The sequence below is a fragment of the Megalobrama amblycephala genome, linkage group LG4 (genome assembly GCF_018812025.1).
Source record: "Megalobrama amblycephala isolate DHTTF-2021 linkage group LG4, ASM1881202v1, whole genome shotgun sequence".
NCBI classification, from domain to species: Eukaryota; Metazoa; Chordata; class Actinopteri; order Cypriniformes; family Xenocyprididae; genus Megalobrama; species Megalobrama amblycephala.
In genome coordinates this window covers 54068394-54140482 of record NC_063047.1, presented here as the reverse complement: position 1 = coordinate 54140482, position 72089 = coordinate 54068394, and the positions used below count along the sequence as shown (strand labels likewise).

General features: G+C 40.7%; 1 protein-coding gene and 1 long non-coding RNA gene across 6 annotated transcripts; both read left to right on the top strand.

Annotated features, from left to right (window-relative positions):
* Positions 1-13408: 13408 nt before the first annotated feature.
* On the top strand, positions 13409-16875 carry LOC125267953. The gene is made up of 2 exons (XR_007184747.1): positions 13409-16328; positions 16787-16875. It is a non-coding gene; the product is annotated as an uncharacterized LOC125267953 (long non-coding RNA).
* Positions 16876-52183: 35308 nt separating this feature from the next.
* LOC125267952 lies at positions 52184-70397 on the top strand. Of its 5 annotated transcripts, none has more exons than XM_048190044.1 (2): positions 52184-53034; positions 66549-68699. In XM_048190044.1, exons 1-2 carry the CDS (start codon positions 53019-53021, stop codon positions 67079-67081), a joined length of 549 nt encoding a protein of 182 aa, XP_048046001.1. In that variant the 5' UTR covers positions 52184-53018; the 3' UTR covers positions 67082-68699. The 5 variants fall into 5 exon arrangements, 3 of the variants coding, with proteins under 3 accessions (XP_048046001.1, XP_048045998.1, XP_048046000.1); XM_048190041.1 differs by having other exon boundaries at positions 52470-53034; positions 66549-68752; XR_007184746.1 differs by lacking the exon at positions 52184-53034 and having other exon boundaries at positions 66068-67163; positions 67266-68700.
* The last annotated feature ends 1692 nt before the right edge of the window (positions 70398-72089 follow it).

The window sequence follows — 72089 nt, the reverse complement described above, 5'->3', positions numbered from 1 at the left end:
ACTAAATACTTTCACTTAAGTCATATTTTATGATATGTATCTGTACTTTTAACCAAGTTCTTGATTTGTGTACTTCGTCCACCACTGCCTTGCCGACACTGCCATAGTAACTCTTTTAATTCTTGCCTATATTTTTGTTCATTCCTCTGTGTTCTTGCTTATTAATAAATGGTCACCTTTTGATTGTTGCCTGTGTTGTTATTCTAGTTGGCTAATTCTGTGTGTGATTTTAATTTTCAACGTATTTTGGAATTTTAAGCCAGCAATATAGTCATTCTTATCAATAATTGAGTTTAATAAAAGAATAATTTAAATAAAACAATTTTAATAAAAGTGTAGCGTCATCATATGAAATTGGAAAAATAATGATTGTTTATAACTCTCACTGTCTGTCATTGGTCAGCAAATAGTCACACCCAAAGTCACACACTGGTTTAGTCAATGTTGCTGTATTGAGTTGGTTGGGATGCACAAACCAAGGAAAAAAGGTTGCAATGTAAGCAGCTCCATGGTGATTAGTCAGAAAGTCATGCACCAGCAGAGCAACTGAATGGGAATGCTAACAGATTTCTCCAAGTTGTTACATATGTTTTAATAGTGAAAAGAGAGAGACTTCAGCTTTAAGAGTAAATATTTGAAAATTCAGTTGTTAAAGAGAATGTAGGAAGCTGCACACCATCCAGAATGAGTCATACAGTATTTGACCTACAGCTCACTTTTACAGACACACACATTTTCCTAATGCTAGCAAGATATCAGTTTTATAATAGAGCTAAGCAGGAAATTATGTACAGTGCTGCTACAGCTCATAAACGCATTCAAAATGTCCCTGTGCTAATGAACAGCTGTATGTGACTTGATTGTTATTCAAATGATGCCTTTGTAGACAACAACAATACGGACTGATTTATGATATTTACACACAATTTGATCTTACTTTGATTGTGTTTACAACTGCACTTCCATCTTTCAAAAGATGACATTTCACTAATTAACTTCATAAAACAGGAAATTACAAGTGGGAATATTCTGCTGGAGGGGGGTCGGGGTCGTATCACTTTCAGCAAGGTGGGAATGTGGGAACAATTATAAAATATATCTATATTTTCAGCAATGAACAAAGACACTGAAAATATAGATATACATTTTTTTACATTTGATAGCAAATTTTGGTGTCTTGGAAAATCTGCGCAGTTTGTAAGATTATTTTAAATCGTAGAGGAGAAACGTGAGATTTCTGTAGGCTAAACAAATGAGATATTACTCACCAAAAATCATACCTTTCACCTCAGCTCTCAAATCCCATTTAAAAAGATTGACAGACGCAATCACAGACAAGAGTCAATTATACTGCTTAACCTGTCATAAAGCTTTCTGAGGCAGAGGGGAGGACATTTCATGGAAAAACAACTTAAATTTCCACCTGTTCATCACACACAAGGCTATCAAATATCTTTTGAAGAATTAGAATACTGCATATAGACTAATATAAGCACACACTAAAGTGTGTTTGTAATTTTTTGGAACATGACAAAATTTTTTGCTCATTTTCAATATATGAAGAATAAAAGAAAGAAATGGTGGTGAGTAAATGACCACAGATGACTTGAGTGATGTTTACTTATTGCTATTTCACAAGTTTGTGTGCCCATATAAACTAAACGTAAAGGTGAACAGATTTGGCTTGTTGTCTGCTATAGAGTGGCTCAGAGAGGATATTCTACTGGAGCTCCGATTGCCGCCCTATGACACAGGAAAAATTGAACTAACAATGGGAAGAAGTAAGATGCTGGTTTTATACCTTGGTATTAACTGGAAGATTAGATGGGCGTAGTCCCTCACAGCAAAAGGACTCCACGGCGGATCGGCCACGGAGGTATCGTGGCTTCCAGAACGTATCTGTGAACGGACCCGTATCGGCGTCCACTTGTGCGCAGTGACGGATCCGCAACGAAGGTGGATCGCAGACCTGTTTGGGACCCGCAAATTGATACAACCGTTACAGTAAAGGCGCACGCGTCCGCGGATCCAACATGGGTCCTCTCAGGATCCACTGATTGACAGTAGAATTTACAGCGCTGCCCGGAGGCGGAGCTGATCCTCTCGCCGGCGCCAAAAGGAATGTGACAGTCTCGTGGGTTTGGCGACTTGAATGTGGATCCGCCTAGGAGTCTCCTGCTGTGTGGGGTCCTTCTGAAATTTACGTTTAATAGCTTCTCCTAGAGATTTAGGTAGTGCATGATTCTTATCCTTAGCTGCCTGTTTATGCAACTGTCACTTACATCAATTGTCAATTGTCACTGTTTTCGTAAAATCTTGCAAAACATTACACAGGAAGATCTTTGCTGTTAAGGCATTGCTGCCTGACGCACCTCCTCCGGTGCCTACATATTGGCAGCCGGGTACCAACGCTCATTGACGTGTCACCCCTTTAAACCTGGAATGCCTCCTGGTGGTGGGGCAGTGGCAAGGACGTCTCCCTGTCACCCCCTGCAGCAAGCCTCTGTGCTAGGTGGTGCCCAAACACGTGTCCTTCCTCTTTAGCCAGAGCCATCAGCCAGGTCTTTAAGGGCCTTCCGAAGGCTTGCACCAGACACTCCCAGATCCCTCATGAGGTGGATGGCTGACGTCCCTACAAAGCAGCGGCATCCCACCTCTACCGAGTAAATGCTGGTTCTCCATCCTGCCTCCCAGCACTAAGCCACAAGATCTGCATATTTCAGCCTGTTCCTCTCCCATGTGGCCTCCAACCCTGCCTCCCACAGAATGGTTAACTCAACAAGGATAACCGCTTTGGAGCTGCTGGACCAGATCACAATGTCTGGACGCAGGCTTGTGCTGGTGATCTCGGTGGGAAACTGGAGCTTCCTGCCAAAGTCAACTCTCATACTGCCGTCCTGGCTCAAGCGGGCTGATCTCTGTGGTACTCTCGGACTGGCACTTGTGCCCCCTCCCCTTCTTGAACAAACTGGATGTAAAGGTCTGTTGGTGCGGAGTGCCCTCTGTTCGCTTCCTGCCTCTGTCTGTCCAGGATCTCAGCCAGCCTTCTCAAGACCTGGTCATGCCGCCATCTGTAGCGGCCCTGGGAGAGTGCTGTCTTGTAGCCTGACAAGATGTGATGGAGTCTTACACCCAGGATGTTGCAAAGAGAGCAGCATTCCTCCTTGCCAAACCATAGGAGCAAGTTCCATGGACAAGGAAGAGTGTCATACATTGCCCTAATCAGAAAACTAAGCCTTGCCTGCGGGATCTTCCAGAGGTCTGACAAACTGATGTTTCTGGGAACCACACTCTCCCATGTTTCCCATGGCGTCCCTGAGCTACGGCCTTGACTTTCTGACAATCATTCTCCATTCTCATCACCTCTGCAATGACCAGCTCCTTCCTCTCATTCCTGCTCGCCTTAGACCAGAACTTTGGAACTTCTCCATGCCCAAGGCCTGCCCTTCCTGCTTGCACTCTGCCAAAGATCTCTTTTTGCTGCAGGCTGCTTATTGCCTGGTCAGCCTCCACCTGGGCTTTCCATTTGTGGCCAGTACGGATCTGGACATTGCCATTCCTCACTGACTGGTAAGTGTACTCCTTCATCTCCATCACAAGCCTGGATTTCTCCTGCTTGTAGCCCATGGTGATAGGCAACAAGCACAAAAAGATACAATTTATATAATTATGATAAATCACACCTGACCTCACAAGTAAACTAATTAATGATTACCTAATAAAAAATAAAAAATAAAAAAAAATCAAATCAAATCTCAACAGAAAAGTAGAAAGAAGAAAGAAAATTGTATCTTTCTGTGCTTGATGATTTTATTATTTTTTAAATTGATATAATTTTTAGTTTTAAATAGATATAATATTTAGGCTGTTCATTGTTTGGCTCCTTAATATGTTAAATAAATTATAGTGTTCCCTTTCAAAAGCTACACTCAATGCTGCCTTGATTTTTAAGCACTATGGGGAAAACATCCTTGTTTGACTGGTTGTGAACATGTGTGGCAAACACGCCAAAGAATTTGGCTTAAATAATGATGATGATGACGTCATTGGAATGCACACATCAGAGGCTATAAATAGACGTGAGACAGGTGCGCTCCTCAGGTTTTTTGTCTTCAGAACTGCATTGTGTCCGTGTGTGCGAACTCAAACTATCCCTTTCATTAGTAGTTAATTTTACTAGGCAGGAATAAAGCATTTTCATACATTCTTTCTCTTTACACAAAAAAAAGAGTTGAAAAAAAAAATGAAATCATGTTGAGTGAGTCCAATAAGAGATGTGTGCCGCCCTGCATTTGGCCCATCGCACAGGATGATCCACATGATTTTTGTGTATGGTGTCAAGAACACGCTTTGTCAGCCCTCAAGGAAGCAAAGTGTGAGCACTACGATTATTTCTCCATCAGAGTGCTCCGCTCCAGGCTTGCATTCTTTCGTGAAGCCTGCGCGTCCTCAATGTTTAAATCATGGGACTCGTGTGTCGATCTGGCTGGAGAGTGGGAGACTGGTCCATCCCTTTCTCTCACCCTTTCACAAGATCGGGAAGTCCTCACGTCCGCTTCTGAAGCGTGCTTCTTTAGACTGGGCTGAGGACGTTACTTCTCTTGACTGCTTCTGAGTGCTCCTCTTGTGACAACTGATCTTACGATGAGTTACTCGAGGTAGTCACTCGCGCTGTGGACAGTCTTCAGTTAGACTAGCCACAGGAACAAGAGACCCCCAGACGATCCAAGTTAGACAGATTGCTGTCGGGTGGCCAGGGGGAGGCGCCGGAAAGACGATCCATCAACTTCTTTCCTGATTTTCATCATGAACTCACTAAATCATGGAATAAGCCTTATGCTTCTCATGTCTTTGTGCCCACAACGTTGATCTATTCGACTATCATTGGTGCAAAGGGCTATACGATGATGCCCCAGGTTGAAGAGACCCCCACGTGCTATCTCTCCCCTGGCAGTGCATCATCACTCAAAAAGCCTGTGCTTCCCTCCAGACCATCCAGAATTACATCTACGCTGGTAGGGAAAGCTTTTCAGGTGGCAGGTCAGGCTGGTGCTGCCCTGCACACCATGGTGGCAGACCTGCTCAAAGAACTGGGCACGAGCGAGGGAAACGTCAGTGAGGAGGTGTTTGCTGAGCTGTGCCGTGCCGTGCCACAGACCTGTCTCTGCACGTGACCAAGCAGACGGCCCGTGCTATCGGCCGTTCCATTGCTTTGGAGAGACATCTGTGGCTAAACCTAACTGGCATCAAGGAGAAAGATGCCAAGATTCCTCCTTGATGCCCCTGTGTTGCCTTCCGGTGGGCGACTCAGTCCATACGGTCGTCAGTAGGTTCCGGAAGGCTAAAAAGCAAGAGGAGGCGTTTGATAAGTTCCTTCCCTGCCGTGCCCAAGGGTCAGGGCTGTCAGCCACCCAGCCCCAAACAGGTCCAGCTTCTCAGAAACGAGAAGCTCAGAAAAAGAGCATAGCGAGTCGTGCTCCCTCTCATAAAGATTGGTGACTGGCGCGCCTCGCTCTGCCATCTAAGAAGCTGGACCTGAGATCCCTGAACTCAGAAAAAAAGAACAGGTCCTGAAGCCTTTGCGCCCAGGACTGAGGGGGTGTGTCCCCCCAGACGGGGCATATAAAAAATTTACATCAAGAGCGAACTCCTTCCCGACACCCTCACACCGCTGTTTCATCCCCACCACCTCAGAAATATTAAATTTTCAGTTGACTCCTGCAGTTTTTCAAGACACAAAACATTTTACATTCCCTCATCAAGACATTGCGTCACAAGACACTGTGTTACTCATCGCTGTGTCACAGGACACTGCGTCACTTGACCTTGTGTCAAAATTAGTACTCCTTTCAGAGAAGTTGGCAGAGAAGTTGGCAGCATGGAAGCTACTGCCAAACATACCTCCTTGGGTCTTTAGAACTGTAGAAAAGGGCTACAGAATACAGTTTTAATGGTGTGGTATCCACTACCGTAAATCCGGATCACGCACACTTGCTGATACAAGAGCTGCAGACTCTTCTGGACAAAGAGGCCATAGAAAATGTTCCAATTCCAATTGGAACCTTCACGGCCTGAATCGTTCTATCAAGAGACTCAAATTTAAAATGTTGACAATCAAAATGATTGTGTCTCAAATTCAACACAAAGATTAGTTTGTCACGATCAACCTCAAGGACGCATATTTCCATATAGGAAATTCCATATTCTGCTACAACACAGGAAGTTCCTGAGGTTCGCTTTTGGGGGTGAAGCTTACCAATATTGGATTCTTCCATTCAACCTAGCCTTGCCACCCCGCACATACACGAAATGCATGTGTAACCCTGGTTTTTCCTGCTTTTACTTTCTCTTCTTACGACTCTCCACTGTTCACGCTATGGCGAGATTCATGTAAGTAACGCAAGATTTGACAGAGGCAGCGTCATTTCCCTTTAAATATGGCAGTGCGCTATTGTTTTGTGTGTGTGTGTGGGAGTCGATGTGTTGTGCTACTGCAGGTAGGCTTTAACCCTGTAAATGTATTATATTGACTCATTAGACTGCCGGTTTTGAACTGTTATGCCTGTCAACCTTTTTAGATGCCTCCGTTTCGGTTGAGACTTTGAGTGACTTAATGATGCGAGAACTGGTGAGTGTCATTGTTTGTATCATACGGTGCTAATGTTAGCGCTTTTGTGTATGGCATATGGATCTGTTAGCCGGTGCTGGCGCTGGCTGTGGTTGTTATTGTATTGATTCAGATTATATATATTATGTGCTTAATTATATCGATTTTATATGAACAATGCACTACTATTGACATTTATAGCAATATTGATGTTACTGATTATGAAATGGTTTACTATTTAATATTGAGATGTAGTTTGAAACTATTTATATGTTAATTATAGAGTACTCTTGTAGATTGTTGAATTATATTGCTATATGCAGGATAAATTTGAATCATGTACATGATAATGATGGAATATGATGATAATATGATGACATTATGATATTGTATGATTATGTGATTTATGTAAAGTGTTATTTATTGCTTGGTCCTGTTTACAGGCCAGGTTTTTTGTATCGATGGCGAGCTACTAGGCCCTGAACCAAAGACTGAGAGTGCAAGCATCTGCCGGTGTGGTAGGAGGCACTGCAGCTGCTCCCCTCACACACCCTCGCACACCATTATACACCTATATACCCTCGCACATCTTTATTACATATTTTCATGCACATTCATATTGCTTTATGGACTGATTTTTCCTGAACTTCTATGGATTGTCGGACTTTGTTCACTGTGTGAGTGGTATATGTACAGTTGCAGCACTTGAATCCTTGAATCAATGTATAAACTCTGAGAACACTTGAATTGCTCATTAATAATTTTGAACTCAATACTATCTATGTGTATATGTAAATATTGTAAATGTTGTCAACTTATTTCATTGTAATATACTTCACCATTGGGTACTACAATCTTGTGTCTGTCTCATTGAACACACCATTTTCCTCCCTGAGCTGAATTTAGTTCTTCTGATATTGGTCCATTATTTAAATCTACCATTTCAGTATTTATACACATTACACATGGATGCAACATTGGCTCCTATACAACTCCAGGGCATCCGCATTTTAAATTATATAGACAGCTGGCTCATACTGGCCCAAGTTACTAGCTCATACTAGCTTGCGTTACGACATCGACATATCGTTCTTGCTCATCTTCAAACTCTGGGGTTGAGACTCAATGCCAAGAAAAGCGTTCTCTCCCCAGCCCAGAGAACAATGTATTTAGGGGTTGTGTGGGACTCGGTCACTATACGTGTCAAGTCCATTTTAACTAGGCCAGTGGTTCCCAACCTTTTTTACACCAAGGCCCACCTCCTCTCTGAATCAACACTGCGAGGCCCACCAACCCCTCAGTTACTCCCCCCCCCCTTTTTTTTTATTTACAAAAATATTTGTATTCTAGTGTTATTACTTTTTAACCCCATTATTTTAAAGAAGAAAGTCAAGATAGATTTAAACCCTCAGTGTTCTTTTTTTAAACATACTTTGCAGACATTCTTACCAACTTAAAAGATTAGTCCACTTTTAAATAAACTTTTCCTGATAATTTAGTCACCCCCATGTCATCCAAGATGTTCATGTCTTTCTTTCATCAGTCGAAAAGAAATTAAGGTTTTTGAGGAAAACATTCCAGTTTTTTTCTCCATATAGTGGATTTCAACGGCTACCAACAGGTTGAAGGTCCAAATTGCAGTTTCAGTGCAGCTTGAAAGGGCTTTAAACGATATCAGACGAGGAATAAGGGTCTTATCTAGCGAAACGATCGGTCAACGTCGACTGACGAAAGAAAGACATGAACATCTTGGATGACATGTGGCTGAATAAATGATCAGGAAAAGTTTATTTAAAAGTGAACTAATCCTTTAAAACTACTTTGCTCAGTTATACAGTAACTTAAATAAGCACAAGTCAACCTGCCATACCAAACAAGACCACAGGGAGATGCCAGAGAACTGCCTTTAGATACTATAAGGATTCACTCAAAATTAATAAACAAACCAAAATACAAATGAATAATAAAAACTTTCTAAATGTGTGGGAACTCAGCAATCTAAAGGCGGGTCGATGTCATCAGTGAACAGTTCCTCTGTCAGAACAAGCAATCGTGGAGTGTCTGATGTCCGAGTGTACATAAACACCACTGATCCTCACAAATTTCTCCAACAGCAAGTTTGTGATGCGGCAGGCTGGTCCTCTCCGCACACGTTTATTAGATTCTATAGTTTGGATGTTCATGTTACTCCAGGCTCTTACATCCTTGAGTCGACATCTCAAGCTCATGTCGGTGTTATGTTGAGATTTGCCTGTTCTTCGGAGGTCATTTAAACAAATGAGATTTATATAAGAAGGAGGAAACAATGGAGTTTGAGACTCAATGTATGTCTTTTCCATGTACTGAACTCTTGTTATTTAACTGTGCCAAGGTAAATTCAATTTTTGAATCTAGGGCACCTTTAAAGAATTTAAAAATGTTTTATTTGAAGGTAAGCTAACTATGTTCTGTAGCATCTGCGCTATGTTGCTAAAACTATCTTTTGAATCTAACTGCAATTATTTTCCACATGCAGGTTCTAGGTTATACTAGGGCTGGGCGATATATTGCATGCGATTCTCACGCGCATTTCGTCAGTAAAGCCGGTTCCCTGATTACCGCTAAATCGCCATCACCTGCTTTCAAATGGAGCGCCTTTTAATAGACAAATCCGTAGTTCACGGAGAAGCCACGCAAAATCGCGTTCAGTATCGAAGATGAATCGACTTCGATACTGAACGCGATTTTGCGTGGCTTATCAGTGTATGTAGTGATGTAGTGAGCTTTTCTAAATTCACAATCAAGAACAATGCTGTGGTATAATGCTTCTGAGAAGTCATTAACAATACTCATTAAACCAGGAGATTGTGGGAAAAAAGCAGCAGAGTAAATGAAAAGTGAAAAAAAAAAAAAAAAAAATGAGAGAGTAGCTGCAGAGTGTCATTGCCTGAAGATAAAAACAAGCAAATGGATATTCTTTGGGTATATTAAAGCAGCCCCGCTCCAGACTATTTCAGCCCTTTAGGCAAATCTTAGTCCTCCCGAGTGTTTAGGTCTTCCTCTAAAGAAATATACTGGATTTATGGCTTTCACATGCCAAACACAGTTACATGCCAGACAGAAGTACAAAATCCCCCCCACCCCCCAATTTTTATCCCCACAACCAGAGCAGCATTTGTTTCCACAGGATTCTGCACAGAGGTTGTTGTGTGAGATGGCCAAAAACATAATCTCACATCACAGAATCTTGCCCTCAGTATAAACAAAAGTTTATGAACACCACCACCACAACAACAACACATCTCCCGTCCACTTCAGAAGCAAGGTAAGATACAGTTTGGAAGCACATTACACCTCTGTGAGAGGAATTCAAGTTCAGCGCCGCCCCAGGTATTAGGCCTGTCCTGTCTGATTGCAGTGGAACTAGCAGAGTAAGCACACTCATTCATCATCGACCTGTGACGAATGGAGGAACCAGCTTTCTCTGACAGCCAGCAGAGTAGCGTCCAGACACTTCCTCGTTCCTCAGGTTATCCACAGGCTTCACAAGCACTAAACACGGCTGCAGTGGAAAAATAATGGGCTACTCCATTTGAAAGCCATTTGCAGGTTGGTATGAGCTAAATGCTGTGAGCTGTCCTGAAGGACATTTCTCAGCCTGTGATAAACGCAAATGGTGGAGACAGAGAACTGTCTCTTGAACCCAAGGTTGTTGCGTTAAATTAAAAGTAGCATTTTCAATTCCTTGTAAATTACAATTTAACTTTAAAGGGGGTTAGTTCGCTTAAAAATTTAACCCCCGGTTTCACAGTCAAGGCTTAAGCCTAGTCCCAGACTAAAATGCATGTTTGAGCTGTCTTAAAGGGATTGTTCACCCAAAACTTAAAATTTGATGTTTATCTGCTTACCCCTAGGGCATCCAAGATGTAGGTGACTTTGTTTCTTCAATAGAACACAAATGATGATTTTTAACTCCAACCGTTGCAGTCTGTCAGTCGTATAATGCATGGCAATGGGAACTCCATCTATAAGAGAAAAAAAAAACATGCACAGGCCAATCCAAATTAAACCTTGCGGCTCGTGGCGACACATTGATGTCCTAAAACGATCGGTTTGTGCGAGAAACCGAACAGTATTTATATCATTTTTTACCTCTAATACTAATTGAACTAAGGTCTAATCCTAATTTAATCTAAGCCCTGTCTGTGAAACCAGGCCAACATTTTATCACCCTCATTTTGTTTAAAACCCTTAAGACTTTCATTCATATTCTGAACACAAATGAAGATATTTTTAATATTTTCTCAGCATATTGACCATACATTGAAAGTCCACGTTTTCAGCATTTTCAAGCTTCAAAAAGTCTGTAAAGACATTGTAACGGTAATCATATAAATTGAACGGTTTAATCCAAGTCTCCTTAAGAAACACAAATGCGTTATATGACGAACTGATTTAATTTAGGCTTTTTTCACATAAACATTGATCAACATACGATTTGTTTCAAAGATGAATGAAAGATATTTTTTTTCGACACAAGGGAGAGTAAATGATGACAAAATTCCCATTCATTAACTTTCCCTTTAATGCGCAACACAGACTGTTTGTGCATGAGTGATATCATATGGCATGTTAAGGAAAAGTGTGCTATAACTTCAGACTGGACTTGCTGGTGGGGAATTTAGAAGAGTTTCTGTTATTTGGGAAGTTATTTTGGAGGTTCTTTTTATTGAGAACATGCTGTTTGTTCCCTGCAGTCATTAAGTCTAACTAAGGTAGTGAAATACTGCAGTATTATATGCATTTTAGGGGGCAGTCCTTACAGGTGAAGACAATGCACTCAGGTCAAAAATTTAAACAAAGTATGCAAAGAATGTGAACTTGTATTAGGAGCCTGCCCAGAGTTTTACAAGCCCCAATTCAATCAGCATTATTTGTACCATCCAAATACCTCATAGAGATAAAGAGAAGTCCACAGATCGGGTCATTATGATCATAAACACTTGCCACAACTTCAAAGACTTGGGCACGGGCACCAAAACCATCACAAACAAAATTGCCTTAGGTACTATGCTTGTTTAACTACCAATGTGGAGTTCAGGAACTGGCAGAAACCTCCAGGAATGTTTGCTTAACATAACCATTCATCTGACATTATCATCTTCACCTTAAATGGCAAATACAATGTATATTACTTTTGTTTTGTTTTGTTTTTTCTTGTGATGTTATGGCAATAAATAGAATCAGCGAACCTTACAGATTCTTAAATCTGTAATCCCACAATAGCATGTTTTCCATGTAAAACATACTATTGTTTCCACAATAGTATGTTTTCCATGTAAAACATACTATTGTTTCCACAATAGTATGTTTTTAAAAAAAGATTTCAGCCTATGGTTTAATGAAGAGACGTTCAACATTGTAGACCTAGTTTATTGATTTATTTATTGTTTATTTTTATGAAAGTTAAGGTTCAACCAATAAAACTGACAATGTTGAACGTAAATATATTTTTATGTTCCTGAAAAACATAAAAAGATATTTAGAAAAATGTCTCAAAATGTGTGTGTGTGTGTGCGCGTGTGTTTTTGTGACATATCAGGACACAAATTTGTACAATGACATAGGTATTACAATGAGAGGGTGACTTATGAGGACATTACCCTATGTCCCCATTTTTCAAAAGGCTTATAAATCATACAGAATGAGAATTTTGAGAAAGTAAACAGTGCACAGTTTCCTGTGATGGGTAGGTTTAGGGGTAGGGTTGGTGTAGGGAGATAGAAAATACGATTTGTACAGTATAAAAAACATTACGCCTATGGAATGTCCCCACAATTCACAAAAACAAACCTGTGTGTGTGTGTGTGTGTGTGTGTGTGTGTGTGCATGTATGTGTGTGTGTGTCACGGTTCATGGGTTCACTTACTCGCCCTCGTGTGGTTGTGGTGTGTGTGGCCGACCGTGTGCAGCAGGAGATCTATTCACTGGATTTACCTCCCACTCTTAACGGACTGATTGAGCTCGCGCTGCGAGTGGATGGCCGTTTGCACGAACGCGCTGAACGCAGGAGGCCTGTGGCGCGTCTCGAAGAACTGGATGCTGCGGGGGTCAGCAGTGAGCACACGGTCGGTCCCCCGTTCGATCACGAGCCCATGCAGGTGGGGAGAGCTCGGCTCTCCCGGGAGGAGAGGACACACCGGAAGGAGAAAGGACTCTGTCTGTACTGTGGTGGAGCTGGACACTCTCTTAAGGACTGCCCGGTAAAAGGCAAAGTCCGGCAGTAGGACCGAGGTTACTGTCGGGCGGTCTAGCCTTGGATAAATCCTCGTCTGCGACGCTCCTCCCGGTGAGACTGCAATGGGTATCTGGACATCACACCTGCCAGGCCCTGGTCGACTCGGGCGCGGAGGGAAGCATAATGGACTTTGAGCTGGCCACTCGGTTGCACATTCCCATTCGCCCGTTGGATCACGCCATATCTGTTGTTGCCCTCAACGGACAGAAACTACCCACCATCACATACGCCACGGAACCCGTTACTGCCATAATTTCCGGTAATCGCACTGAACTATTGTCATTTTACCTCTCCAGATCCGTTCACCATCCTATCGTCCTGGGACATCCGTGGCTGGTGAAGCACAAGCCCAGGATTGAGTGGGGCCAGGGATCCGTGGTGGAGTGGAGCCAACACTGTCATGCGTCTTGTTTGTTGTCTGCTTGTTCGTCTGTGTCTCGTTCTGTGTTGCAGGAGAAGTGCGTTTTTCATGCACAGTCTGTTCCATTTTTGGGGTACATCGTGTCGTCCGAGGGGGGTGCGCATGGATCCTGACAAGGTTAAGGCTGTGGTGGATTGGCCAATTCCAGATTCCCGCAAGGCCCTGCAGAGGTTTCTGGGCTTTGCCAATTTTTACCGGTGTTTTATTCGCAATTTCAGCCAACTAGCCGCTCCTCTGACTGCCTTAACCTCCCCCGCAATAGCGTTCAGGTGGTCGGATGCAGCTGAGGCTGCATTCTCCAACCTCAAAAGCCGCTTCGTTTCGGCTCCCATTCTTGTCGCCCCTGATCCTTCACGTCAGTTTGTGGTGGAGGTTGATGTGTCAGAGGTGGGGGGTAGGTGCAGTTCTATCCCAGCGCTCCGCAGCGGACGATAAGATGCATCCTTGCTCGTTTTTTTCACATCGTTTAACTGCTGCCAAACGTAATTACGACATTGGTAACAGGGAGCTGCTGGCGGTCAAATTAGCTTTGGAAGAGTGGCGTCACTGGTTGGAGGGTTCGGGGGTACCTTTCATCGTCTGGACTGATCATAAGAACCTTGAGTATATTAGATCCGCTAAACGACTTAACTCTAGGCAGGCTCGGAAGAAGCCTGAAGGGGTAACGCCTCCGCCCGGGTGCCCACCGAGTCGGTTATTTGTGCCAGAGGGGTTGCGTTCAGACGTTATCCGATGGGGCCACGATTCCAATCTGGCTTGTCATCCAGGGGTTAGTCGCACCAACTTTTTGGTCATCAACGATTTTGGTGGCCCTGCATGGCTCGCGATGTTCACAATTTTGTTTTGGCTTGCTCTGTCTGCGCTCGTGGTAAGGCTTCTAATCGTCCCCCTGAGGGACTCCTTCAGCCGCTGTCTGTCCCTTCGAGACCCTGGTCCCACATAGCGCTAGATTTCGTCACAGGCCTCCCTCCTTCACAGGGCAATACGGTGATTTTGACCGTAGTGGACCGATTCTCGAAGGCGGCGCATTTCATCCCCTTGCCCAAATTACCCACTGCCAAGGAGACAGCGGTTACTGTCATTAATCACGTCTTCCGTATCCATGGCCTCCCAACCAGGATTTGGAGAGAATGTTGCGATGTCGGGTTGCTCAGAATCCTTCCTCCTGGAGTCAGCAGCTTCCTTGGGTGGAGTACGCGCACAACTCGTTACCAGTGTGGGCTACGGGCCTGTCGGCTTTTCAGTGTAGTCTAGGTTACCAGCCAACTGCCTTTCCCAGTCTGGAATCCGAAGTCGCGGTCCCCTCCGCTCACGCCTTCGTCCAGAGGTGTCGTCACACGTGGAGAAGAGCCCGAGAGACTCTCCTTCAGGTGGGGGCGCGCACCAAGGCCCAGGCCGATCGCCACCGGCTGAAGCCTCCCGTATACGTCGTTGGTCAAAAAGTGTGGCTTTCTTCCAAGAACATTCCGCTCCGCTCCGTGAGTAACAAATTAGCACCCAAATTCTGCTTATTCGGTCCGTCGTATTTTGGATGCTAGGCGAAGGGGACGCGGATTCCAGTACTTGGTGGACTGGGAAGGTTACGGTCCAGAGGAGAGGAGTTGGGTTCCTGCCAGGGACATCCTGGATCACTCTCTTATTGATGAATATCGTCAACAGGTAGGCTCTCCTGGGAGCGCCAGGAGGCGCTCGTAGGAGAGGGGGTACTGTCACGGTTCATGGGTTCACTTACTCGCCCTCGTGTGGTTGTGGTGTGTGTTGCACTGAGTGAGTGATTGTGTGGGCGTCACCCACCTGTCAGATTGTGATGTGCTGCCAGCCGTGTCTTGTTCAGTGTTTGCTATTTAATGTGTGTGTCTACATGGTGTCTTTGTCAGTTCGTTGCAGGCTGTCCCGCTGCCGTGTTTCTGTGTTTCACCTCCTGTTATCCTGGGGTTCTGGATCTCCGTCTTGTGCCCACGTCTGGGTTGGATTATCCCTTGGCTTCTGATACCCATTGCAGCCCTGCGCCAACCGATTCCTCTGTTTCGGCGTCAGCTCGTCTTTGTGACTGCAACTACTGTCCTTTTTGGAGTGAAGTTATTGTACAGCGTATTCTGTCAATAAATCCGGTTTTACTTGCACTTGGATCCTCTCTCTGTGTTCATTCCCTGACAGTGTGCTTATTTATATGATTTATAAGGACACAAATTTGTATAATGACATGGGTATTAAACTGGTATTACCTTAAATAATGACAGAATGTTCATTTTGTGGTGAACAATTACTCTTTCAAAAACCTATTGGTTGCGTGCCTTAATGTAAAAATAAAAACAAATGTTTTATGACACCGTCCCTGTGGAACCATTCATCACCCACATAAAATGCAGCTGACAAGAATGCTTTCATAACCGCTCTTGATAATGGCTGACCTTACAGCTAAATCTGATTTTGCTTTGATTGTGTGGGTGGCAGAAATGTTTTGTGTACATTCTTCACAGACAGAGAGGTATACTTTACAGTATAATCAATCTATACCTATGAACATAGAGTCAGAGTACACCGTCATATATGGCTATAACATGTTATATAGCCAATAACACACTCTCACACGTTTATTTTTTAATATTTTGGGAGAAGTAAAATTATGTGGTTTCAACAACCAGATGCATTTACATTTGTCCAGTTTCATCAGGGACCAGGACCACCTCCTCAAGTGGTTTGAATGATCATATTTAAATCCGTCTCGAAAGCATTTCCGAGGACATTTACACCTGGGGTCTCATTTATAAAACTGTGTGTAGAAGAGGAAAGTCAACTGCGCCATCTCCTGGACACTTTTAGGCATTCAGGTTAACAAGCATCCAGGCCACCATAGTTATCATGCACTGATCACGCGAAGGGACAGCCAATCAAACCACCGCATTGTAGGGTGACTGTTCAAATAGAACCATTAGTTTCGTTTTTGCTCAGTCAGTAAGAGATGGTTCGTGTGTTGTTTTTCTGCTGATTCCTGTCGAAGTTGTGTGCGTTAATGACTAAAAGTAAGTGTTTATTCATCTTGTATAGTGTTGTTAATGTTGATTAAGATTATTTGTCGAGTTGTTTATAAAAGTAGACGGATGCGCGGAAGACCCGCGGTCTGCATTAGCGATCGTTTATGTAAACATTAAGCACTCTAAACCAAATATGTGTATGTAGAAAGATAATAATTCAAGTCATTAATGCGATTGTGAGATATTTCCGCCTAATTTAAAAAGTAGTTAATTCAAAAGTGTGTTAATTTGTCAAACTTATACTTAATGTATACATTCATTTATATGCTGTTCAGTTTCGAAAGCTTATATGCTTAAGGATGCACATTATATATGTATATTGCATTACAGTGCTGCTTACAGTTTACATCTAATGATGTTATCTGATAGTTACACGTGATAATCTTATCCTGTTTGTTCCAAATCACTTAATTTATGTAATTTTATTTTTCCTTTCCTTTGTTTAGACCACACTTACAACTATACACAACCATGCTCAAGATTGTATACCAATGTAATCTGTGAACTTGAAGAACATTAAAGTAACCTAACTGGACTTCCTGTCTCCGTGTCCTTACCAACACTCCATGGCGATGACCAAGTTAACCTAAGAACTAGCACACCTTCCCTACACTGTGCGTATATTTCATCCTAAAAGTGTACTTACACACAAAAGCTATATTCTGCGTACGCACAAAAAAAATCAGATTTATAAAACCATGCGTATGCCAGATCCTTTATGAATCCCAGTCAGCGGAAGATTGTGCGTACGTACATCTCCACCCTGTCTCCTGAGCTTACGACGCCTAGTTTTACTATGCATAACCTCATCCTCACATAATTTCCATGCATGTTCCCATCCACATGACACCATTGTTAACATTTGTGCCATACACATTACATTGCTAAAAATCATCCAATATTCTTATGTTTTAGAATAAATATATCAAAATATGCATAAAAACAAAATAGTTTTGTGCGTACAGACGCTTTATAAATGCATTTATAAAGCCTGCGTACACACAAAACGGGGCTGGAAACGTGCGTACGTGATATGAATTCAGATAGTAGATGTGCTACTTTCGATCACTTTTCCAGTGACACGCTGTTTTAATGACAGCGAGAATGAAGATCAGTGATGCACACTTAACTTCGATATTATGGAAGACACTGCTGGATTCGGTGGTTGAATGGCCGTTGTCCAGTTTGAATAGTTCCAATGATAGCTTACTGTATAATCGCAGCTGCAGGAGGTGTTGATATTAAGGATCTTCAAACAATTACCATTTGAAGGATATAATATGAGGAAAACGGTAAGATTTGCATGTTTTCTTTTTTAAATCTTTGTCAGTGTTTTCTTTCTAAAATACTTGTCAGTGACGCGCCGAGACAGAAGATTACACTGCAATAAATAAGTAGGCCTATCTGTTTCCACTAAAAATAGCCTATAAACTTCCTAAAAGATATGTTCACCTTATCAGCAAAACTGCATAAATTTGATTCGAATTGTTTAAAACTATTAAAATACTATTTGGCCAGTGGAAATGAATGAATCAGCTCTATTCTAAAACCTTTGTCTTGAGTATTTTATATAATTTTGTTTTTATGGATATTTTGATATATTTATTCTAAAACATAAAGAGGATATTGGATGATCTTTATCAATATAATGTGTGGCACAAATGGCATTTATAGTCCATATCTAATATTTTCCATTGTCTTGTACCTTTGATGGCATTAACCATGGTGTCACGTGGATGGGAATATGTGGAAATGATATGCAGATGAGGTTATGCATAGTAAAACTAGGCGTCGTAGGCTCCATATATGGTGATTTCGGGGAGGAGACAGGGTGGAGATGCATGTATGCACAAGCTTCCGTTGACTGGGATTTATAAAAGGATTTGTACGCAGATTCTGCGTACGCATGGTTTTATAAATCTTACTTGATAGGCGTGGTATATGCCGGAAAGTAGCGATCGACGTCATTCTCGCGTGAAGAAAAAAATGACAGTAAACAACAATGGAGGACATACAGCAACTTTGTTTGAGCAAAGGCTGAATGCTGCAAGGAAAAACAGCCGAAAAATACACATTGTGTTGCAATGGTATTGTGTTATCATTCCCCTTGTAGCATGCGCAAGTGTACATTCTCTGTCAACCAATCAACGTTCTGCAGTGAGTGTAGCTCCAGCCTTTTGATACCAGTACTATTGGTACAATTGTGCTAGGTAATTCAACAGAAGGGTACCAAAAAGGTGGTAGGTTACGGTTCGGAATTAGGGTACCATTCACAATTTCTGACAATGGATAAGGCAAAAATTGTGTACCTTACTGAACTGTACTGAACCTTACTGCTCGGTGGAAATGAGCCTTTAGAAAAAGCTCAGAATACAGCTGCTAAAAAGCTGATAAGTACTCATTAACACTTAAAAAGCAAAAGTTCACCACTTGCTTATGTTTCCCATGAAAGAAATATTATTTAATATATAAATTGCTCAAGTGCCAGTAGATTAGCCATGTTGAAATGAATAGAAATGGGCTTTCATCTTCTGACTTAATTACATATCACATCCCTCTTAAAACTCCCACATGGTTGATTTACAAAAGGCTCACAGATAGAGTAAATACTTCACATTTGACAAACAATGTTCTGAACTGTGGCTCAGGCCTCAATGGGATAATGTGTAATCATTGAAGATCATTTCAAGATGTTGTGACACAGAAACACTGCAAGATTTCAAAACACAAACCAAACCAAAAAGTGAGGCCTCAGACCTTAGATTACAGACCACCAACAGTCCAGCTGACACAAGTACTTTCTATTACTTTTTAAGATTTTTATCATTCTTTTACAGTTACAAGAACGTTTTTTTTTTTACTTTACTGTACTACTGTACTACATTAGTTGTGTGCGTTAATGACCAAAAGTAAGTGTTTATTCATCTTGTATAGTGTTGTTAATGTTGATTAAGATTATTTGTCGAGTTGTTTATAAAAGTAGACGGATGCGCGGAAGACCCGCGGTCTGCATTAGCGATCGTTTATGTAAACATTAAGCACTCTAAACCAAATATGTGTATGTAGAAAGATAATAATTCAAGTCATTAATGCGATTGTGAGATATTTCCGCCTAATTTAAAAAGTAGTTAATTCAGAAGTGTGGTTAATTTGTCAAACTTATACTTAATGTATACATTCATTTATATGCTGTTCAGTTTCGAAAGCTTATATGCTTAAGGATGCACATTATATATGTATATTGCATTACAGTGCTGCTTACAGTTTACATCTAATGATGTTATCTGATAGTTACACGTGATAATCTTATCCTGTTTGTTCCAAATCACTTAATTTAATTTAATTAATTAAGTAATTTTATTTTATATAGCACACCTTCCCTACACTGTGCGTAGATTTCATCCTAAAAGTGTACTTACACACAAAAGCTATATTCTGCGTACGCACAAAAAAAAGTACAGTAGTACTTTACTGTACTACTGTACTACATTACTTTTGAACAGGCAGAAATCACAGAGGCAGTTTACATTGTTATAAAAATAAATTTCATGTTGGTATAAATGGCATGGAAAAAAACAGTGGTTTGTCACTTATCTTCGTTTCTAAGTGGGCATTTCTTGGCAGAATAAGCTGCAGTGTAGATCACAGTCAAATATTTGTTAACATGTGACTAACAGAGATCCTACCAAGGACAAAGTGTTTGGGGGAGCTTTGCAAATGATATGATGTATCTTCTGAACAAGGTTGCTCATTCACACTCATCCATCTGACTGCCATTCATCTAACTGTCACAAGACTTTATCATGCAGCACAGCTGGTAATTGGCAATATGTCTGAACTGCCCAATTAGGGAAAGCGGGAGAGGTCTGGTATGGAATTTTTTTTGATTACCTGTAGGGCATCGCTCGACAGAACTTACCAATGACTTTATCAATGAACAACATGATTGAACAAAGCTTCATTTGGTCCAAAAGATCCATTTCCTGACAGGAAACACCTAGCCTTAACAGAAGTGATGACGTGACTTCTTTTAACAAAGGACTCTGTCTAAAGGACTTCTTAGCTCATCAGCAATAAACTAATCAGAACCCATCACGTGGATCTGATCACATTAAATCTATTGATTCTCTCACAAAACCCTCTTGTATTATCGGACGGAACAGGAAAAGACCCATCAATGGATTTAAAGACGAATCTGTCCTATCAATACCTCCCTTGTGTGAGCAATCCATCCTGACCCGGTCACTCGTGATTCCGGTCAAAGTTTAAACTATGCTTAAGGACTCAATCTTGAATCTCAAAAGGGACAATTGTCGATTACTTAAAGTATTAACTATATCCAGAATAACATTTGCTATGATGTGATTACTAACATGTTGGAGTCAATGCCGTATATGTTTGTATTCCCGTATGCCTCTTCTCTCTCTGGTAATCATTGTTTTAATTAGGTCAGTCTAATAATATGTGTGTAAGAAGTGTGTCATGTTTGAGTTCTAAATGCAGAATTTATAATTCTCTGTAATTCTGTGTGAATGAAACATTGAAATTCAGTATCAGGAAAATATTAAGAAACATTATAAAGTTTTTAATAAAACAGGAGAATGTTCCACAGATATCACGCGATGTGATCAATAGACAATAGACGAGGCGTGTCTAATCTCCGTAGCAACGTCTCATTGGAGGATCGCTCCTTTAAAACTATGCTGTCCAAACAAGTCAGAAAAAGTCAGAAGTCGGTCAGAAATCGCTCGAAATCGGTCAGAAGCCGGACTGAAGCACAGTCGTTGAAGCCCGGTAGCCGAAGCACCGCTACTTTGACCACGGCGGAAAAGTCGCATGGGTCATTGATAACTGATTGACCGGGGCTGATTTTCCATCTAACACCCGACTTCAACCACGAGCTGCGCCGCTGATCATTCGACAGCCGTCACATCCAGACTCCAAAACACTTTGTGAAATATCTGACCAAAGTCTCCCAAGAAGAGAGCCGCTCAAGCCAGACGCTCAGAACAGTTGCACCAGCCAGCAACATCCTTCAAAGCTTCCGCGCAACCCACAGGGCTTTCCCGAGAAGACGTCACCTGAAAGACAGCCAATCCAGAACGGGATTCCGCTGTACACGAGTCACGGAACAACCCGATTACCTCAGCTGTCAGAGCAAACGCAGGTACAAGCAAACTTCTCTCTCTCTTGCTGGAAACTGGTGAAACTCCTTTAAACCTAAAGAATCAAGCCAAAGCTCTGCTTTTGTGATTTTCCTCAGGTTATGAGTTAAGTTAGCACTGAACTTGGGACTTTTCATAACTCATCAACTCCGCGAATGTGTGTGCATGTATGTATGTGTGTGTGTGTGTGTGTGTGTTTAGCCTTAGGTTCCTGTAATCATTAGAAGTAGTCAATAAATCTTGTTTTGATTTTCACATATACGAGTTTCTTGTGCTGTGTGTCAAATTACTGCCTTAAACGTAAAAGATCAAGTTACCTCTTGCTTATAATATAATAATTACAATAATAACAATAATCATAATAAAATATTGTTACTGTTGGCCGCAGAATAATATTTTATCCAGAATTGGTAAAATACTCTAACCTCAATTTTCGCTGGACGAATAATTGATGAAGTGTTAAATATTAATTCTGAATCATTTACAGTGAATCATTTACAGTTGATTCAATTCTTATTCCCTGTAACAATTAAATTGAGCTAATAAATAGGCTAAGTCCTTACATACCTCATTTCCTTCCCATTCAAGAATTCAAATTTGAATGTACCTTTCAACCACTGCTGCACTGAATGTGTACATGATTGTAACAAAGTTCGTAAACACGGGAAGATGGAGGCGGGAACAGGCGAACGTTGAACACAACTTTAATTCAAAATAAACAAATACAAAACGAAAGTAATGCCGGCAGACCCTCGCGGACGTCTGCAGGCCACACAAACATAATAAAACATAAAATAAAGTCCAGGCCTGGTCCTCTCTCGTCCTTCACTGTCGTCGCTCCTCCTTTTATGCTTCCGGAGCTCCTCCGTGAGAGACTCAAGGCCGGTGCACCTCACCGGTGAAGCTCATCATCTCTCGCGTCACCGGCCTCGTGCCGTTCCCCCACGGCTCTTGCCCGCCCTGCTTGCCACATACCCCCATTGCCCCTCGCAGGCCAGGGTGTACCCCCGAGACAGTGCTTAATCCCCCCCCGGGGCCTGTCTCGGCGGCCGCAGCACCTGGGGGTAAGGACAGATGAGACGAGAGAAAGGAGACAGAAGCACAGGGAGCGACAGAACGAGAGAGGGAAGAGAGGAAAAAGAGAGAAAAAAAAATTCTTGGTCCAGTTCCAGGACACACCGCCGCTCAGTCCTCAGCCAGCCGAGAGGCTCTTCCTCGCGGTGCCATGCGATGGTACTGGACACTCGGTGGATGCCCTGATCCTCCTCCGCCCCCTGGCGGCTGGTGATGGCTCCTCCAACTGAGGGCAGCTGGCAACGAGTCCGCCATCCCCTGCTCCTCCCCTTCATGGCGGACGGTAGCAGGCTCCGGCCCACGGTGGACGGCGGCGACTCCTCCGCTCCCTCCTGGACGGCAGCCACCCCACCTCGTCCTAGGAGCACGACATCGAGCTCTCTGTCCCACCTGTCACTAGGCTCCAGCACCACCGCCTCGGGCAGCCTCTCACAGTCTTCGCTCCCGCGCTGCCCGACCTCCGCAGCACCGCAATCCCCCTCAGCGGCGAGGGCTCTTTGACAGCATGTCCCTCCTTCCTCCCGGGTTTCGGCACCAATGTAACACAGTTCGTAAATATGGGAAGAAGGAAGTAGAAACCGGCGAACGTTGAACACAACTTTAATTCAAAATAAACAAATGCAAAATGAAAGTAATGCCGGCAGACCCTCACGGACGTCTGTCGGCCACACAAACATAATAAAACATAAAATAAAGTCCAGGCCTGGTCCTCTCTCGTCCTTCACTGTCGTCGCTCCTCCTTTTATGCTTCCAGAGCTCCTCCGTGAGAGACTCAAGGCCAGTGCGCCTCGCAGGTGAAGCTCATCATCTCTCGCGTCACTGGCCTCACACCGTTCCCTCACGGCTCTCGCCCGCCCTGCTCACCACAATGATGGATTAGACAGCATTTTAAATGATTGTTTTATGATAGCTGTAATGCTCTCCACTCTACATTTTTTTGCATTACTTTGTATATTGTTCTTCCGCTTCAGTGTCCCCTACCGCAGTGGTTAGGACTCTCACAAATATGATGGTGCTCGCTTAAAATTTTGCCATGGTTACAATCAAGGAATCCTTTTTGGATCTATACTAACAAAAATATTGTAACCCGGTTTCCTGAGAAGGGAATGAGTTGCTGCATCATGATGTTGTTGTCACAGTTCCCTTGTCTCCCGGACTCCATTGCCCATGATCCTCTTGTCTCCACACCTGCACTCACTTCCCTCGTCATCTCCCCATCATCACGGATCACCTGCACCTGGACTTCCTCATCACTCCCTATATAATGGACTCACTTCCTTCACTCCCTGTCCATTCTTGATGTTGTTGCTATGTTGTATGATATTCCTGGTTTATTATTAAAGCCTATCATTTGTGGATCTCCATACTCGCCTCCTCTATCCTGCATACACCACCTGTAACAGAAGAACGGACCTAACCTCTAGAGATCCACTAAACAAGATGGGCCTATTTGTTGTCTCCCAGGCTCCTGCTCCTCCCGTGCCTTCCACACCAATGTCGGCTGCAGATCATCTCATTGGGCTCCTGCAGGACGGACGTTTGCTGGAGAGGTATGTGGAGGAGTTTGTCGAGTTAGCTTTTCTGACGAATTGGTCAGATGCTTGCTTAAACGCCCTTTTTCTGGAGGGGCTGGACGAGAGCACAATGCGTTTTGATGAACTTGACGATTATGTTTCCTTAAACGATACTATTAATCTGATTTTGTATTTAAATGGTTCTGAGTTCGTTGTCGAAGAGGTTCCGGATATTACGTGCTTATCTCGTCCAGTCCTCCCAGAAATACGGGCGGCCTGGCCAGTTCGTCAGTCTCCATCTTCCTCCATATACCCCTCCAGTGAACTTTTCCCCTATGTCCTGCCGGGGTCACTACCTTCTGCTGAGTCTGGGCGGCTAATACCCGTGGGTGGGGAACTCCTGGGCGGGGTTTCGGGATCGCCAGAGCGATGGAGGCCCACGTCTCCAGACCCACCATGGCCGCCCTGGAGACCTCCGTGTCCGTGCTACGTTGTATGATATTCCTGGTTTATTATTAAAGCCTATCATTTGTGGATCGCCGTACTCTCCTCATCTCTCCTGCATACACCACCTGTAACAGTTGTCACTATGGGAACGCTTCTGCTTGAGTCAGTGTCTGAAGCACGTGTGGAAACACACCAATTTCTCTATCATTCCTCATTTTACCCATGTACGTGTGACTTGTGTGTATGTAAGTGTTTGTTAGTTTAGTTATGTGTTCGTGATTTAGTTAATAAAACTTGTGCACAATACATATTTGGTTCTGACTCTCTGTCTGCAATAAATTGTCTCTTAAATTATCAGATCTTATTACCAGCTCTAAGCACTGTAAATGCTAAGAAAAAAAATATTTTTCTGTGGCCATGAAAAATACCATTGTAACGTAGTTCGTAGATGTGGGAAGAAGGAGGTGGGAACCGGCGAACATTCAAACAATAATCTTTAATAAAATAAACAAAGAACAAAACGAAAGTAATGCCGGCAGACCCTCGCGGACATCTGCCAGCCACACAAACATAATAAAACACAAAATAAAGTCCAGGCTTGGTCCTCTCTCGTCCTTCACTGTCATCGCTCCTCCTTTTATGCTCCCGGAGCTCCTCCGTGAGAGACTCAAGGCCAGTGTGCCTCACAGGTGGAGCTCGTTAACTCTCGTGTCACCGGCCTTGCGCCATTCCCTCACGGCTCTCGCCCACCCTGCTCGCCACAACCACTCTCTTAGAATTAATTAATAATCAATACTGAGTGTTCACAGGATGAACTGACTGATTAATTGTACTGTTAACATAGCTACATCATGTTAATCTGAGTAACTGTTTCAAATATTCATAATTAATCATAATGAAAAATCATAATGAGTTATGAATAATTATTAATATTCCCCCTTTAAGCTAAATATCGCTACATTATGTTTAACCCCTTAACGGTCAAGGATAGTCAACGGCCTCAGATTATTGTTCAACATTCACTCCACATTAAAACATCACACACTTTCTTCATCTGGACAAACTAAGTATCATTAGAAAGATTAAGGACTCCAGTTTCGATATTTGACCACTGTTTATGATAAAACTGGGTTGCAGTGACGTTAATTTCCTAATTTATGTCAGGAGTGCAAAATAATCAATCTGTAATATATTATATTTTTAATAAAATATCAACAGGAATAAAAAGCCAGTCACGTCTTCTCTGGTTTATTTGTGTTCACATACATGCACTAGACAGGGTCTGTTAGGGCTCTTAGTCCAAAAGTGTGCATATTTGGAGAAATATAGATTTATTATCACGTTTGCAAAATATTTTGACATACAGAATAACATTTCCATTCATTTCTCACTGAATTATGCGATCTGAAGAGCTGAAAGACGTTCAGAGGGTGCTATGTGTCTGTTCTTCCTGACTGTTGTACGTAATTTATGATCTCTGTCACTTCTGGTCACGCTGTTTGGTACACTTCCTCATTCTGATCACAGTGGTAAACATAGCCAAACAAACGTTTATATATATATGTAAAACAAGAAGCTAATAAATGCATGATTACGATGGTATATGGTTTGTGTGTGATTTTCATGCAATTTGGTGTATTTTCATATGAATAAAGAACGTTTACAGTGTACACGCTAAGCAGGTGTAGCAATTAGCGCCATATAAAATGCTAAATATAACAAATGTCAACATCATTATATGACTAAAATCCACATTAGATCACGATCTGAAGTAAATACAAACACTCGCTGGTTGTTTAAAGTGGGTTTTGATTTAAAGTGTAATATTAATCTTTTATATTGTGTTATGTAGCCTGATGCTATCTGTGGCTCAAATGCACCTGTTAGGCCAGGAGCTATATTCTATTTCACAATCTATTTCATCCCAAGAATATGCTCTTTTGTTTGTTTGTTTGTTTGTTTGTTTGTTTGCTAGAAAGACTCCAGATAATAGGTTTTAATGTAAAATGAGATGAATGTGGTTTTGATTGGCAATCCATAATGCCAGAATAGGCTATAATGGCTGAATACAAACAAAAGAATAACTAGAAAAGAATAATAAAGATTAAGTCTCACAAGGTTCATTGAGTGAAAACAATAGAGCATGAATTGAGCAGTTAGAAGACTAGTTAGAAGGCTGCAATTATGTTTTTACAGAGCAATAACATAATGATTAGCATCTAATCAGCCTTCTCTAAAAACTCACATAACATGGTCTTACAATATGCTTTGTAAAATGCATAGTTTTAGAGATATCATCCTCAGATTTGAAATGAAGCCTGACCACACTTGTGGCATCACTTAAGTTGTGTTTATAAGTTGTTATACTACATTCACATAATATTTTAATACATTTATTTTTGTTTTTATGTTTGAGCTTATATTAATAACAGTCTGAGTAATTCTGAGTCTTGAACTGTAAACTCTCAAGTGTTGGTTTTCTAAATATTTGTTGGTTATGTGTCTATTCAGAATGACTTTTGAGCAGCAACCATTTTATTTTCGGTATTTATGTATTTTATTTAGGTATTTATTTTATTTTAGGTCATTTATGCCCCACTTGCCAAATTTTGGGGGGGTAAGCTGCCACGCCCATCTCGGGACCCGGCCGTGGAGCCAGTGTTGAAGCGGCCTCATATGAAGAAATCCGAGCGGCGTGACTGCGGCTGCAGATGCCATATGTCCCAGAAGCCTCTGAAAGAGTTTCAGTGGGGCCGCTGTCCTGCGCTTGAGCATACTCAGGCAGTTCAACACTGACTGGACGCGCACCTCGGTGAGGCGCGCTCTCTGAGCAACCGAGTCCAGTTCCATACCGAGATAAGAGATCCTCTGGTATGGCATACTGAATTAAAGTGTATAAACTACGACATTAAGTGAGATGAAATGTTACATTTTTACATTGTTGCATAGTTGAAATAATTTAAATATTTTTAATTATATATAGTCAGTGAAATATTTTTCAATGTTTATTAAAGGTGCCCTATAACTTTTTTTAAAAGATGTAATATAAGTCTAAGGTATCCCCTGAATGTGTCTGTGAAGTTTCAGCTCAAAATACCCCATAGATTTTTTTTAAATTAAATTTTTTAACTGCCTATTTTGGGGCATAATTAGAAACAAGCCGATTTCAGGTTGCGGTCCCTTTAAATGCTTGCGCTCTCCGCCCCCTCCGGAGCTCTTGACTCTATCACAGCATAAACAAAGTTTACACAGCTAATATAACCCTCAAAATCGATCTTTACAAAGTGTTCATCATGCATGCTGCATGCATGCGTCGGATTATGTGAGTATTGTATTTATTTGGGTGTTTACATTTGATATTGAATGAGTTTGAGGCTATGGTCTGTGGCTAACGGCTAACATTACACACTGTTGGAGAGATTTATAAAGAATGAAGTTGTGTTTATGAATTATACAGACTGCAAGTGTTTAAAAATGAAAATAGCGACGGCTCTGGTCTCTGTGAATACAGTAAGAAACGATGGTAACTTTAACCACATTTAACAGTACATTAGCAACATACTAACGAAACATTTAGAAAGACAATTCACAAATATCACTAAAAATATCATGTTATCATGGATCATATCAGTTATTATTGCTCCATCTGCCATTTTTCGCTGTTTTCCTTGCTTGCTTACCTAGTCTGATTATTCAGCAGTGCACATCCAGACGTTCTGCCCTGGTGTAATACTAACTCCCCTTGTGTAATGCCTCAATCATGGGCTGGCATATGCAAATATTGTGGGCGTATACCCCGACTGTTACGTAACAGTAGGTGTTATGTTGAGATTCACCTGAGAAACACCTTTGCTGAAGCATTGTCTGTTTTCTCGCAGTTTTTTTTTTTTTTTTTTTTTTAGCCTTAAAATGTCTCAAGTTTTACAATATTAAGCCTTAACAGTCAAATAGTCAACAATTTAATTGATGAGGTCTTAATTACAACAATAAACGTTAACATGTTGTTTATCTTATGTCTAGAGAGAAAGCCATTTTACCAATAAAGTGCTGGTCAGATGTATCACAGTAGCTGCTTTCTGTCTAAACAAAAGGAAACAAACTTGCATGGTTCCTGCAATAATGTGTTAAATTACCCACCATATTCCTACCTAAATTTAACATCTGCACTGGACAATATATTTAGCACTGTGTTTTATGCTCAACTTGAACAAAAGAAAAAAATATTCATTCTAAAATATGAAATAAATGTTAACACAGTTACAGAACTAATGTGTTATTTTATGAAAAATTTATGTAATTTTATAAAACAAATTATAAGTAAACTGTTTGTGTTTCTTGAAAATTATTGCTTAATGTTTTGCGAGATAGAACCTTATCATTTCAAGCAAAAAGTTTTTTTTTTATATGGGCTGGCCAGAATGAAGCCACTAGCAACAGGTGAACTCCTGACAAACTCTGGCTAGAACTCCCAAGAGTAGAGCGATCAGGGGGAATGAGTACATATGCAACCATGGCCACATCTGTACTATGGCATCCAGCCCCAATGGAGCTAGAGGTATGAGAGGGAACAGTGGGTCGACACTGATAAGGTCAACAGCTCCACTTGCGCTCTGTAGTACCTCTGCCAGATCAACTCCCCCACTAGGGATGGAGTCTCCATTACCCGGGCCTTAGCCTGTACCTTGACAGGGTGTCCGCTCCCAAGTTTAAGTGCCCTGGAATATAGACTGCCCCCAGATGAGAGCAGTCTGCTTTGAGCCCAGAGCAGGATCTGCCAGCCTGAACAGGGGACATGAACGCAGTTCACCCTGGTGATTTATGTAAGAGACTATTAATGTGTTGACTATCCGCAACAACACATGGTAACCTCTCAGATCTGGGAGGAAGGACCTCAGAGCTGTATCTATACAGCCTTCATATCTAGGCAATTCATGTGCCAAAAGAGTGCCAAAAATGTGGGCTGGGCGACTGTCCAAGATCACTCCCCAACCCCTTGAGGGAGGCATCTGTGATGACTTGTAACAACAGCATGCCACCAACGTGGGTGCCCCAAGGTAAGAAACTAAGTACCAAGAGTTTGAAGACCTCTGCATGTAAACCTTATATTTTTTAGATGGTTGCACAATGGGTCGTGCTTCTGAGTCACAACTGAAATGCTCTTATGTACAGCAGCCCCAAAGGTATCATGTTGGTGGCAGCCGCCATAAGACCCAAAAGCCTCTGGTATTGGCTGACAGGGATCACCTGACATAGCCTGGACTTGACCCTGAGCAGGAGACAAGTGTGCCTGCATGGAGATTGAGTCCAACACCACCCTGAGATAAGTTGTTCTCTGACACTTTTTTTGATGTTCAGTCACAACCCCAAGTACTTCAGATGAGCGTGGACAACATCTTGATGCCAAATTGCTAACTCCTGGGACTGGGCTAGCTTGAGAGTCATCAATATAATTGAGTACATGAATGCCTTGGACATAACAGAGCCAGGGCATCATCCATGTACTTCAAAATCATGTGGGGTGATGAGGCTGGGCCGAAAGGAAGAACCTGATATAGGCTTTGTCACAAAAAGCGTTCGCACCTTGAACTTGTAAGTCTGCAGAGTACTGTTCAGAGCTCACAGATCTAGAATTGGACTCAACCTCCCTTCCTTCTTGGGAACAAGAAAGTAACGGCTGTTAAAACCTGATTCTCTTAAGGGAAGAGGAAAATGTTCTATGATCCCTTTGGCCAAAAGAGAATCCAACTCCTCAGTTAGCAATGGAATCTGTTCTTCACGGTGGGAAGCACACCACTGAAGCGAGGAGGCTGAAACCTGAACTGAATTCTGTAACCATTCTCTACGGCACGTAAGACCGACTGGGAGACATTAGGCAGAAGTTTCCAGTTCTGACGAGGGGGATACAGGCCACCACACTGTCCTTCTGCTCCTCCTAGGGCTGCAAGATTAATAGCAATTAACACAAAATCATGCTTAAACCAATCTGGCTTAGTGCGATTATGAAATCGCAAAGGCTGTGATTTATTTTTAATGCGCAACTTGTCAGTGATGCACAGCTCTGTGATCAGTAGTAAAGGCTCCATCTGAAAGCACTGCGAGATTCTTTCCAAACATGAGAAGCATTTTATGAACCTCTTGTCCAAAATAAGGCAACATTTAATAACATGTTTTTACTCCAAACTCATTTCATTATGTCAACTGAGTGTTTGAAAAAACATCCTTCTGTGAGATGATGTGGCTTCTTACACAGAATAAGGCACACAACATATTATTTCATAGTATTCTGTACAGTGATGGCTTTGTCGATTAACAATGCATTATAAATATATTTAACGTATATCATGAAAATACCCAAGAAGGCTTTAAGAACTCAGATAAACTATATATTGTCGTACTCCTGTGTTTATTAGTCATGTTTAATCAATCAAAGTGTTTCAATGTTCTTTTTATTCAGCTACAGTGATAGTATGATGCCCATAGGGATTTTCTGGAACGACATGCGTTATTGCACTTCTGTGTGGCATATTTAAAGTTTCTGCGTGAGAGCGTCCTCTGGCTTTCAGATGGAGCAGCATTTACTACTGCATTTAGCCGTGCTTCACTCACAAAAAATAAAATAAAATAAAAAAATTGCAGCCTTCAGCTAATTTTCGAAAAATCCCTTTTTCCTGGAGGAATAAGGCCTGGCCAGGGTTGGCTTGTAGAGGCCTACGACACCTGGCTCCGGCAAGAGAGGAAATGCCAGAACGCGTTGATTGTTTGGTCACCTGAACTGCAATAAATGCATAGCCAAATAGACCAGGTGGCGAAACCTGGCGATCCAGTAGAAAGGACCTTTCTTTTAACCATAGTAGCCATCGAACAGCCAATGGAGAGGGCCATCTTTGAGATCCAAATCTCTGGCCAGATCAAGTTCCTTAACCAAATCACAATCAATTCCCTCTCCAGAGTCCAGTTCTTTCAGGTTTCTTGGAGCCTGTTTATAGTAACATTAAAACATTTACATTTATTTTAAAATATAAAAAATAATAAACTAAATTTATGTGGTTCTAAAACTTATTTGGTCATGCCCCACCACTGAATACCAAATTAAACTAAGAAAAAACAGAAAGATTTATTTTTTTTTAACTGAAAGACACTTTTTGTAATGTCGTTGGAAAATTAAAAAAATACAACTGTAAGTGAGAAAAATAGATCAGAACATAACTTTTAATTTAATTAAATAAAAATTTTTTATATTTCATTCTTTGTATGAACAATATAAAATCAGTGGCTGCAGTACCTATTCACCACACCCCCTGCCCCCGAGATGCATGCAATGGCAGTCCTAAAACAAACAAACAAACAAAAAAAAACATGTTTGAAGAACTTCTTGGTTTACTGGGACCTTTTTAATTAGTGAGCAAGGGTAACAAAGTTCAAATCTTGACTTTTTTTAAAAGCAAATTTAAAGTTGTAAGCAAGCAAAACTGCAATTAAACCGACTCAGCTAGTGAACGTAATGTAGTTTCATTATATAAAAGAGCAGCACTGACATTCCGATAGCATCTTTTGAGCCCTAATGTGGAAAAAAACAACATACTCTGGAGCGATATGAGAGTGTGTAGATGATGAAACAATGTTCAGTTTAAAACAAATTATCTGTGTGGAAGGTGTGACATGATTGGACAGACCAAATATAGATATGTGAATGGATGATTTCTCTCTCACACACATTATATGTTGACATTCTAAATGAAATGGGCATGTCCCTTTTGGTCATAATGAAGTCTAATGTAAAATCTTTAAAGCCAGAAACACTGCCATACATGGTTCTTGACCATCACACTGCATTGTCCTTTTGTCCATGAATCACATTCACATTCTGGTAGAATGGCACTTGTGACTTTCATGACTGATGTCAGTTTTAAGAGGCCTGGAGCATCTCTTGTCACTATTTCCAGAGGTGAATCTTCTGGCTTTCAGAGCTCAATCTCTCACCACACAAATCAAACTGCTAAGGGAAAAAGAGCTGCTAAAATTGGAGCTCAGTAGAGGCTTGACAGTGAAAACGTCAGGTTCACATTTCAAGTAAGTAAATCTGGCGTGTCTTTGTAGACGCCTGGATCTGACTGTGTTCAGCATTTTGATTTAAGGCCTTTTCACACCAAATGCAAAAATGTGAAAAGAATCACAGACGAAAGGTCTACTGACATGAAGACCAGAACATAATTCTCCTCTCCTGAACAATAAGTGGCTATAATCAACATACAGATTTAATCATGCACTCTCACAGTGGTTCAAACTTAATTTTATGAAGCAATGAAAATACTTTTTGTGCGCAAAAATAATGACTTTATTCAACAATATCTTCTCTTCTGTGTCATTCTCCTATAGGGCTGCAACGATTAATCGCGATTAATCGTTTGCAAAATAAAAGTCTGTGTTTACATAATATATATGTGTGTGTTCTGTGTATAATAATTATGTATATATAAATACACATGTATTTGTATATACATGTATATATTTAAGAAAAATGTTATATTTATATATAAAATATTTATGTTTATATGTAATATAAAATATATATAAATATATATATATTTATAATACATGCATATATTTCTAAACTTTATACCTGTATGTGTGTGTATTTATATATAAATAATTATTATACACAGAACACACACATATATATTACGTAAACACAGACTTTTATTTTGCAAACGATTAATCGCGATTAATCGTTGCAGCCCTATTCTCCTACACTGTTTACGTCCAGTGCTTCCAGGTTCTACGTTAGAACACTGAGTCATCATTGGCTAGCTCCTGCGTCAGCATCACATGTGTGCGTTGTGCTGCTCATGTGAACAGCATCTGCCAATGCCGGCTGCATTTTAACGTAGAACCTTGAAGCGCAGGACGTTAACAGTGTAGGAGAATGACACAGAAGAGAAGATTTTGTTGAATAAAGTCATTATTTTTGTTTTGTATTTTTGCTTTTAAACCAATGCAGTAGTGTTGTCACGGTACCAAAATTCCAGTAGTCGGTACCGATACCATGAAAATTTTACGGTTCTCGGTACCAATTTCGGTACCACAGTAAAATCTATTGGAACTATTTTACTATTTTATATAGCCTATTTTAAAAACATTAAATATGACTTGGTGTTTGTGTGTGTATATATAGGCTACCTCAATGAAATACATTTTGAAAAAAAAAAAAAATTAAATGCTCAAACATCCATTGTGTACTGTTGAAAAAACCAGCATATGCTGGTAAGGTAGGTTTTGAAGCTGTATGCTGGTCAAATGCTGGTCCTAAACTGGTCCATATTTAGGGTGCTTTCACACCTGCCTCATTTAGTTCGGTTGAATCGTACCAGAGTTCGTTTTCTCCTTTGGTGCGGTTCGTTTGGGCAGGTGTGAAAGCAGCAATCGCACTCGAGTGCGCACTAAAAGCGGACCAAACAAGCGTCCCGAGACCTGCTTGAAGAGGTGGTCTCGGTACGCTTTCAAACGAACTCTGGAGTGGTTCGCTTGAGATGTGAAAGCAATCCGACCCAGTTAACGGACCAGCGAACCAAATGACATCATAATTCATAACGGAAAATGTGATATAAAAAGCGGTAGTGTCTGATTCTGTGAGTGAGCACATTATTTACCACAGATGTAAACCAACGAGCACCTCTGTTGTGTAATTGCACTTCTCCGTGTGAGAATGCTGTCCCGACAAAGCCTTTTTCCTGCTCTGCTTCATTATAAAATGTATATAGTCTCTCTCGACACGCTGACAACAGGTCGCTTACTACACAGCGCTGGGAAACCAGAGACAGACCGAGAGAGACAAAGAGCGCACGTTTGAATTTGCCGCAGTATTAATATGAATGTAGTATATAATTTAACAGCTGGAAAGACGGCTACATTTATAAAGTGTTTGCGTGTGTCTCGACAGTTACAAATAAAGCCACAATAATCTCATGGAGCGAACTTGTCAATCATTATTTTGATGGATGAAGCAAAGAAAACTCTGACCAATAAGAGGACAGTTTTACTCGCATGTGACTTGCCTAAACGCATTTTGGTACACTTTGAAATGTTGCCATGTGAAAGCGAACCGAACCAAGAAGAAAATGCAACATTGTAACAAATTTAGTCCCTGTTTCGGAACAAAACAAGCGATCCATAGGTGTGAAAACACCCTTAGTCCTAAGCTGGTCCTGGACCAGCATAAACCAGCTCAAACCAGCATACCAGCTTCAAAACCTACTTTACTAGCATATGCTCGTTTTTTCAACAGGGGTAACAGATGTGCGTGTTTATTTTAGCTATTCCGTCAGAGAAACAACACACTACACAAAGACGCGTACCGTTATTACTTTGATATAGCCGCTTTGCGCTTTGAGAGGGATGTGGGACACAAGCAGAAAAGAGACCATTTCTCTTTAATAATATCTTCGTTATCTCCTGATGTTACAAACAACTGACACTTGTTGTAAAAGGTCTGAAGAGCGTGTTTTATCCTCCGCAGGGGCAAGACATTCAGGCTATGTTTGATTTCGCGCTGCCAGAGAAAACGAAAGTAAAAATCACTGGTGTGTGAAACGCGCTGTACAAATAAACTTGACACGCCTTATAAAGTCTAATAACAAGCACATACTCTGTTAAATAGAAACTGACGTGCAAGCAAAAAGGTTTCTGTCCTACGGTGTTTTTTCTACTTTACCACAGTAAATAATGCGAATAGCCTATAATAGGCCTAAATGCGAACGAAAGAAACGTTTAAATCCCCTGCGTGAGTGAATATTTGGGAAAAGAAACAGATTCCATGTTCAGTGGAATAACTAATGGAATATTGTTAAATTCTCTGCTAATCAGGTGACCAGATCGCGATTCGGAAAACAGAATACGAAGCTTAAATGTATGGACTCACGCACCTCTCTTATTCGGCATTAACTAAAATGTTTCCATGGCTGCGATGTCACATTTAATTGCTAACCTATTATTTCTTCTGTAAACAAAGCTTTGTGCTTCACTCGTGTCATATTCAAGTAAATACTGGCACAGCCCTATCAGTGGGTACCGAATATACCCGGATTCTCGGTACTACCGGTACTACAGAAATGCTGGTATCGTCACATTTTCAAAATTTCAGTACCGACTTGGTACCGAAGTACCGGTACTTTTAACAACACTACAATGCAGTCACATAGGCTATTTTAAAGCACTCATTTTGAAGACTGAGCAAACGCAAACTCCCTCGCTTCAAAGAACCGCCATGTTAGATTGCATCGTACACTCACTGAATTCTGATTGGCAGAGAGGACATTTCGCATTTAGGCTAAAAACAGGTTCGGCGCTTATAGCGGTTTGGAAAGAAACTGCATCTTGCGGTACATTTTAAACAAGGAAATATAGCGATTTGGCATGAAATATTAATGGAGCAGTTAATAGGTTCAGTACACAGCAAAATGGCATGACAAACTCATTTTTTTTAAATTTTGCGTTTATCGCGTTTTGGAAAAGAGCTCTTCAATTGTTGAGGTGCGACCTGTTTTCATTTCTCTACAAAACGTTCGCTAATTACAGCACAGTATGTGCCTGCTGTGAGCTGCTGATACAGTGACCGGTCCACCGTTCTATCACACAACTAATTAAAGTAGAACTAAGTAACTTTTTTTACCTTCATAAATAGTTTTCTAAGTACTTACGATGGTTAATTGACTTGTAGTGGTGTGTTTGAGGCGAGCACTAACCCCCTCTGGCACGTCTATGCCAGAAAACAGCACTTGCAAGTTGAGCTGCGCCGACCCGACACAATCTCGCCTCAGCTTCTCATGCTTTACGGTAATTCAAAAACAATGTATATATTATGACTTTATATGACAATATCGAAAATTACCCACCTCCATCGAGATTTCTTGTACTGTATTTGCAAAACTACTGCGCTGGTGAGCGTTGTAGTCGTTGTAGTCCAGAGCTGCGCTTGGAGTATTTACGACAGTGTGATTCACTGAAGGAACTTGTAGGGGGAGCTTTAAACTCCATCTATATGTTCTTAAGTTTAAAGCAGATTTTAGGTTGGTTAATATTAGCCATCAATCACTTCCTCTCACTGCGCTTCATTGTCAAATATAAAGAGCTGAAGAGAAAAGATGAAAAGAACCGTTACACACGACTTGACATTAACACTTACATTTTTATATTTAAAACATATGATACAGATAAGCAACATTACAGGACCAAGAGTACAGTTTTCCCTGAATATCCTGACTAAAGCATCACGAATAAAAATGTAACATTGATTTCATACAACAGGTTACATTTTAAATGCAATAGTGACTGTTTTTGTTCTGTTTCAGCAGCGAAAATAGTTTCAAACAAAGATCACAGCAGAACCATCACACATTTCATGACAACACAATCGTGTTTTCTTTCATTACTGAATGATTCAGCATTTTGAACAAATCGGTTGAGTCAAATAATCTATGACCTATTCATAAACAACTGCGTCATTATTGAATGAATCATCCGTTCGAACGAATCGTTTCAATGAATGACTCAATTACTCACTCATTAAGACGGTCACCTGCCGCCACCTACTGGCGGTTTAGTTTCATGTTTAAAAGTAATCATTCGTTCCAACATTTCTTATTTGTATAATAAAAAAAAAATTTAAACAATCGCATAACATTATTTAATGCAGTTGTAATTTTTCAGTGTAAATTATTTAATTTGACTGGTAACAGCCCTATAGTATCTTATTATTCTAATTGCATTTATTGATCAAATTTAAGAATTTAAAATGAAAGATGAAGCATTTAATAAGATTAGGGGGAAAAGCCCTATAAAGGTTAAAAAAAAATGCCCTTGGGTAAATACCACAAATATGCAGATTTAAATGTCAAAGCTGAGTGAACACTGATGAGAATATTGCTTCAGTATATTATATTTACAACACAAAAATCCTATTTTTTCCAGACAAGCAACTTTTTTATTTGGACAACCAAATGACAAGGCTTTTTAGTTGTGGTACTCCTAAATTTTTGCTAAACTTTTTGAAGTTGGGAGCACCAGTGCTACCGAGTAAAAATGTTAATTTCGAGCCCTGTCTATCCTTGTTTTTGTGACAAAATGTGCCCAATATCCAAAGTCAAGTGCATATAATATTATAAATATCAACTTTAATCATTAGTTTGCTACAGTGACCATGGATAACCTTAGCTCAAATATAATTAGGAAGCTATTGCTTTTAAGGATGGTTGAAATATCCGAAAGACAGATTTTTAAAATTTGATTTAAATCTGTCGGCTATCACTGTGGGTGACTGATTATAAGATGCATGTTATCAAACACTGCCATTGTTGTTGTTTTATGTGTAGGGCCCTATAATTTCCGCGATGAAGGAATTGCGGGCGGAATCGCGGAATCCATTCATAAACACGTAATTTACTATATAACGTGGAATGTCATTGAATTTGTCAAATTTTTGATGAATGAATTAAAAGCAGGTCAGTACACTTAAATTAAATAGCGATATAGACTAGTGTCTGTGAATATTAAACCGCAAAAAGACTATTTAAACATGAATCCTGCATGCCTGTGTGCCTCTGAAATGAATGATGCGGAAGCTCAGTTTCATTTACCTCACAATCGCGCGGGCGCACGCACGCTGAAGCACGTGCAACGCTCGCGGTGTTTTCGTCCTCTGTCGCCTCACTATATGAACGCACGAATTCATCTCCAGAGCTGTTCTGAAAGTCACTTCATCAGCATTTAACCGCTTCGTTTGAGAAAACTACCGTCATAAACACAGAGAAACTCAAAGCTCTAGGCAAACCATCAAAATAAAAGTTCGATTTAACTTGACAGAAACATATTACTGTTGTACAGTAGAATTTAGATAAATTAATTTAACAATAAATTATTCAAATATATTTTTAAACAATAATCTCAGTGTTTCTTCCATGTTTTAATTTTAACAGCAAAGCTCTGTTGTGCAGCACATTGTTTGACAAAAAAAGTTTAATTTCATCATTAAAAGATAAATTAAATCGTATTTCAATTAATTAGACATGCTTTTTGATTATTAAAATTTAATTTAACCATTAAAATGGAGTCAACAAATAAATAAAACGGAAAAAACGGAATCCAGAAAAATTAAAACGGAATTTGGGAAAAAATAAAACGGAATTTGAGAAAAAATAAAATGGATTTCATAGGGCCCTATATGTGTCTGATAAAGCATGGCCTCAAATAATGCACTTGTGATGAGAGAATTAACATTAGAAAGATTTTCAATTCATTCTAACGCAACATAAACATTTTATTCATGTGTATAAACCAACCTGAGCTCATGAGAAAATGTAACTATTATGAGGTGGTGTTTTTTTTTTTTTTTTTAAAGCATGAATGTCAGCCCCTCACACCTCCCCAAAATGTTACCGTCAGTGGTGCTGGTGCATAGCAGATCATATGAAAGTGAAAATATAATTAATTTGAATTAGACACCAGTTCAGCAAATCATAAAATAGGTTATCAATTGTCATGAGACTGTGTTGGTAAAACCTATAAATGTTATTTTATATTTTATAAAGTTTTGTGTGTTTTATAATAAAAATATATTGTTTTGCTTAAAGGCATTGTTTTGTTTTTAGGTTATGTGTCTGGATAATATGTAGCACCATGAAGGATATGCAATGATAAGCAATGATGCCAAGGAAATGTCAAGAAGATGCACCTGCCAGGGCACTCCAAACGTCAAGCACAGTAAATGTGATGCCCACTAAAGGCTATAATGCTATCATCAATTTCTTTTAGCACAAACTAGACAAGCATTTGAAAAACTGTATTAAAAAAGTAATAAAAGAATTAACTTATAATGCATTATATATAGTATAAAGTCAGCGGAAGTGTTATCCTTTTTTACACAAAATTAAAAGCACACATTTTAAAGTATTTTAATGCATTATTTATGTCTCATAAATTATTGTAATCACAGTTATAATACATTACTTATCTACTCATTGTTCCACCTTTAGAAAGTATTAAAACACATGACAAACAACTGTCACAGTTAAGCTGCAGCAGAAGGGCACACAGGAAGAACTGATTAAACACAGAGGCGAAACAAAGCAATACACAACATATACAATGGACAAAGGAACCAAGGAAAACCAAGGGCTTAAATACACAAGGGAAGCTGCATCCGAAATCGTATACTCTCTTATGAAGGTACTCATTTTGAATAAGTATTTACTTTACGACTGCTAAAAAAGTATGTTCTACAGTATGAATGTAATTCGGACGTACTATATGCACCATGCTGTCATTATCATGTGACCTACCAACGTCAGTTACGTCACTTCACTGCCATTCACAAATCCTCTCCCGTGGTCTCATGGGATAGTAAAGTGTCCATCGTATGCACATAATCTCGCTGGAAGTAGTAGGTCATCCAGGTACTTTTTTATGAGTACTGTGAATTCGGACATATAATTTTGTCACATACTGCCTTTCACTTTCAGATGCAACAAGAATCTGCAAATATTATAATACTTTTTAACTTTGGTTAGAAGGTGCATTATAACATAAATTAAGAATACTTTTATAATGCATTATACATAAAGTCTTTAAGTAAAGTGTTACCAAAAATCTGAAAATATTACCTTTAATGGACTAGTTGCACGTGGCCGCCATGTTGGATTTTCGATCAGCAAGTGCTGGTGTAGAGTGCTGGTGCAGAGTGCAGGAGAAAGCCGAAAATGATCTCTTATAGTTGTTTATAGAATCTGTTGTATCACATAAAATTAAGATATATAGTACAATCACATAAGCCAATGGCATTTAAATGCATGAGTTAGATTAACGAACTCATGGTGCATACGCATATACAATGACAATAATGCCTGTAAATATACAACAACTACGATTAGAGTTGTCTGCATAAAATGCCTTGTGAACATTCACACGTTTGCACTGCGATAAATTTATTTCCATAAATACTATTTTCTCATTTCTTTCTCCGCATATATTTTCACTGACCTACGTCAAGTGCTCCATCAATATGATCACAACATATTTTACGATTTCTTTGCATCAATTACCTTTTTATATAAAAACAATGGCATTGAAAAGATTGCGATTAATTAAAATTAAACTGTAGCACAAACAGTTTAATATACTCTAGGTACGTTTTATTTGGGTCTTTTTTACTTGAGGTAATAGCTTGAGGTAACAGACAGATAGCTAATGATTTATGCAACAGATGCTCTTCACTCATCTCACTTAAACTAAATAAATGCAGAATTAATAGAACAGCACAGGGGAAATACAAACACTGAAACTTATGCATTTAAATTACATTGGCTACTAAATAATACAGTTAGCGATAATAATATTTCTAAATAAAGTTACTTAAGCATACACTGAGTCCATATGATATTTCCATGTTTATTTATATCTCTGATGAGGAATGTCAAGTCAAGTCAAGTCAAGTTCAAGTTACTTTATTTATACCCGAAGGTAGATTTTGTTTGCAGTAGAGTCCTCATACACACATATGAAACAGAGCACATAAAAAAAAAAAATAAATAAATCAAAAAAAAAAAAGCTACAACATCAAAAAGTTCTTGTCGGTCCAGAATAAATAATACATACAATGACTCCTCATACACAAATAGAAAATAAAATACATAAAAACCAAGTACACAATAAGCTATAACTCATTCCTCAAAGTAATGGCTGCTGGAACAAAACTATTTTTGTATCTTTTTGTTCTACACCTGGGGATTCTAAACCTACGCCTTGACGGTAGAAGCTGGAATTCTGTGTGCAAAGGATGTGAACTGTCATTTAAAATCGAACTAGTTATGCGCTGTAACTGTTTTGTATACAAGGTCTCCACATTAAGCTGCGGATCACCTATCAGCCTGCTGGACCACTTTACTATTTTATTAAGCGAGTTTTTATTTTTCAAAGTGAGGTTCCCAAACCAGGCTGCTAGCGCAAATGATAAAATTGACTCAATAAAAGAATGATAAAAAAGGATCATGATGGATTTATCAATATGAAATTGATTCAGTTTCCTCAAACAAAACAAACGCTGATGCCCTTTTTTACAGACTTGTTCACAGTTCGTTCCAAATGTAAGTTTAGAGTCTATTACCGTCCCCAGGTATTTATATGATTCGACACATTCAACAGTTTGACCTTTGATTGATGTAATTTCTTGTGTTTGGATTGTTTTTTTTCCTAAAGTCAATAAGCATGTCCTTTGTTTTAACTACATTTAGTTGAAGGTGAGACACCTCACACCATTCAACAAAGTCATTGATAACTGGATCGTGACCTGTTTCACTATCTTGGAGCAGGCTAGCAATTACTGAGTCATCTGCATATTTAATTATAGTCCTGTTTTCCCACCTGCTCTGGCACATATTTGTGTACAGGATGAAGAGAAGAGGTGAGAGTACACATCCTTGTGGGGAGCCTGTTGATGAACAGACTTTTTCTGAGAGACTGCCATTCACTCTGACTCTTTGTGTCCTGTCTGTTAAAAAGTTAAGGATCCAACCGACCAGATTATTACTTAGATCAAACTGTTCCAGCAGCCTTGTGGTTAAAATATGAGGTTGAATTGTATTAAAAGCCGATGAGAAATCAATAAATAAAAGTCTGGCATGAGAGCCATTATTATCTAAATGCTTAAAAAGTAAATTAAGTAAAGTGACTGTGGCGTCTTCCACCCCCCTACGGGGTCTATAAGCGAATTGCAGAGGGTCAAGTAAATGCTCCGTTTTCCTCAATATTTCAGACCTCACTAATTTTTCAAAAAAAATTTTTCATTACTATTGATGTGAGTGCCACTGGTCTGAAATCATTAAGATTTTTAGTGTTGTTAGATTTGGGGACAGGAATAACTACAGCATCTTTCCAGACCTCAGGTACTAATTGTGCCTCTAAAGATTTATTAAAAATGTAGTGGAAGGGAATACTCAATTGTTTTGCACAGGTTTTGAGCGTGCGCCCACAGATATTATCTGGACCATGACGTTTATTAACTCTTATAGAGAGGAATGCTTTGTGCACTTCTCTTTGTGTTATATTAAAATGTTGAGTGTCTGCAAGCTGTTTACTCAAATTATCGATCTCATCGCTAAAATCAAAAATATTTTGTGCTGAATGATGCTTCGGTTGACAATAGCAAACATTAGATCTTCACAAAGGTCGAGTGATGTTCCACGCAGAAAGAGAAGGCAGTTTTTGAGCCATTTAGTCCCCCAGCTTTCAGAACAAAATTGGATAAAGAGATCCCTGTGGATCACCGCTGAGCCTGAACCACATAATCAACAGGAAAAAAACATTGAAAGTCAAAGATCGCGTATCTCTGCGTATCTCATTGAATTACCACACAGAGGTAACGTTACGCAATAATATAACAAGGATGTTTTCTTTCGTCTCTGATAGACCACCATCTTCTCTTAAATTAAAAAAAAAAAAAATCTATTATATCTAGCCAAGTTTCATATTTAAAGGGATAGTTCACCCAAAAATGAAAATTTGATGTTTATCTGCTTACCCCCAGGGCATCCAAGGTGTAGGTGACTTTGTTTCTTCGGTAGAACACAAATGATGATTTTTAACTCCAAACATTGCAGTCTGTCAGTCTTATAATGCATGGCAATGGTAACAAAATCTATGAGAGTAAAAAAACATGCACAGACAAATCCAAATTAAACCCTGTGGCTCATGGCGACACATTGATGTCCTAAGACACAAAGCAATCAGTTTGTGAGAGAAATCGAACAGTATTTATATCATTTTTTACCTCTAGTGCACCACTATGTTCAACTGCCTTGAGCGCGCGCACGGCATCCGGTGCTTGAGGTGTGTACACGCTCTGGCGTAGTTTACACAAGCGCCGGTTGATTGCTCTTCGGCTGGATATCAACACAACCATTAACGTACTAAAGTTGTTGAGGGTCTGCAGCGATCATTTTTCCCCTGATGATTTTACATTCCCAGGAGAGGATTACGTACGACTTGAACTATCCCTTTAAGTTTCTTCTTGCAATAAATGCAAGTGTCGATAAGAATGGAAGGGCATTCCATGAGTTCACATATACATATAATTAGATAGAGAAAGTAATGCGTATTTGGCGTGCTGTCCAGGGGGAGGGCTCCGAGCTCTGAATTTTGTCCCGAACCCAGAGTACTCCCCCCGGATGAGGTTATGAGAGATAGAATTTAGAAGTGAGGAAATGGGGTGGTGGAGGGATGCTGATAAACTGTCAATCGAACTGAGGTAAGGCTGCAGTATATATACCTCCGTTGGTTGATTAGCTGAATGCTTCCACCTGTGATAATTAGTCTAATAATCTGCACCTGCTCCTCCCGAATTTTGTTAATAAAACATCATTTCACGAGTTCACATATACATATAATTAGATAGAGAAAGTAATGCGTATTTGGCGTGCTGTCCAGGGGGAGGGCTCCGAGCTCGGAATTTTGGCCCGAACCCAGAGTACTCCCCCCAAAAGCAAAAAAGCAAAAGGACAGCCGCCACAGGTAATCAACAAGGAAGCTGATCGGGAGGGCTCTCGCTGCGTCGGATGGGAGATCAAGACTCACTGTGTCAGACGGGTAAGCCTTGCCCATCAGAGAAAGGATAAAAGGATGAAAGCTGACTGGGAGGGCTCTTGCTGCGACCGATGGGAGATCAATACTCACAGCATCAGACGGGAAAGCCTCGCCAGACAGAGGAAGGGAAAAGTTGTATCAAGACTCGCAGCATCGGTTTTTTTGTTGTTGTTGTTTTTTTTTTTTGTTTTTTTTTTAAAGGTTATCAACCGATAAGGGTTTGGTGGGCTTTTTTGATATGGAAACAGTTGGTCCTGATGTAGCTTTGGAAAGCATCTGAAGACCATCTTCCTAGAGCTTGGATTTGCTGCTGGGAGAGGCCTTTTTGGGCTGTTGATGTTGCTGCCCCAATGCGGAATGAATGACTGGAAAAATTTTGTGCTGAGATGCCAGATTGCTGGAGAACTGATTTGAGGTGTTTTTGAAACCAGAAGCGTGTAGCAGGTTTGTTGGAAGCATCGATGAAAAGAGGTTCAAGAGGAGATTTAGCCTGGGCGTTTCTGTCTTCAATGTCAATCATATGCTAAGATGGTTTGGTATGGTTGGATTGGAGATGAGAGGTTGAAAATGTATATATAATGGCCTTTTTTAGCTTGGTCCGTTTTGCTTTGCTTAATCAAGTAGCAGATTGTTTCGCTGTCGATTACTGAAAGGTCTGAAATGGTGGGGTGGACTTTCGGATCAAACTTTGAGGTGATTGCGATATTGGAGCATCTGAGAAAGCCAAAAAAGGCGAGAATGAACATGGCGTCGAGGGTGCGGGTGGTATTAAGGGGCTGATAACTTGTGAGAAGGGTATGGATACATTTGGTGAGGATGTCCAGCGTTATAGGTTGTCTGGAATCAGGGCGGGAGGGCTGGGATCGTTGGATCCCTTTGATTAGGAGAGAGGTTTGTGAGTTATTTATTTCTGCGGAGGGGGCGCCATAAATCAGTTTATGGAAAAATTGGACGCCGCTCAGATAGCCTTTGATGGACCCGACTTGGAGGCCCTTAACGCTGTTGAGATACTAGATGAATGAGGTTATTGAAAGGAGAGAAAAATCAGGGAACTGCAAGTTATATGCGCAATGGAAAGCTTTGAAACATCTCCATGCTGTTACGTAGGATTGGATGGTGTCGAGCGATGCATCGAGAAGGGGTTTGAATGGGTGGTTTACGGAAATATCAGATCTGAATAAGGAGGTACGGGAGTTGGGAATTGGTCTGCTTCTAGAGCCAGCGTCCTGAATTTCTGAAAAAGAAAACGAGACAGGGAGTCAGCAATCTGGTTTTGAGACCCGGGAACGTGTTTAGCACTTATGATAAATTGATCACATGCTGAAATCCAGGTCAGACGTCTCAGCATGGGCATCAGAGCGGGTGAATGGGAACGGCCTTTATTAATGCACTGGACCGTTGACTCGTTGTCGCAGTGCACCAATATGCTACTAGCAGACCATTCTTTTCCCCACAGGAAAGCTGCGACTATGTGAGGGCAAAGCTCGAACAGAGCTGAAGACTGTGAAAAGTGTTGTAGCTGCGGTGGCCATGGTGATGCGAACCAGCGACCTTGATAAAATCCCCCGAAACCAATTGATGGGGCTGCGTCTGTGAACAGTTGGATATCGACGGGGGAAGAAACGAGACAAGTAGAATTTCCTGTGCCAGCGAACCCTGAACAGGTGCCAAAAATCAGGGTGAATAGGCATCACTTTGAAAGCAGAGGTGATGTCGATTTTTGCAAGCCAAGAGCCTCAACCTACAATTTTAATCATCTCGATTGCTTGATCTATGTCATGGTTTTTTAGAGAGAATTCGTAGAGAGGGATCAAGCTATTGATGCTTGGTAATGAAGAATTGTGCGGGGCTGATAGAACGATTATAAGACGCTTTTTACCGGAGAATTTCCTCGTAGCCACTCCAATGGGGCTGATTCGAAATATTTAGAAAAGGGGGTTGTCGAACGGGCCGATCATGAAACCTGACTCAACTTCTTTTTTGATCAGATCATCTACTACTTCTGGTTCTGCGAGTGCGGATTGAAGATTATTACAAATGACAGACTGAGTGAGTGGGCATTCCACTTCGGGTTTAAAGCCGTGTTCGAGACCAGACAGCAGATAATTAGTAAAGTCGGCATCCGGGTGGTGAGCCAATTCGACAGAAAGACGAGAAATGTTCACAGGAGTCGATAAATAATTTTTCTGTTTTTTATTAAGTGATTTAGACACCGGACATACATGACGAGCATGAGCGCCGCCGCAAAAGTTGCAGATATGTAAATATCTGCAGCGCTGTCTGAAGCAGCCCGCAGTGTTGAAACTGTTACAGGGCTGCCTGCTGTCTGTGAGAGGTGGGGCTCTTCTCACATCTTCGTTAGCGAAGGTTGCTGGTCTTGGCACATAGCTGGTGGATTTGACTGGTTGAATCCGGGCAGGGGGGAATGGAAGGGTTAATTTGTGGGCACGTCATGGTAGAATGGGCCACTGACCTGCATATGGCACACGAAATGTTTCTGCAGCCTAGAAACACCCTGCTGTGCAGATCGGCATCGAGTGCACCCCAGTAAGGGCACTGATTCCACTGGGCGACTCGCACGGCACATTTTGCAGAAAACAGTTTGTGGTAGGTATAGAAGTGCCCGCCCCCATAGGACAGCGCCAGCTCGGCTATGATTGCCAGATAATCATTCAGTTCGCGCCACCTATGGGGGAAAGCTGAACAGATTATTTCAGTAAAACGGGAAAAAGCAATAGAAAACTCAGAAAAAGAAAGCAGACGAGATAAATGTGGATTTGGGTTTTTTAGGGTGACTGAGAAATCGCCGCAGTCTATTTGACGGTTAGAATCTGGAGCCGGTATTAGAGAGAGAAGAGATGATAAATCTACGTCCGCACCTGCCAGGATCTGCGCTCGGATGTTTTGAGCCACTGGGGGGGATCCAAGGCGAGCGCATTCGGTGGGACGGGCATCGCTGATGCTGTGAAGAGAGAGTATGGTGATTTGTTTTGCAGGAGTGGATTGCAAGAAGCAGGGGCTGTGGCTGCGTTTGTCAGCAGCGGTGGCCTCATGCTTAAATCAGCCTCTGGGGCTTGAAGAGGAAGATTTAATGGAGCATGAAGGTGAGCTCTAAAATCTTGAGCTGAAGGCGTAGGCGCCCTCGTTTGCGCTGCCTGCCACTGAGCTGGAGGCCAGTGATAATAGGGAGGGTTGTAGACGGCGAGGAAAGGCTGAGAGGCTGAGGGTAGGCCTGTTGGCCTGGCCGCATACGGTGTTGCGGCGAGAGGAGCCGAGTAGAAATGCTGGGCTTCAGCGAGAGGTGGACTAGGTCTTACGGTGGAGGCATCTGGGGCGCAGCCCAGGCTCGCCGAAGGCCTGTTGCTGCGGCCCGACGACTGAGTTGAGCCAGATCTTGTGCGGGAGGAAGGAGGAGTTGAGCGAGGCGAACGTTGGACTTTGCGGGCTTTGCTCTGCCTGTTGGCCGTCTTGGGAGCTGGAGTGGACTTCGGAGAGAGGTAGGCTGACTGTAAATTAACGTATAGATTGTACAATTTCGCTTTGTTCAGTTTCCGCGAGAACTGTACATCCGAATTTGCCAGCGCTTGCCTCAATCCTACTACTGTCCACTTGCCAATAGGTGGATTCGTTGGGACGGCTGAACGATAGGAAGACGCTGGGGAGGTATATTGAGGTCTCGCTGGGGGAGGCGAGGGCTGAGCTCGGCATCTAGGCGAGCGTGTAGCTGCACAGGCAGGCGGTCGGCCGCGCCTGGAAGCCTGGGGCTCGGGTGCAGTGTCGGGCGGAGGAGAAGTTGTCGAGGGGCCGGCAGGTGGAGGCGCAGGATCCTCGGGAAAGCTAGCTTCGTCATTAGACGGGGAGACGTTAACTTGTGACATAATAGCAGAAGGGTGAACCGAAATGCTGATAAACTGTCAATCGAACTGAGGTAAGGCTGCAGTATATATACCTCCGTTGGTTGATTAGCTGAATGCTTCCACTTGTGATAATTAGTCTAATAATCTGCACCTGCTCCTCCCGAATTTTGTTAATAAAACATCATGAGTGTAAGTAACCATGCGCACAGTCGCATCGCCCATAGTTTTCTGGTTGCAGCACTGAGGGCACAACATTTCTCTAAGGCCGCGCACACACTTAACGATTGTAAAGCCGATTATGAATGTAAATTGATACTTGATTGCCAGTTGCGTTCAGTCGGCATTACAGTCGATGTTCAAATTCCGTGTGTAAGTATGTAAATCTGCTTCAGTCAAAGGAAACAATCACTGTGTGTTAAGCACAGTCTTTGAATGTTTTAGCTATAGTCGTTAAATGTGTGCCCAGCTTAAGGCAAAAAAGCTGGAACTAAAAGTGAATAATAATCAATCATCATGTTAGGAGAACTACACTGTTCTAAAAATAAGATATTGTATAACCATTTTGTTAAGCTTCAAACTGTTTCTATTAGAACGTCAATTTAGATTCAGTATTGATCTACTGCCTGAATCCTGTCTTTCCTTGATTAGTTTTTATTTTTTATTATTTTTTTTACATTTATTTATTTATTTTTTTTTTTTTTTTGGGATTAATGAAGAAAATGGCATGATTAAAAACTTAAGAGAAAGAAACAATGAAGCAAACGAGTTGACCATTCGGACTGTCATACTATTTTGAAGAGTCGTTATATTGTGTTGTGGTTCACCATCTGTTTGTACTCATGAGTCAATTTCAGACTGTTCTTGCTGTAAGCATACCAACAGTACTGGTATATATATATTTAATAGAAGCACATGTCTGTGTAGACTAGAGCTATAATAACTGGGATTTGGATATAGTTTTTTTTACTTAGCCACAGGGAATATTATTAGTCTAGTTAGTGTGACCTTTTAGGTATTGCCACATACTCTGACATTTTATTTTAGAGTGAATTTCACTCTGTCTCCATTTGGTCAGTCCATTTGAAGGTTGCCATTTTGCTAGGTTCACAAAAAAAGTGTCTTATCTTACATAGGGCTACATCCCACTGATGCCCAGTCAAAAAAAGTGCATGACTCAGCTGATTAATTAATAAAATTGTTTTGCAGAATAGTATTTTGGTTTTGCTATTTCTCATTATTATGTCTAAACACTCAGTGCACAGCTAAAAAAAAATCTTGAAGGCAACAAGAAGTGAAACTGGAACACAAGAGCATGTGGTGGTGGAAGACACATCAGCCTCAAAGACATGTCTCTCAAAAAGTACTCAAGCATTAAAGAGGGCCTTGTGTTCGCAGGTACAATTAAGTCAAAAATGATTATGAAAGACAACAGTACAAAAGATGTATTAAATGTTTGCAATTTTGCATTTGAAACATACAGACTCTGTAGAGGGTATGCACGTGACGTCGCCGTTGACCGTTATGACTGCGGCCATGCCCACTGAGTGGCAGCATTGGTCAGCATTGATACATACCCTCTATTAAATGAGGTTTTATTAACAAAGTTAGGGAGGATCAGGTTCAGATAATTAACCTAATTAGCACAAGTGGAGAACATTCCGTTAATTAACTCAACCAACATCAAGAGGTATAAATACAGCAGACCTACCTCCGTTCGTCTGACAGTTTATCAGTATCAGGCCCCACCCTACGTTCTCAACATGTCCGAAATCGAGCTCTTGCCGTCCAAAGAAAAATCTTTCGTCCTCGAGGAATCTTTTCCGCAATCCTCTGGCCTAAAGAGCGATTATCCTCCGTCTAGCACTACCGCCGATTCCTCTGCATTTTCACGGGCGTCAACACAAACAAGTCAATAAACACTAATGAACCTTTGAAGGTATGTTGAAAGATACATTACAACTTAACGAAATCCGTATCATCTCATGTAGGCTAATCGCTCAATGAGACTGAGGGTGTCTCAATCAGCTCAATCATGTCACATTTACCGTCCCATTTACCTCAGAAAAGCCATTCAGTGTCCAAAACCTTGTTAGTCAGCTACAAAAATGAACTTGGAGAGGAGCATTTTGTTAGATGTATGCACTGTAGGGTATTGTATTTGTTCTTGACATGTGCTTCAATATTGAATGTATGTTTGAATAAATGCATTTTATGACAGCCACCATTTAAATGTATATAGCCTAAACAATGAGCAGAAGCATAATTGTCATTAAAAATGTATTATAACGTTATTATAAACTTCTTTATGGGTAATTATGTAAGTAGCTTACAAATTAATAATTTAACCTTTAATAATATAATGACGTACCAACTGTTGCTCCCTGTAGGCTCTACTGTAGTTTACAGCATTAGTTGAGAGATTTTTTTTTTTCTTTTCTTTTCTTTTCTTTTCTTTTCTTTTCTTTTCTTTTCTTTTCTTTTCTTTTCTTTGAGCTCAGTATTGCTGTCTAATCAGCCAGTATATGTCTTAAATAGCCTGCTTAGCACTTTCTTTTATAAAATGAGATTTTGACCAAATGTTGATTTTGGTAAAATGTTGCAGCAGTGTTAACTTTTTTTTTTTTTTTTTCATGAAAAATTACAGTTTTGCACATATAAGATATTTAAAAAAAAATAAAATCCCTTAAAGTAACTACAAATGACCATGTAAAGCAAATATCTTTTTAAAAAATTCAGTGTGGAGCATGCCCCCGCCCCACGCAATGTTCTCACCTTTTTTCCCCTTACTCGTTTGCATCCCTGTTAATTATATGAAAACGTGAACACAGACGTAAAGTGTTGATTGAATTCAGACACATTGTCTCACTTGTATTCTTTAAAATAGATGAATCACAGAAAAAAATGGTGATGAGGATCATTTTGTTCAAATAATGGCACTCATTGTAAGTATAGGTGAGTTTGCTGCAAAAGCAGAGCCTTGGTCGGCTTACAGTGGGCCATGAAACATGAGTAGAACATATTTTTGTGTAGCCTAAATCATAAAGCCGCTCTGACGTAAATTTTCGAAATGCATAAAACATTAGAAAGTTCTCTGTTCTTTTAGGGCAGTGATGACACTGCATTTTGATGAGCTATGTACCATATTTTTTCACATTTAGGCTATTTGCCCTGTTTTTTTTTTTTTTTTTTTTTTTTTTTTGTTGTTGTTTTGTTTGTTGTTTTTGTTTTTATTTTTTTGTAGCTGAGAGTTAAAACTGTTCAATTTTGGGTAAAATGCAGCGGTCATCACTGTCACTTTTTACTCAGCAGTCCTGTCACAGTGGAATAAGGGTAGGACAAATACTACACTGACCAACCATTCTAATTGACTGTCCGCAAAGACCCACCCCCTTTAGTTACTGTTGCTACGTCCGACAAGCCATGCCAATCTCTTGCCACACATCATGTTTTCACGCAGTGAAAAATACATCCCGGAGCAAAGAGGACACTGACAACGTGTCGACAGACAAGACAGAGCAGGTTATTTTTGATTAGGGCTGGGGGATATATCGCATGTGATTGTCACGTGCATTTTCTCAGTAAAGCCGGTTCCCTGATTACCGCTAAATCGCCATCACCTGCTTTCAAATGGAGCGGCATTTAATAGACAGAGCCGTAGATCACTGACAAGCCATGCAATATCGCGTTCATTATCGAAGGCGATTCATCTCCGATATGAATGCGATATTGCGTAGCTTGTCAGTGAACTACGGCTCTGTCTATTAAATGCCGCTCCATTTGAAAGCAGGTGATGGCAATTTAGTGGTAATCAGGGAACCGGCTTTACTGACAAAATGCACGTGACAATTACATGCGATATATCCCCCAGCCCTACTTTTGATTTGAAAAGTCTCACATTTTAAATTTTGTAATTTTTAAAGAAATTTAAACAAATACCATTTTGTGGCTCTTTAATGTGTATCGCTGTCGCGGCTCAGTTCAAGCAGCTCGTGAACCGATCATCTCTTCCTACTAGTTCATTTATAGCATAAAATAAACATGAATGAACATCATAAGGAATGTTGTTTCAATCACAGAAAGACATCAGTACACACCATTTTTCAAGTTCAAGTCTGCTAACTACCTTGACGGCTTTGTCGGACAAAATGGTGGATTCGGCGTTATGATGTACAACGACAACTGATGAAACGGTGACAGAATATGTGGTGGAGAAGCAGGACAATGCCGGACAAGGCATTACGCGATCAGGCGGAAAAAACACCTAGCAGTTAAGGCGGCATGTCTTACGCTTTGAATTGTACATAAATCGGATATGCTAGGAAAGAAGTGCTATAAATGGCAAAAATCAGACTTAATGTATGCCATTTTAAAACTACATAATTTAAAAAATGGCCGATGCGCCTGATCCCGTTACTCTCTGGCGAATCTCAGGTGGCAGCACAGCAACTCCCCGTATAGAACCTCCTGGTCTTCGACCTCAAGAGGGCCATCATCCAGCGGGTCGGCATCATCCTTCGTGATGGCCCAACAGCTCCGGTACTCCTGCCGCAAATGGCTACTGGCTGAGGGAAGCGACGTGGACCAAATCATAGATCGCATGGTGCTGGAGCAGTTCGTCACTCGGCTCCCAAAGAGAACAGCCGAGTGGGTCCAGCCATCCACTTCGCGGAGGACCACATGGTGACGTGCCCAGGGGTCGGCGAACCTCTGCCATCTGCTTCTCTCTCTCCCTCTCTCCCCCCTCCTTCTCTCTCTCAACCTATCCCTCTACCTAGGTCCGGGACTGACCGCTGCCGGGCCGGACCCCGCTCCTGTTTCTCCGCTCTCTCTTTGTCAATCATTTACCCCACTCTTTGTCACTAGAATGGCAGGGAGGTCTGGGCCGGCCTGTTGGCGTTGCGGGGACCTGGAGCATTTTGTGGATAGGTGCCCAGTGATGGAGGTTGGGGCAATGGTCCGGGTCCCGGATGTCCCACACGCTGCCCCCGGTCAAGCTGGATGGTACCAAATACCTGTGAGTATCAAGGGGGGTACCTATCAGGCCTTGGTGGATTCAGGATGTAACCAAACCTCGATCCACCAAAGCGTGATTCAACCTGGGGCATTGGATACAAGCCGCATGGTTAAGGTGCGGTGTGTGCACGGGGATGTGGTGGAATATCCTGTAGTGCCGGTCATTATCCAATTCTGGGGTCAAAAGCATAGTGTTGAGGTGGCAGTTAATCCGCACCTCCGGCATCCGTTAATTTTGGGAATGAATTGGCCAGCATTTACTGAATTATTGGGTTGATTATGCTCAGATGCCTCTTGGGGAAAAAATGCACCGGAAGTGGACGCGCGAGTACAGGCGGGAGAGACTGATCGGGGACCACTGAGTACTGCTTCGGGGGAACAGAGTGAAATCGAGAGACTTATTCTCATGAAACGCGATGACTTTCCCCTGGAGCAGTCTCTGGATGAGACGCTGAAACATGCATTTGAACAGGTCCGTACCATCGAGGTCCGTCAGCTTCTCCAACCTGGACACCCGCTTACCTATCCATATTTTGCGATCATAAAAAAAAACGGTTGTATCGAGTGACCCAAGACACTTGGACAAAAGAAGATACAACCCAGTTTTTAGTTCCAAGGAGGGGAACTAAAATGATTTTCCAAGCGGCTCATTCTAATCCAGTGGCTGGACACTTAGGACAAACGACAACACTAAATCGCCTCATGACCGGATTCTTTTGGCCAGGCATTCAGGAGAATGTGTGCAGGTGGTGCGCGTCTTGTCGGGAATGTCAGTTGGTAAACCCACCGGCCGCTCCAAAAGCATCTTTGTGCCCTCTCCCTTTAATGCAGATCCCCTTCGAGAGAATTGGTATGGACCTCACCGGGCCATTAGAGCGATCAGCAAGAGGGCATCGTTTTGCATTAGTCATTGTGGATTATATCCGGAGGCATTTCCGCTAAGAGTGTTGCTGACGTACTGTTTAGTCTAATCTCCCGAGTGGGGATTCCGAAAGAAATCCTCACTGATCAAGGCACGGCGTTTATGTCACGGACGTTATGCAAACTTTACGAGTTATTGGGCGTTAAATCGATTTGTACCAGCGTCTTTCACCCACAAACTGACGGGCTGGTTGAACGTTTTAATCGCACATTTAAAACCATGATTCATAAATTCGTTCAGGAAGATGCCAAAAATTGGGATAAGTGGTTAGAACCCCTGTTGTTCGCTGTGCGAGAGGTCCCGCAAGCCTCCACGGGGTTTTCCCCTTCGAGCTTCTCTATGGACGTCAGCCCCGTGGGGTCTTGGACATCCTAAGAGAAACTTGGGAGGACGGACCATCTCAATCTAAAAACTAAATTCAGTATGTGCTGAACTTGAGAACAAAGCTCCACACTTTGGGGCGGCTTTCCATGGAGAATTTGTTACAAGCCCAGGACAGACAGAGTCGGCCGTATAACAGGGGGACTAATTTGCGCAAATTTTCACTGGGAGATAAAGTGCTTGTATTACTCCCAACGTCAAGTTCAAAATTACTTGCAAAGTGGCAAGGACCGTTGGAGGTCACACGGCAAGTTGGAGAGCTCGATTATGAGGTAGTACGGTCTGATAGGAGAGGAGCACATCAAATTTACCACCTCAATCTCCTTAAAAAATGGAATGAGGCAGAATTATGGCGATGGTGATTAGTGGAGAGGATGATCTCGGGCCGGAGGCGAATATAAAAAAAACAATCTCTCGCTCTGGCCCCAGGGGGAGCCCTCCCAGCTCACTGATTTAGCTAAGTTACAAGCAGAGTTTGCTGACGTGTTTTCTCCCCTACCTGGCCGTACAAACCTCGGTAACACTTTACTTGAAGGGGTGTGCATAAGACTGACATGACACCTTCATAATCTTGACATGACACGTGTCATGAATATGAAGGAGGTTTTATGCATTTTTATGACAACTGTCATTAAATGTCATTCGCTCAATTATGTCATTTTTAATGCAAAGATGACATTGTTTGAGATGTCTTTGTTACGACAACTTGACATAAACCAACACATCATAACCTGTCAGTGTCTTTGTCATGACAACTTGACATTAGCAAAACATCATAACCTGTCATAAACATGACATAGCAGATTAATTATCAAACTTAAAAAAGCTACTTAGCTTTATGGGTTAACATTACATTACATTATTTTGGTAACATTTCAGTATAGGGAACACATTTATAAACGATTAACTATGACTTTTCCCTCAATGAACAAGCTCAAGTTCAATTTGTACCACTGTACTTGAGCTCAAGATACATATTTATGACACTATTATAATGGCCTCATGACAGCCAATGTCAAAACCAACGACATGACAGTTTAATGTAATGTTAACCCATAAAGCTAAATGATGTCAAGTTGTCATGACAAAGACACTGACAGGTTATGATGTATTGGTTTATGTCAAGTTGTCATAACTCGGACATCTCAAACAATGTCATCTTTGCATTAAAAATGACATAATTGAGCAAATGACACTTAATGACAGTTGTCATAAACATTCATAAAACCTCCTTCATATTCATGACATGTGTCATGTCATGATTATGAAGGTGTCATGTCAGTCTTATGCACACCCCTTCAAGTAAAGTGTTACCAGAATGAAATTGTGTTTATGAATTATACAGACTGCAAGTGTTTAAAAATGAAAATAACAACGGCTCTTGTCTCCGTGAATACAGTAAGAAACGATGGTAACTTTAACCACATTTCACAGTACATTAGCAACATGGTAATGAAAGAATTAGAAAGACAATTTACAAATACCACTAAAAATATTATGATATCATGGATCATGTCAGTAATTATTGCTCCATCTGCCATTTTTTGCTATTGTCCTTGCTTGCTTACCTAGTCTGATGATTCAGCTGTGCACAGATCCAGACGTTAATACATACTGCCTTGTGTAATGCCTTGAATGGCTGGCATATGCAAATATTGGGGGTGTACATATTAATTATCCCGACTGTTACGTAACAGTCGGTGTTATGTTGAGATCAGCCTGTTCTTCGGAGGTCTTTTAAACAAATTAGATGGTGTTTGAGACTCACTGTCACTGTAAATTTCCTTGTGTGTAAGCATTCTGATTCTTGTCAAAGTCCCTTTAAGACAAGTCTTTTCACTCGGCGGCCATCTTTGAAATGCCACTCGGGCATCCTGGGCATCATGCAATCTCTTTGAATGGGGAAACATCAAATTCTCCAAAACAGTTTGCCAACCTTACGATTAAATTTCACATTTGAAATCACCAATGAAATCTTACAACAACCGGCTCATAAATTTAGTTTCTAAATGCTCGAATCATTACAAAAAAACTATTTTTCAGGCTGGATCAAGCTAATGCGCATGCGCAGACCTAAATGCGCGTCTCTTCGGAGGCACGCGCGTCTGACTGTTTCTATAGAAACCGGTGATTCTAACGGCTGCTGAAGTGACGCGATGACTTTACCAGTCGCCGATTGGCTCTTATTTAGAAGGCGGGACTTATTCCGCCATATTGCGCGTTACACTTTCTCCCATTCAAAACAATACAAGTGACGCGTCTTGTGTTATTCTATAGTCTTTGTTCTTGTTTTCAGAATATTCTAACATGCATGTTTTCACAACATTCTAACAATATTCTAACATAAGCTTACTGTTTTTGTAATTATACAAATGTGCAGTATTCAGAAAGTAGAGTCAGAAAGTTAATATTCTATCACAAACATGAGCCTTAGTCCCCCCCATTAAAGCAGCTGCTCCATGTAATACTTTTCATGATGCAGTGGCAATTACTTGAACCCTTGAGACAGCGCAGCTCCTAAATCTAAAAGTGAACTATTCACTTTTCAGAGCCTCAGTGAAATCCCTTTGAGGCAGTTCTATACTTCATTGTGATATTTAAATGATGGTGTAACTGAATGGCATAATGAAAACTTTGTGTGCTGTACTACAGTCTGAAAATAATAATGAAGATGCTGTAGAAATGAAATTAAATTAAATCTAGGTGAGTGATCTTATTCATTCTCATTGCCTAAAACATTTCCTCGAAGGGAACTGGAAACATGAAACAATTAATATTAATAAAAGTTACTCCCATCTCTCTGACATCAGATCAGACAGTTTCATTTCAGATGAACAGTGACAACAGTTGCTATAGTCCAACAACAGGTTTATGAGAATGAAATGTAATTTCCAACATATGAATAGCAAACAGATGTATAGACTAAAACTGCATTATTGATTTCATTATTATTATAGCAACGCTTTAAGACAATATAATTCTCTGTAAATATAGGCCTACCTCTCTGTAAAAAAAAATAATAATAAATCCTTGACACTGTGGTACATTTTTTAAGTAAAGAGTAGAAAAAAACAAAAAACAAAACACTTGCATAGGCTATGTACAAAGGCTATATATATCACAAAGGTACCTCTGTGTCACTACAATTAATTATAGCATGTTATTATTGATTATGCATATTTCCCTTTTGAGCTAATTTGCTACAGTGCTCATGTTGTGATTTCAAAACATGAAGTTAAACAAAAACATTGTAACATAAAGTCAATAAAGTTCTTCTTAATGAGTGATGTTGTTAAAGTACAATTATTATAGTCACAGTCCACCCTGGAACAAGGGCAAAATGGAGATACAGTATCTATAGGCTCTGGACTAGGAACAGGATAGGACGCAATAGGCCTAGAAGCAGAAACAGATGTGGCTTCTGGTGCTGGTTATTGAACAGACATTGCCTCTGGCTGAGAGTCTGGGACAGACGTGGGCACGAGCTCATTGTCTGTGGCAGTCACTGGACATCGGCTCATGGGAGCTGATACATTCCTCCTCCCCCTCATCCTGTTGGAATGGCAGGAGGTAGAGATAGTGCCTTTGGCTGAAATAAATAGGAAAAATTTGTTATGTCTCTGGGTGAAAAAAATGCTAGGTATTGAAGTGTGCAGAGTTGCCTCTGCTGGCTTCAGCCTGGTCTGTTCTTCTGTAACAGAACTTTTTCTGTATTGACAAGAGCAAGGTTACTAAACCCAGTTGTGGACATTTGTTCAAACAGGCACTGAGAACATACAAAATTAACATTACTTAAATTGGTATTTCTGTTATATAGTATATTTCTAATATTTCATTGATATTTATAGATTAATAACGCTTTGTGGTCAAGACTGTTACTCTGAATCTATTCCCTAGTGAATATTTATGTACTTATTATAAATATCCTGCAATTGTACTTTTAGGCACGGTTTCACAGACAGGGCTTAGCCTAAACCAGGATTAGGCCTTAGTTCAATTAAGATATTTAAGAAGCTTTTATAAACATACACTAGAAAAAAACATTACTGGTGTGCATCTTGAGACAAAACAATGGCTCTGACATATTTTAAGATATGTCAGTGTGTAACAAGGTTCTTGTTAGGGAAGGAAGAGGGCAGGGTCGGCTTGACTGTTGACGGTAGCTTTGTCAAAATTCACTCTCAAAAACAGAAGGCTGTGCAAACAGCACAGATGCATCAACACAATCACAAAATAACTTTCACTGCACGTCAGGGTCCACCAGTCAGCAGTCCTTCTCTTTCTCGCACACTCCTGTTTCTCCAGGCGTTTTATACTCTCTCCATACCAATTACTGAAACAAGAGACAGGTGTTCGTTATTTGCGTTTAACCCACTCACTCACCGTGTGTCTCCCGACTCTCTCTCCTGCTGCAGACCTCGCTGAACCACGCCCCCCTCGCCACATACCCCCAAATTTCTGGAGAGGAAATCGGCCACAGCCATCTGAACACCCGGCCTGTGGACCACCTTGAACTTAAAAGGCTTTAAAGCTAGATACCAACGAGTGATCCGCGCGTTGGTATCCTTCATGCGGTGGAGCCACTGCAGAGGAGCGTGGTCCGAACAGAAGGTGAATTTCTGTCCCAGGAGATATTAGCGAAGGGTGAGGACGGCCCACATGATGGCAAGGCATTCTTTTTCCACGGTGCTGTACTTAATCTCTCTCTTAGAGAGCTTGCAATTAATGTACAGCACCAGCCGTTCCTCCCCCTCTATCTCCTGGGACAGGACGGCACCCAGCCCCCTGTCCGATGCGTCAGTCTGCAACACAAAAGGGAGAGAAATATCAGGAGATTGAAGCAACGGCCCGCCACATAGAGCAGCCTTCACCTGGGTAAACGCCTGCTGGCACGGCTCCGTCCACTGGACCGTATCTGGTGCCTCCTTTTTAGTAAGGTCAGTCAAGGGGCTGGTGAGGTCCAAATAATTAGGCACAAACCTTCTGTAATATCCTGCCAGCCCCAGGAAGTGTCTTACCTCCTTTTTGGTCTTGGACAGGTCGCAACTGCTGCCGTCTTATCAATTTGGGGACGCACCTGCCCATGTCCCAAGTGGAAGCCCAGATACCTTACTTCCACATGCCCAATCGCACACTTCTTCGGGTTGGCCGTGAGTCTGGCCCCCCTCAGCGACCTCAAGACAGCCCTCAAATGCTGCATATGCCGCTGCCAGTCATTACTAAATATGATAATATCATCCAAGTAGGCAGCAGCATATGCAGCATGGGGCCGTAAAATCTTGTCCATGAGCCGCTGAAAGGTGGCCGGTGCCCCGAAGAGCCCAAACGGAAGTGTAACAAACTGGTGTAATTCAAACAGCGTCGTGAAAGCTGTCTTTTCTTTGGATAATGGAGACAAGGGGATCTGCCAATAACCCTTCGTTAAGTCCAATGTCGAGTAAAAATGAGCCGTACCGAGCCGATCAAGCAGTTCGTCAACCCGTGACATTGGATATGAGTCGAAGTTCGACACAGCGTTCACCTTGCGGTAATCCACACAGTACCGCACTGAGCCATCCGTTTTAGGAACCAAAACTATCGGGCTCGCCCAGTTACTGCTGGATTCTTCTATTACCCCCATTTCAAGCAGCGCTCCCAATTCTGCCTGAATGACCTTTTTCTTGTGTTCAGGCAAGCGATATGGCCGGCTGCAAATCACCACGCCCTGCTCTGTCTCGATATGGTGCTGAATGAGGTTTGGGTAACACTTTACTTGAAGGGGTGTGCATAAGACTGACATGACACCTTCATAATCATGACATGACACATGTCATGAATATGAAGGAGGTTTTATGAATGTTTATGATAACTGTCATTAAGTGTCATTCGCTCAATTATGTCATTTTTAATGCAAAGATGACATTGTTTAAGATGTCCGAGTTATGACAACTTGACATAAACCAATACATCATAACCTGTCAGTGTCTTTGTCATGACAACTTGACATTATTTAGCTTTATGGGTTAACATTACATTAAACTGTCATGTCGTTGGTTTTGACATTGGCTGTCATGAGGCCATTATAATAGTGTCATAAATATGTATCTTGAGCTCAAGTACAGTGGTACAAATTGAACTTGTCATTAAATTGTCATTAAGTGACAATACTCTGACAAATAATTTTATAACAGCGTCATGACTATTTTTCATTTCATGTTTTTTTTTTTTTTTTTCTGTTTCCTCCAACAGGTCAGATAATAGACAATTTCAAATTTCGTAAAAAAGATGACACTGTTATAAAATAATGGTAACACTTTATTTTAGGGTCTTTTAACTAGTTGCTTATTACTATTAGCATTCATATGGCTAAAATATTGGCTATTTATTAATACTTATAAAGCACATATTAATGCCTTATTCTGCATGATCTTATTCTACATTCTTAATCCTACCCAATACATAAACCTAACAATTAACTATAATAAGCAGTAAATTAAGAGTTCATTGAGGGAAAAGTCATAGTTAATCGTTTATAAATGTGTTCCCTATACTGAAATGTTACCAAAATAATGTAATGTAATGTTAACCCATAAAGCTAAGTAGCTTTTTTAAGTTTGATAATTAATCTGCTATGTCATGTTTATGACAGGTTATGATGTTTTGCTAATGTCAAGTTGTCATGACAAAGACACTGACAGGTTATGATGTGTTGGTTTATGTCAAGTTGTCATAACAAAGACATCTCAAACAATGTCATCTTTGCATTAAAAATGACATAATTGAGCGAATGACATTTAATGACAGTTGTCATAAAAATGCATAAAACCTCCTTCATATTCATGACACATGTCATGTCAAGATTATGAAGGTGTCATGTCAGTCTTATGCACACCCCTTCAAGTAAAGTGTTACCTTCATTCTTTATAAATCTCTCCAACAGTGTGTAATGTTAGCTGTAGCCCATTAGCCACGGAATATAGCCTCGAACTCATTCAGAATCAAATGTAAACATCCAAATAAATACTGTACTTACATGATCTGATGCATGCATGCAGCATGCATGACGAACACTTTGTAAAGATCCATTTTGAGGGTTATATTAGCTGTGTGAACTTTGTTCATGCAATGTATTAGAGTCGCGAGCTCGGGGGCGGGGAGCGCGAGGATTTAAAGGGGAAGCAGTCTGAATCGGCGCATATTTAATGATGCCCCAAAATAGGCAGTTACAAAAATTAATAAAAAAAAACAAAACTATGGGGTATTTTGAGCTGAAACTTCACAGACACATTCAGTGGACACCTTAGACTTATATTACATCTTGTGAAAAAGCATTCTAGGGCACCTTTAATGTGAGTGATATAATGCTTGTCAGCACAGCAGCTCCAGACAATCAAATCCAGTGTTACTCACATGAGAAGTGGAATCAAAGCAGCCTCTGCATCTTTTTTCAGGCCTTCCCACTTATCTCTCTCCAGCGCTGCAAAGCTTTTCTAATATAAACGCAGTCCTAAAGCACTTGCCTATTCATAAACCTTCATTCCAGTGATAATCTTTTGAGCTTTTGTGTTGTGTCCAATCTCTCATTCTGCTGTTTTTTTTTTTTTTCTTATTTTCAAATCTCCCTCTTGCTCATTTTCTCTCCTCGACTGTCATACGCCCCATAATGCTGATTGGTTACACATTTGTTGTTGGTGTCAGCCTGACTGACTAGTTCACCTTTGATGGAAGAGGATTTAATAGTTAGAAGATTAGGTAACACTTTAGAATACACCGTCATAAATGAATAACCAGGAACAAATTAGCAACACAATATTAACATTCTAGTAACTGCTATTAACTAACAAGAAACTCTGATTAATTACTTAGTAAGTAGTAGCACTCAGTTTAATGAGGTAGTTCACTATAATCTTATCAATAACTACTATTTTTTCATACCTCCCAGAGGACTAGTAAGAACTACTATATACAGGTTCATAATTAATGTGAATAATGCGTAATGTACTGTATAATTCGTTCTAAAGTGAAGATCATGATAACACACTAGTAATGACTCAAGTATTACCAAATCCTTCAGAAGGAATTACTAACATTTACACCTGGCATTAACATCAGTTTTTTGTGAATTGGCAGTGGTTAGTGATAAATAGAAACGGGGGTCTAAAAACTTTTGTGAGTTCACTGAAACCCCACATATGGAGGTAGTCAGAAATAAGACCACAATGCATGTGTAGTGTAAACCGATAAATAACAGACCGGAAGTCATTCATTTTCAATAGAAAGTAGTATGAAAGTTGTGTGGAGTTCTGATCATAATTTCAGATACAATTTGAGCCTTGGGTGCAGTGAAATATTTTAACTTTTAGAACGTATGCAACAATAGTATTTCCTGCGCTGCATTTATGCTCTCCTGCAAAACTGATGAAAAGTGTGATTACAGATTATACAAGAAAACTGTCTTGATGAAATCTGAATGTTAGTGCTCACAGAATATGCATTTGATGTTAATATTAGGTGAAAATGGTAATGCATCTCGACTGACCACTTGCGATCTGATCACTGAAAATGCATCTTAAAGCAGAAGCACACTCAAAGAGTAACCATAGTTAAAATTTCAGGTTACCACATTAAAAATCTGCATACACTAATGATGCATCAAGAAAACGTCTGTAAATGTGTTTCTGCATGTTGATTTGATGTGCTAGTGAGAATGACAGATTTAGGCGAATGCCAAGTTTGCTTTGTACTAAGTTCTTTGGTCTCAAATTACATATTCTTCCTAGTGGAATATTTTACATTCCCCTAAATAACCTAGATACTGTACCTGAAATTGAAGCAGCTCTGTCTTGGATGATGAAATTCTTTGTAATGTTTCAAGTCAACATTGATTGGTATGTTATTGCTAAAGCAGCACAGAAACTGGTTCCCCTTGTCTGTCTGCCATTCTTGTCCCCTTGTCTTTGAAGCTGTGGATTATTAGCCACGTTCATTTACATTTAAAGAATGTGTCATGAAAATTTAGTAGTTTAATGTAGTAACTGGAATAAAGCAGTAAACCATTGAAAGCATCTAGCAACACATCAGTCACTTCCAAATCACTTTGGAATGGGGCATCAGGGTAGATAAATCATTGTCTGTTAGTAGTGCACAGGTCACAACCCTGTACGAGCTTTTGCTCTCCGTCTCTAAATCTCTCTACCACCTCCATTGTTAGGATATTGTGTGTCTCCTCTAGATGTGACAATCAGATGAACTGCACTTGGGACTGGTGATGCCTTCAGCCTGATGAGTTCTGACACCACCTGATGCCCTCACAGCAGTACAGAGAGAAAAAGAAAGGGGAAACGTGTATGGGGGGAGGGGAGTTGTGGAACTGCTCAGCTTTCTGGATCAAAGCACAATAAAGGCCGATGGGATGGGTATCACACCAAATTAACACCAAGAACAGAAAGAACACTCCCACGGACAGAGATTAGAATCCCACTTTGCTTTTAGGCTTCTGCCTCTCCATCTATTAACATAATGTGAACAATGTGCATTCATTTTTCTCTTTTAACACCAACACTCAAATTTATGATTAACATTCAAGGATGAATTCACTAAATAACTCTGCGACTTTTACACAAACCCCTGTGTTTTATTCACTAATCATGCTGCAGTTAAACCACATATTTGAATTCAGTAATTGTCATTCTTTGCAGCAAAAAAACACACCTCCTATATATATTAAGTAAATTAGGCTTGTTCTTTAATTACAGTGGCAAAGTGTCTTTCATAATATTAATATACTTTATGGCTATGCATTTAAAATAATCTATTATACTAGACCCAGTAAAATGGAGTTTAAACACATTTTGATTTTTGAAAACAAAATGAAATACACGTAACACAACTACTTACAGTTTGACTGTGGTGTTGCTATGAAAGACAGACGAATTTACCACAAACAATTTTCACAAGTCTTTTTTAAAAAGAAGGCTACCATTGTGATCGGGTGACATTTTGGAAATATTAATAGATTGAATTTATCAAAATTTCAGAAATCAAATCTACAAGTTATTATATTAACACCACAAATGCTAATATGGTATGACAATTCTCAAAAAATTAGCAAAATATAAGGAAATCCAAAAATTATTCTGTTTACATGACACAAATGAAAAGTTTATATAACTTCCCTCACAATGTCATGCTAACACATAATGTTTGAACAAGACATCTGAACAAGAGGCAGCAAAACCTAAGAAAATATATTTTAGAGATGAAGAGGCCATATATATATATATATATATATATATATATATATATATATATATATATATATATATATATATATATATATATATATATATATATATATATATATATATATATATATTTCACCTTAGTAATCATGCAAAAAATATTCAGTTTTCAAATGTATATGACACAAATTTAAAGATTGGATATGATTTCCATCACAATTTCACAATGCAATGCCTTTTATAATAATAGAAAGGTTTTTTTTTTTTTGTAAGTTTATTAATCATGCAAAAATGATTTTGTTTGCTGTACTGTACTACCACTCAGAACTGACCTGCAAGATAGGAAATTGAAGGATGCAAACTGCATTCAGCACTAATTTGTTGGGCTTGGACCTTTACCTGACTAGCATAATTCTATTAGTGAACTGGGTGCTAAAACAACACAGACAACATGGACAAATAAACAGTGCTATCAGTGGGTTATATTACATTTCAAGTGCCCTTAGATGATAAGTAAATCTGCTGTTAGCCATTTTGCTTGATAGCAGTGTTATGTGGCCTGAGGATTTTGAGATAGGCAGTGTAAACAATGGCCATTAAACTTGAGATGACATGAATGCTTTAGCATCTAATGAGAGTACAGAGGGGGAGAAACAGGACCTGCCTAATCTGATTTATGCTTAAAGTCACAATCTGTCTGATCACATAAAATTGAGACAGAGTGTTGATCATGTGTCCTTATTGCCCCTTTGGTCTGATCTGTACAAGCTTCCATCATTTTCTTCCTAATAATTACAATAGAATCCATGGTTTTAAGTGTTACATTTTTTTTGGAAAGAAAATTTCCCATTTTAAAGCTGCAGTAGGTAACTTTTGTAAAAATGTATTTTTTACATATTTGTTAAACCTGTCATTATGTCCTGACAGTAGAATATGAGACACAGAATATGAGAATACCGCTCCCGGTAAGAAACAACCAATCAGAGCCAGGAGGAGTGTCTTAACAGTGTCAATCAAGCTCGTGCGCGCTGATCACACCCCTCTCATGCACAGCGCCAGCACGTACAGGCGTTAAAATTCAAGATAACCGGTGTGCCGCAGCTTTGCTTATGGTGGACAAACAATCCAAACTGGCAATTCCTCGAGTGGCACCTGCTCATAAAATAAAGACGTGTAAACGGAAAAAGACAGATGACGATGATAAAAAAGCCAAAAAGAAAGAATTAGATAGAGCCCGAAATAAAACGAGGCTAAATATCGGAGCGGCTTTTCTGACGTGGAGGGAGCTACGTGTCCTGAAAGGATTAAAAACCGATGCAGAGTTAGCCACATTTCTGCTTGACAAGTAAGTATCCCTGCTTGATTTGTTTCATTTTTTAAGAACTACACAACTAAGATAATTTCAAAACAGGCCTGTCCGTCCCCTGCCTGATACTCCGTGCACACCACGGCTTCCTCTTCTCCCTGCCCGTTGACTCCTCGAAGTCGCTGTGGGTGTGAATTCCTCGTCGGAGCCCATTGATGCCCATTTAATGTCAAAACTCTAGCCGCATAACATACAGATAAAATGTCACGCACTGTTTAAAGCAACTATTGAAACCTACTAATTCACTGGCTTGTCATGTTGCTGAAATAATGTACTATCAAACCTTATTTAGCACGTTGCCGCGTTGTTTGAGCTAGAGCTCCGTCGAGCTGATTCCTAATTGTTTGTTTTTGCCTCGTAAAATCTAACTTATAATCTATCACTCTTTCTTTTTCAGTGGGGGAACACATCCCCAACATTATTTTATATAAAAAACATTTGGATTACCTTGATATCGCTAGTTTTATCCGACTTCCCGAACTTTCGCTACTAGCTTTAGCCCGTTAGCATTAGCGGTGTGCCACGCCCACGCTACGCTAGCGTTTGTACTCTTCTCTCTCACAATATTATTGTTTCATCTACTCTAATGGCGAGTGTATTGGATGTTTCTCTACCTTTGTGTGCAGGTGAGGACACGTTTGAGCTGCATGCGGTGCAGTTGGAACTGGAGGCCGTGGAGCGGCAGATCCGGATCCTTCTCGAGAATCAGGCCGAGCTACGCGAGCGGCAGACAGCGCTGGAAACTTCTCGCGCTGACGCTCACCAACCCTCGGTAAGTTTGCAGCGCGATATTAACACTCCTGCTTCCTCTACGCAGTGTGTTTCTCTGCACAGGGCCCGAGCACCAAGAACGCATTCATCCCAGCCCTCGTTCACTCCGGCGCCGTCACACCAGGGACCTTGGGTGCTTCAGCAGCGGAAGACGCGAGCCAGGCCTCGGACCAGGACCTCTCCTCCTCCGCCCCCGGTCTTCGACGTCTCAACACGGAACCGCTTCTCCCCTCTTCGTGAGGCAGAACGCGACGCCATGGTCATCGGAGACTCCATCGTCCGCCACGTCCACGCTACCACAGCCAAAGGTAAGGTGCGCAGTCACTGTTTTCCTGGTGCTCGTGTTCTCGATGTCTCTGCGCAGATTCCAGCGACTTCAGAAGCCTGATCGAGACGGTACGAGCCACATCGCCCGCGACGAAGATCATCGTGTCCGGACCGCTTCCGACGTACCGACGAGGACATGAAAGGTTCAGTAGATTATTTGCTTTAAATGAATGGTTGATGTCTTGGTGTAATGAACAGAAGCTGCTCTTTGTAAATAACTGGAATCTTTTCTGGGAGCGTCCTAGGCTCTTCCGTGCTGATGGCCTGCACCCCAGCAGCATCGGAGCTGATCTTCTGTCAGAGAACATCTCCAAGACGCTTCGCACCATATGACTAGTAAGTCAAACCTCAAATCACAGTCTGTGTTCTGCCCACTTCATTGATAGAAATGTGAGTGTAGTACAGTCTATAAAAACTGTGTCTATTCCTCGAATAGTGAGGTTTAACAATAAAAATAAAGGATCTAGAAAAAACCTAATCGTGATCAAACCAGATTTTTGTAAAATTACTGAACAAAAACAATCTCTAAAACTAGGGCTACTAAACATTAGATCGCTGACACCTAAGGTAGTTATCATAAATGAAATTATCACGGATAATAGTCTTGATGTAATTTGCCTTACTGAAACATGGCTTAAAGCAAATGATTATTTTGGTCTTAATGAGTCTTGTCCACCTGGCTACCATTATAAAAATAAATGCCGCCTGATTGGCCATGGCGGTGGTGTAGCAACAATCTATAGAGAGATACTTAATGTTACTCAGAGAACAAACTACAGGTTTAATTCATTTGAAATTCTTATGCTAAATGTTACACTCTCAGATATAAGTAAAAAGTCGCTACTATCTCTTGCTTTGGCTACCGTTTATAGACCTCCAGGGCCTTATGCTGATTTCCTAAAAGAGTTTGCAGACTTTCTCTCAGACCTATTGGTCAACGTTGATAAAGCGCTGATTGTTGGAGATTTTAACATTCATGTAGACAATACAAATGATACGTTAGGGGCTGCGTTTACAGATTTACTAAACTCATTTGGGGTCGAACAAAACGTCACTGGACCCACTCACCGTCTTAATCATACTCTAGATTTAATTATATCACATGGAATAAATCCTACTGATATAGAAATTCTACCGCAAAGTGATGACGTCTCTGATCACTACCTTGTAACATGCGTACTGCATATTGATGATATTTGTCAAATTGCGCCACGATATCGACTAGGCAGAACAATTCTCCCGACAACTATAGATAAATTCACAAATAACCTGCCTGATCTGTCTCAGCTGCTCATCGTACCTAAACACACAAATGATCTCAAGAAAATGACTAGCAGCATGTGCACCATTTTCACTAGTATATTAGATACTGTTGCACCGATGAGATTAAAAAAGGTTAGAGAGAAAAATACTGTTCCATGGTACAACAGTATTACTCGCGCTATGAAAAGAGAAACTCGTAATCTAGAACGCAAATGGAGACAAACTCGTTTAGAGGTCTTCAGAATCGCATGGAAAGACAGTTCGTCCCGCTATAGAAAGACTCTAAAAGCAGCCAGGGCTGAGCATCTTCGCAAACTTATAGAGAATAACCAAAACAATCCACGGTTCTTATTTAGTACAGTAGCTAGATTAACAAATAAGCAGATATCACCAGAACAAAATGTTTCATTATCACTGCGTCTAAACCAACAACATGTTTATTAGATCCAATACCCACTAAACTACTGAAAGAGCTGTTACCTGTAGCAGAAGAACCTCTTCTCAATATTATCAACTCGTCTTTATCTCTAGGTCACGTCCCACGACCGTTCAAGCTAGCAGTTATTAAGCCTCTCATTAAGAAACCACAATTAGATCCAAACGTATTAGCAAATTACAGACCCATTTCAAATCTTCCATTTATGTCTAAAATACTAGAAAAAGTGGTGTCGGTCCAATTGTGCTCCTTCTTGCAAAAAAACTCTATGAAAAATTCCAGTCAGGATTCAGGTCTCATCATAGCACAGAAACTGCGCTCGTTAAAATTACAAACGACTTGCTTCTAGCTTCTGACCAAGGCTGTGTCTCAATACTAGTGTTACTTGATCTCAGTGCTGCGTTTGACACTATAGATCATATAATACTCTTAGATCGACTACAATATTACACTGGTATTCAGGGACAGGCATTACGGTGGTTTAAGTCGTACCTATCAGACCGTCACAATTTTGTTTATATAAACGGGGAAAAATCTAAGATCACGATAGTAAACTATGGAGTGCCGCAAGGATCGGTGTTAGGCCCTCTGCTATTTTCAATATACATGCTGCCACTCGGCAATATTATAAGAAAACATGGAATTAGTTTTCACTGCTATGCCGATGATACTCAGTTATACATCTCATCACGACCAGATGAAATCTCTAAATTATTCAAACTGACAGAGTGTGTTAAAGAAGTAAAACATTGGATGACTAGTAATTTTCTTCTATTAAATTCAGATAAGACTGAAGTATTACTTATTGGACCAAAAACCTGTACACAGAATCTCTCAGACTACAATCTGCATTTAGAAGGATGTACTGTTACTCCATCCTCGACAGTTAAAGACCTGGGTGTTATATTAGACAGCAACTTGTCCTTTGAAAATCATATTTCATATGTTACAAAAACAGCCTTCTTCCACCTCAGAAACATTGCTAAAATACGGAATATGTTATCTATTTCTGATGCAGAAAAGTTAGTTCATGCTTTCATGACATCTCGACTAGATTACTGTAATGCATTATTAGCTGGTTGTCCTGCTTCATCAATAAACAAGCTACAATTAGAACAAAATGCAGCTGCTAGAGTTCTTACCAGGTCAAGAAAATATGATCATATAATACCAATCTTATCATCTCTACACTGGTTACCCATTAAGTTCCGTATCGATTATAAAGTATTGCTAATGACCTATAAGGCTCTAAATGGTTTAGCTCCTGTGTACTTAACCGATCTTCTATCGCCCTACAATCCTTCACGCTCTCTAAGGTCACAAAACTCTGGACTTCTGGTTGTACCTAGGATAGTTAAGTCCACTAAAGGAGGGAGAGCGTTGTCACATTTGGCTCCTAAACTCTGGAATAGCCTTCCTGATAATGTTAGGAGCTCAGACTCGCTCACCCAGTTTAAATCTAGATTAAAGACGCATCTCTTTAGCCAAGCATTCACATAATGCATCTCATACCAGATCAACTGCACATGACTATCTTTGCTTAAAGTTATGAACAGCAGCTACGCTAATTATTCTCCTTTTGCTTTTCTGTTTTGCCTCGGGACACCCGCCCTGAGGTGACTAGAGAGGACTTCATCTTCAGTTTGGATCCAGCCTCTTAAGAAGACCTCAGATGACCATCACCTGTGAAGAGACGGCGCCAGCTCCTGCGAGGACTTCAGAAGACGCAATCATCTGGATCAACATTCACATTGCACAATCTCTATATCCTAATTTATTGTTAATGTAATTCATTTTCCAGGAGCTCTTTGCTTCTACCTTCAGTTAAACTGCTAACAGTGATTGTAATTAATTACCTAAAGTATATTATTTGCTAACTACATTCTTTAAATTGTAATGTTGACATCCATTTTCTGTAAAGCTGCTTTGAAATGATATGTATCGTGAAAAGCGCTATACAAATAAATTTGAATTGAATTGAATTTGAATTACATATCGATAGAATAATTACTTGCATATCTTACTAGCTATTTATTACTTATAGAAATAGTGCAACGTCATATAGTTACATTACATGTATTGCAAAATATGTAATGTTTTGAGGACCAAGTTTGTAGTCAAAGTATGGGCAGGCCATGGTCAATGTAAATCATATTGTTGATGTTTCGTCCGTACCAGTGAATGTGCCATAACTGTTTAATAACTGTGGCCCTGCTTGCTTACAGTAGTCCTGATCATTCCTGACAATGCTTTAAGTTTGCACTTTAAAAGTGCATTTTACATGCAAGTGGTGTCCGTAGTGATGTTTTATATTTGAATAACTGATGTATAAACGAGTTAAGCATGTATTTAGATTTAAGTCTCTTTACGTGAAAAGTTTTATAAAGTAATGAGGTTTATGCTTGGACCAAAAAATATATAATTTGCCAACTGGGCAAGAAGATCTAAGTGTAATGCTCAATCCAATAAAGAGAATACGATGAGAATATAATACAAGATTTATTAAATAACTCAGGATAGACAGCCAACATGCAACAGTGTGTAAACATGAAGAATACCAGACAAATAAACAGAACAAAGGGAGGAACTTAAATACACAGTGATGATTAGCTAAAAGACGATCAGCTGTGATGATTAGTGTTAGTGTCCATGGTAACTGATGAATGGTGGGAAACAAGGACAAAGAAACACATGTGATGAATATAAACAAACTATAAGTCCATGAAAGCAAACTAACCGAACATAACTGTGACATCACACCCCCCTCCGACAAGGCCCAACCTCGCACCCTAACAAAAGGATGGCAGAGGGAGGGATGGAGGGGGTTTAGGAGGTGGACGAGGAGCTGGCAAAGAGATGGTGACAGGGGATGGCGCAGGGATGGTGACAGGAGATGGCGAAGGGATGGTGACAGGGGATGGCGAAGGGGATGGTGATGGAAGGATGATGAAAGGATGATGACGGGAGGTGGAGACAAAGGATTGATGTGAGGATGATGACGATCCCTTGGCGGCAATGATGGGAACAGCTCAATGGCACAGACCCAGAGCTCACCAGTGCTGACAGCCCATGGCGATAGAGCCAAGGCAAGATGTTGTAGAGGCTGACAACAACTGGGCGATGACTGACGGAGACAAGACAGAGTACCCGAGGGCTGAGGTGGAACCAGTGTGACGGAGGACAGAGGCAACGCCGAAGGGAAGGAGGAACCCACTGCAGCCACACGCAGCGGAGTGGAGTCAAGGCAGAGCTGACAGGTCATCAGGCTGAGATGGAGCCAAGAGATCAGAGGCCTGAGCTGGAGCCTCACTGTCACAGCAGGAATCCCCGTAGACAGCGCAGGGCTGTAGACATCCGGGAGCGGTGGGGC

What these genes read in the sequence shown, in the direction of transcription:
- LOC125267952 (XM_048190041.1), top strand. Translation starts at nt 67,822, where the DNA reads ATGCTAAATGTTACACTCTCAGATATAAGTAAAAAGTCGCTACTATCT.